The 72,089-nt window shown below is 37.1% G+C and overlaps 2 protein-coding genes across 2 annotated transcripts; both read right to left on the minus strand.

The window, feature by feature from the left end:
- Positions 1-737: 737 nt before the first annotated feature.
- Positions 738-46,967, minus strand: LOC139717112 (uncharacterized). Its single transcript, XM_071628618.1, has 24 exons — positions 46,927-46,967; positions 37,663-38,031; positions 28,973-29,055; positions 27,364-27,534; positions 26,339-26,479; positions 25,442-25,482; positions 24,474-24,991; positions 23,903-23,975; positions 23,037-23,209; positions 21,259-21,989; positions 20,650-20,835; positions 19,669-19,787; positions 17,429-17,542; positions 16,648-16,746; positions 15,402-15,550; positions 14,459-14,596; positions 13,931-14,057; positions 13,231-13,426; positions 12,509-12,693; positions 10,927-11,086; positions 10,248-10,471; positions 8,860-9,040; positions 7,417-7,563; positions 738-1,571 (listed from the first exon to the last, which is right to left on the minus strand). Exons 1-24 carry the CDS (start codon positions 46,965-46,967, stop codon positions 1,117-1,119), a joined length of 4,821 nt encoding a protein of 1,606 aa, XP_071484719.1. The 3' UTR covers positions 738-1,116.
- A 12,211-nt stretch (positions 46,968-59,178) lies between these two features.
- Positions 59,179-69,287, minus strand: LOC139717113 (long-chain fatty acid transport protein 2-like). Its single transcript, XM_071628619.1, has 9 exons — positions 68,500-69,287; positions 66,550-66,759; positions 65,167-65,325; positions 64,132-64,256; positions 62,703-62,903; positions 62,089-62,182; positions 61,297-61,495; positions 60,103-60,200; positions 59,179-59,486 (listed from the first exon to the last, which is right to left on the minus strand). The coding sequence occupies exons 1-9, from the start codon at positions 69,092-69,094 to the stop codon at positions 59,179-59,181; spliced, it is 1,989 nt and encodes a 662-aa protein (XP_071484720.1). The 5' UTR covers positions 69,095-69,287.
- Between the last annotated feature and the right edge of the window lie 2,802 nt (positions 69,288-72,089).

The following is a 72,089-nucleotide window of genomic DNA, read 5'->3' on the forward strand; positions in this document are numbered from 1 at the left end:
CTCAACAGTGCCCTGCCCCTCGACTTCGTCTCGGGGCACAACACTATTGAGATATCACCTCGGTGCAAATAGTTTTACCATCCCCCTCTGTAGCAGTCGATATTTGTGTACTATTCAACCCCTGAAAGGATAAAATACATTGTCACCAGTAACAATGCAAAATGAGAGAGAGAGAGAGAGGGAGAGAGATTTTATGGAATGTTATGCACAAGGCAAATGGAAATTGAGCTCACATCCTACATAATGGACTTACCTTTAAAATTTCATATTTTTCTAATACATGTATCTATGGTATTTAGGATTTTGATCAAATTTATCTTGTTCCCGTCTTACTCCTGGTTCTTTTCAAACAAACATATTATTTTTAGGGTGGATTTCCCATTCAAAGTAATGAAATAATAGCACATGTCTTGTGTAGTGAAAGTGTCACAGATATCTGGGAAAATAGAATTAACGGTGTCGACAGTAATGACGTTACCTACATATGATATCATTGAATATGCAAACAATATACAATTCACTTTGATGCATGAGTTTGTTCAAAACAAGCTGCAATCTTGCAAAGCTTTGTGTAAATATCTGATCCACAGGAAAAAAAAAAGTAGAGAAAGACTCCATTATTTCTCTCAATCAGAAGTTCAGACTTTGTTTCATATTGAAGGTAAAAGAGCTCAGAGAGTAGAGCTAATGAACATTTATGCTTGTAGAAACATACCACAAGCTGTTTATCCCATATAAGGACAGACTGATATTGCTACAACACGGATTTCCCATATACACTTGCCTGAGTATACTCTGGACTCGTCCTAAACAGGTTATTAGTGAACATGGAATTAATCACATCCATTGATGAGTCATAACATTAGCTACCAAAGTCCTTGTTGTTTCAGCTGTGAAGAAGAAAAAATGTGTTCAGATGTTGGGGACAGCTGACATACTAACACAAGGCTGGTGTCTGATGCTATCTTGCATGTGATACATTCCCTTGTCTAGAAAGCAGGAGATGAGCATCTGTTAAAAAGAAAAAAAAAAAATGATACTGGGAGCTTCCCATTTATTAATCTATTAGTTGATATTGTTTACGTCTGGTAGTGTGCAAAGTTTAATACCAAGAGTTTAACCAAGGAACTGTCCCACACCAGATCCCAGGAAGCTTCTAGCTTTCTTGGTTGTTGGATCAGGCATCATTCTCAACCCACTGCCAAGGGGTCCACCGTTACCACCTCCTTTACCTTTTCCCTTCCTGCCTCCTGTGAATTGAAACTTTCCAAGCATTGGTTTAGAGGTCATGACCCCTGCTGACCCAGGTACGGTGGTCAACCATCTGTCGCTCCCACCATTGTCCGAACCACTGGCCGAGACTTTGGGGGCGTTCTTCCGTCCTGCAGCTGAGGCTACTCGTGTCCTTTTGGCCTTGGTGTTGGGCTGACCAAATGCCTTACGTTTGGCTGTACGAGGCTTCCTATTGGCTCGGCTCCGTTCTCCTCTAGCCTTAGATGAAGACTGACCAGCTCCAAAGTAAGGAGACGTGTCCTTATCACTGAAGGCATTGTCTGCTTGCATGTCGTCTTCTGAAATCCATACAAAGGGGAACAAAGAAACTACAATGAAAACTCTATTGAGGCTTGTCTGGCATGCTGTAAAACAGTTTGATGATATGCAAACAGCTTACTTGGACAGACTCGTGAAAGAATCTGCTGATTTTAATACATTGTTGTAATTTAGGACAGGAAACGTAATGTCTTCTTGGCAGCCATATGACTATACAGACGAACATATATTTTATGCTCCTAAAGAGATATAGAATCAGGTTCGTTGTTGAAGCCAGTGGCAATAATATGCATCATGTAGATCAGCCACTCTCCCACAATGTCTTCAAATACACCATCTGCTGCAGAAACTCTTTGGCTAATTCATATACACAGTGACAAGGTGTCTGCAATGCAAAAATCTAGCAGTCTGACAAAACTAAATCTAACATACTGAATAAGTATATCATAGTCAAAAGTTCTTAAGACAACCATGCATAAGTCTAACAATGGCCTAAGTATAAGGTCTTTTCAAATCCTCTTCACTTTATACTCTGTTGATTTTAATCCCTCATACGTCAATAGTCAAAGCTATTTCTTCAGTCAAAATAGATTTGACTTAGGCAAGGTTGACAGTATGTCACAAGTACACCATAACAGGATATGTTTGAAAGTACATTGACATTGAACATCTGTTAGAACCCATACAACCATTTATCTGCTAAGTACAGAATGTTCACATCACCATACTGTGTGTATAAATTTTACGTCTGAGTAATGTATGTACATACACACACACACATACAGTATGTATGTCTCATTTGTTTGTGTATATTAGAGCAATTCATAGGAAAATAATGGTCTATCAATGGATCTCAAATCCACAAGTGTCTGTTATGACAAAAAAAATGTGGACTAAATGTGTTTGTTTTGACCACTAAAAAAATTGCAATCATAAATATTATCAACAAGGTTACCAATGCAAAACAAGTAACTGACTTAATAACACATGATGATGCAATCCAAACAAGATCAGCTAATTTGTAGAGGAACAATTCTTTATGAACATGTTACAGGCTTTCAAGCGGGATAATGTAAAAAAGTAGGAATAAAGTAGGAAAAGAATCTCTAAAAAAGTAGGAAAAAGTAGGACATGAGAGGGAAAAAGTAGGACATTTGAACAAAAAAGTAGGAATAAATCAGGACATGTGCAGGCAATTTGGAGTAGTTTTCGTCGAGACTCACCAGAACCCTTGATGTTACATGTAAATCTTAATTTGTACTCACAACCCTGCTGCCTCAGCCTCACTTTTGCTCCTAGGAGAGCCTGAAAAATACGACAAAGGCAGACATTCCTTAGAACAATGTCAGGAAACAAACAGAAATGCATGTTCAATCGTACAGGCAGTATGAATCTTGATCACTTACTTTAATACTTGCATAGAAAACACATCATTCTGTGATTGACATGAACACCTACCATTGTGACCCTGCATCGCAACACCAACAAAAGTCGCTACACATGGATTTTTAGTTAAGAGAAGATTCTAAAAGAGCAAACTTTAAGCTTAAAAATGATGTATAACTCGATATAACTGGACTCTCCTAACCTATCCTAATACTGGAATGAAGCACACACTCTGGAAAATGTGAACTGAGTATTAAAAGGGGCTCTGAAGTATAGCGTCTATTCAAGCGCTTAATCTTTATTAAGCAGTGCTAGCTCTGCAATGAATGGAACAAATAACAGGATGTTAACCAATGGAGCAGCAACAATGAATAGATTAGCAGATTAAGCTTTGCAAGCTTTATTAACACATTCTGTAGATGATCAATGCCGACTTTCAGAGTAGTAGCATCATCCTTCCTAAAGTTATTGGAGTTGAAAGTTAAGAGTATGGACAGTTTTTTTTTTAAAGAAACGAAAAGAGGACTCTATGAGAAACACCTAATCACACTATTCTACCAAAAAAGTGTTCCGAAAAAGATTGCTAAAAACACAATTTCCTTTTCGTTTTATGATCCCAAACTTTAGTATAATATAGAAGACTTGCTCTTTCAGAAAATATGAAAAACTCAAGATTGGCTGGGTTGGCCCATATTTCAGTCCTAACATAAAATCAGTGTGTAAGACTTATTGTTGGTTTTGTGATGCACGGTCACATAATCTTATCATCCCACAAAATATGTCAAACATTCCATGATGTGTAAGTTATACACTAATGCCAAAGGTATGTTGTACACTTCCATAATTAAAAGATGACATCTTTTATCTACAGTTATTTGAATGTTTTGAAGTTGTGAAGACGTGCTTCATTTCAAAATGTGAAAATGAGTGGAAATAAGGATATTTGACACAATCAATAAAAAAATATGACACTTTTATCTCCATTCATTTAAAGTTGTGAAGATATGTTTCACTTCAAAGTGTGAAGAAGACTGGAAATAAGGATGTTTGACAAAGCTATTCAAGTAATGCTCAAGACTACTATGCTTTCAAGTTCCAGCTGAATGACCATGAGATAAGCAATAGATTAACTTTCCAAGAGACCTTCAATTTCAAATCCATGTAAGCACGTAACATGTGTTCAAACATTTTAAAAATAACAGGAGAATTTAAACTACTTATATGTAGCAGTCAGTATTAGTCTCTGAGAGCATGTGTTATCATAATTTCTGGCAAGACATGCATGAAGAATGGATTGTCTCATGACAGTGAGGCCTTACGAAGTGAAATTATACCTACCAATGCATTAACATCTTTATTTTGCAAATCCTGGCCCACTACAAATCTACACACTCAAATACTATGAGTTCATGGCACAGTGTCCACCACTGAATTTCCAGAGATATAGATTATCTTGGTACTATCATATGATATAGATGGAAGTATATTAAAGGCAAGCTCAATTTGAAACACTTTAACCAATAGGACACAAAACATCCAAAGAGAGAGAGAAAAAAATCAAATACTTTACATTTTAGTATCAATCAGGGAAATGTAGTATTGTCACATGTAGAGTAACAGAAGACTAAATATAACCAAATGACTCCACTTTACAAAAGTGAGGAGCATATATGCACATCTGCTTTTTGTTTCTTATTGTCTGTAGTCTTACTGACTTTATAGGTAGCAAAATGACCATTTTTTATAATTTTCTGTAGATAACGAATATAAATCAGTTTTCATTTCTTTGGCGTTCTGTAGATGATAGATTCCATGTATTCTTGAATGAACTTACATTTGTTAATCTAGAAAGAATGGTTGAAACTTATCATTCCGTACTTTCCAATGACTTCTTACTGTTTGCAATTTCTGCGAAATTCACCGCGGATAATTAATAATTCTTTACATTCAACTTCTTTTCAGCTCATCATGACCCTTTTTGTTGAATATACATACAGCTGTTTGATCTTTTTAGGAAGTTTCTCCATTTTGCAATATAATATCATTCCAGGCACTTTTAAGCTCATTCAATATTCTTGAAATCAAATTTCTTCATACAATTTTGAGAATATCGTATCCTTCAGCCTTTGAAATTTTACAAGGTTGAGGTTCTGCTTTTCATTCTCCAGATATTTTGCTGGCTCAGTATTTCAGCTTGTCAATTTTATAAACTACTCTTTACAAGATCTGGGGAATAAACAGTGACTGTTATTATCATTTAAGTCCTTATTTAAGCAAATACACACTAGATGATTTGTATATTTACCATGCAGTTCTCATCCCCCCCCCCTTAAATAGAGTGTATTTGTGTCCTTTCAATTTTGATATTCTCCATTGTTCTTTTGGTTTTCACCTTCAACTTACAGCTTTGTATGTTGACACAACTGACATGTTACACATCCATCCATTCACTTTTTTCTTCTTTAAGAAATTTCCTTGTCTCACATTTTACCAAGACTCTTTCACATGGTTCAATATTTTGGGTATGTCACTTCAAACGATACATCACACTTTAACCACTTTCATTAAGGGATTTCTGTTCTACCATTTTCTTGCATCTTGTTCAAACTAGCTGGATAATAAAAAGATTTTCAGCCTTAACTAAAATTTGCAAGATCTGTGGAATAAAAAGTTGTCATAACTTCTAATTTTTCTGCAAGTTGCTTCCACCAAACTTAACAAACTGCTCTTGGCGGTTCAATTTAAAACATTCACACACTTGCTCTTCTTTGTGGAATTAACATTCATTAGCTTTCCTGCTTGTTTGGGTTTTTTTCAGGTATGCTTCAGATGGCTTTTCTCTCTATATATTCCTGTTAGTTCTGTGTCTTCAGGAAGTGGAATTCAACGTCTCATGGTTTCAACTTCGATCAATCTTTAAACGATAGTGAAATATTGTTTTTACCTCCGCCAAGGGAGGAGGTTATGTTTTCGTTACCGTTGGTTTGTTCGTTAGTTAGTTCGTTAGTTAGTTAGTTAGTTTGTCCGTGTGCAAAATAACTCAAAAAGTAGATAACGGATTGGGATGAAACTTGCAGGAAAGGTTGAGAATGACACATGAACCAAACGATTAACTTTTGGTAGTGATCCGAGAATTTTGGGGGAATTTATGAAGGCTTTTTGACATTTTGGCAGGTAGGGTCAATGAACTTGGGAGTTCAGGCTACGTGTATTTGAGGTTTGCCTGCGCGCATTTGAGGTTTGCATGCGCGCACTACAGTGCGTGCTCTAGTTTCTGCTGGGGTGAGGCGTGCCGTACAGCTGAGTGTTTATGACGTAACAAAGGCTTCTATATTGGGAAATCTGGCAACTTTCAGCACACAATGCTATAAGTACATATGGATGGAAATCACTGATATCTCTACGGAAGAACAAGATCAGTGGCGAAAATGATTTGTCTGCTTGGCGGAGGTCTGCGCTCTCAGAGTGCTTTTCTAGTTGTGTTTGTTTTCCTTGAAGTTCCTCCATCCTCTGCTTTCTTCTAAGTTCTTCGAGGTAATGTATGTCTTACCTGTGATACAATTCAACCTCTTAAACAATACTTGTAAGATGTAAAAAGCCATCAACTTTTAAGATTGTCCATAAAGAGGTTTCAGCTCTCCTATTAGTCTGTCTTTACCTTTCAAGATGGCTAAGTAATTACTGTTGTTCTCATTCCTTGTTCACAATTTGTGGGATCTGTTAATTACACATTTCTCCCTGTTCATCTGATTTGATGTCAAATTCTACTTTTAAGTGTATGGCAAGCTTACCTGGTAATTTTGAGCGATGATGACAACTGGTTCAGAACTGCTCCAAGTCCTAGGCTGCAAAATCAGTGGTATCAATCACATAAAGGTCTTCACAGGAGCAAAAGCTGAGGCTGGCAGCAGTCTTGTGGTTGATTGGATTGTGTTGTCCCTCTTTCATGTTGAAGATAGAGGCTCTCCCCATCGGTAAGAATCTGCAACTAGAGTCTACTCATCATTTCTGAATATCAACTATTCAAGTAGCCTTGCACATTTTTTTTTGCGGGTTTTTTCACCAAAAAAGTAGGAAAAAGTAGGAAAAAGTAGGATTTTGAGCAGAAAAGTAGGAAAAGTAGGACAAGCAGTGAAAAAGTAGGAAAAAGTAGGAAAAGTAGGAACACTTGAAAGCCTGATGTTATCTTGAGAAAGAGAGGCCATGGTTTTCCAAAAGTGGCCTTTCTTTTTGTATTTGAGTACTCATAATTCATAGTGCTAAATCTCACATGGGTTGATATCTGCTCAATTTGATGCCTATATGGCAGTGTGTCGCAATGTTTCAGTAGACAGCCAGTATGATACGAAAAAGAATACATAATGCATACATGTGCATAGAGTGATTACTACATGGAGTTTAGATTTTCTAAAGATTAGTTTTGAATGTAAACTCAATAGGTGGATAAGTTAGAAGCGATGGGGTGCTGGCTGAACTCACCAGGTGCCAGTTCTGGGAGATAGAGAAAGATGACTTGGAGAAAGCTTTGCCCCCATCGGTTAGCCTTGGGTTCAGTCACTCCAGTAATTTCCAGCAGCTCCTCGATACTGAAAGGGGTTTTCTCTGCCATCTCTCTCAGTGTGGCATCTGGGTACGGGGAAGAAGACAAGGAAGATTAAATCATTGAATCTCATTCTCTCTTTCCATATATCACTATGGTGCAGCAATACACCCTTAATATGACCAAAGAGCCTTCACAGGACTGGCTGATATTACATGTACGTATCAAAGACTAAAGCCCACCGCACACTATACGACTTGTGACTATACGATCTTAAGACCATAAGACCCAGTTGTACGACCTGCCAACGCACACTATACGACCTGACCTTACGAATTGGCTTACGACTGTTTTGCTTCAGTACACTTTACCAATGAGTATTAAAGCGCACGCGGTGCGCCCTGCGTGTGCTTGCATTTTACTGTATCTTGATTGGCTAAAAGCCCACGACTGGTCGAGGAAATGTAACATGTCATATCTCTACGACTACAAAAAGACCCAGTCGTACCACTGGAAACTGGCAAGACTGGTGACATCACACTTCCAGTCTTAAGGTCGTACGACCAGTTGGATCGTACAGTGTGCGGCGGGCTTAACATACATTGCTGTGGCCACACAAATATGTTAATATGATTGACATGAAGTCAAAGTACTTAGGTACACACACAAAGCAGACTGCCGATGGAGATTCAGGCAAACAGTATTAACATATCATTATGTGATATCCAACAAAAATATCTTGCAGAGAGTCTTTTTAAGACAATGTCTTCTGGCCTCTAGGGTTTTACAAACTCCACTGAGTTTACAATCAGTCATCAAACATACAGTTTGAACCTAGGTTTACATGTCACTAGAATATGCATGCATGAACATTGGATCACTTCAAACAAAATTTGAAGACCTACTTATTTTGATATCCCTATATATGCAATGGACTTGTACTGTCACTGCCTGGTAATACAATTGTATGTATATATTTATCTCCTATGGTGACCAGGGATGACACCTCATAGCGCTTTGTATCCAGTGGAAAAGGCGCTCTAAAAATATCAACTATCATTATTATACACACACATACACATGCCTGTATATATGCTGAACAAATAATTGACCAGAATTAACAGACTTTATGATTTCAGTTAGGTGAACCAAAATTTGAATTATTCTTGCTGGTTTGGGTGAAAAAAAAAACTGAAATTTGTCCCATTAGAACAGCTGAGTAGAGTGTCACAAAGGTTAAATTAACTATGCTTGAAAACTGGCTCTACATGAAAGTTTCATGTCATACAGCAGCAGAAATCAAGTCTTGTGATGTGCACAGTATGAGCTCTAGAAGGATCACTGATATCAGATGACATAGGTGAAGGATAAGGAAAGCACACCATTGAATATGTTGGCAGTGTTCATGTTGTTCTCAGCAGCAAGCTGACGACACATGGCTCGTAGGTCATCCAGGAGTCTCTTGTGGACGGCATCTCTGTTCTCTTGGCCCTCGGACATCACTACAGCTCCATTCTTAGTCAGAGCACGGGACGCTCTACTCTCCTGCATCCGCAGCTCGAACTATTAAAACAAAAATGACCAATTACTTTATCAATATATATATGTATATGTAAACAGTTGAATCTGGGTAAGTTGAACGAACAAAGCCCTGTAAAAAGAGTTTTCATTGTGAATATTTGACTTCTTTGACGTAATTGTCAAATACCCTTTTTTTTTTTGGGGGGGGGGTCAGTGCATAACTGTAGCTGAAGCAGAGATGAAGATTATGCGACTTCAACTAATGGAAAGTAATAGTATTTGAAAGCCTATGACGCCATCACTGTAGCATACAAAGTATTGCACAAAAAGGCTCAAACTTGTTTTTCCAGGCTATACTGTACCACAGGACAAATAAGTTCTCATTGCTATCACACAGTTGCCCTCTCGGCTTGGTATATGCTCACCATATAGGGAACTGGACAAAAGATCTACAATAAGGTGAATTTTCTGTGTATCTTCAACTCTAACACATTCCAACCGCAAACATCATAAAATGACTGCTTATCAGTCTTCATTTAACACTGGTTCTTTCTTCGACTAACAGGTAGTCATAGATGTGAGGACACAAAATACTTGTCAATGTACAGCCCTCAATATTTCTATGGAAAAAATATTCGGGAGATTATTCCAGTTGTCAATCAGGACATATATTGTGTTGTAACATACTTCAAAGCTTTGCATTGTAGGATGAATGAATTTGCTTGCACTTCTCAATTGTAAGTCATTGGTAGTAGAGTAAGATTGTTTCTATTTGCAATGAAGAGCTAAAAAACAACTGCGGGTTGTAAGCCTGACAGCTAATGCTCGCAACGGGTAAATATCAATTAGCAATTTGATGTATTCTCTTCAAAGTACATTTCCTGTCATAATGAATTAGTTGCAGTAGAGGGTCCAATGACATTTGGTGCTGCAACAGTTGCTCCTATAAAATATCTGCACACTAAGCCAAACATACTCACAAACATAACCCTAACATTAACCTGTTGAGGACAGACTGATTTTGCTATACGGTTGTAACACGCATTTCCCATAGACACCTGCCCAAGTATTCTAGGGACTTGTCTTCACTGGGATAATTCTCCTCCTCACATCAAACTAAACCTAAAATCCTTTCACAACCTGAACTGTAACCCTATGTCCTTAGAGAAAATAACCCTGGAGCAATTGTCGCAGGAGCAAATGTCGTTTCACTGCAGTAGAGATACAGTATGATGTACATGTCACAAACCTTCATCCTGCCATTCAGAATATCGTAAGCCTTGGGTCCCACTTTGAGATAGCAGACAGCCTGATCATGGGCAGTGATGAACATTTCTTCTCTCAGATATCCTTCAATAACCAGCTTCCTAATCAGTCTCTCACTGTCACCTCGTTGGAAGTTTTTCTTCTTGAGGATACCATAGATTGGTGACTTGTTGTGTCCACACTGGTTGATCTTGGCTGTGTTCCCACCTGTAGTTTGATAATCAGAGAGCAGCTAAATGTCTTAGAATCATCAGAACAAAATAGCCATGAGCCATATTTCCCCCATTGTCAAGGAGTCAGGATGAAATTGATGTGTTCCATTAAAAAAGGACAAATAGCGGTTCTTGTAAGTACTGTGAAAAATTAAATACTCTGAAATTTTGTTGGCCCTACTCAAAATAGATAGAAAGATAGATAGATAGATAGATAGATAGATAGATAGATAGATAGATAATATTGGTTTATTTCATCAAAAGGAAAGTATATAGCAGCCCAGATGTTGAATTGCATGTCCTTGATGTACAAATGTACAAACAAAACAAAACAATACAATGCAATAACTATTCTCATTAAACAGATGCAAAAAAGTGAATATTGTTTTCAACATTGTTTTAACGAAGAAAGTCAAGTGTCAGTGTAAATCAACACAGGAGAAAGCTCACCCATAAGGACATCCACATAGTGATTGATGGTAAACTGGTTGTTACTAGCTCTCCTTGGTCCTCGGTACCTCCCCTGACTGGTAGCAGACCCACTCACATCAATGATGAATTCAATCACTGCTTTAGCCTCCTTTGTCACATCCACACTCACAAAAGATGCCTGAGATAGGATAATACACCAGTCTCCAATTATCAACTTACAAACGCTTCAGTTTGCTGGCAAATGCAGTAGTGAATAAGAGGTGTTATTCTACTGCACAAAACACTGAGAGAAAAAAAATACAAATCATTTGTTTGTAGGATCTTGTTTGTTTGTTAGTTTTGCTAAACTTTGCTTTGTGTTGGAGGAGATGAGTTTAGAGAAATGTCAATACATTTCACCCATTGAAGATGAGTCCTGAGCGTACTCGGGCAGGTGTCTATGGGAAATGTGTGTTATAGCAAAATCAGTCCGTCCTCAACTGGTTAAGAACCACTCCATTTCAAGAATCCTTTGCATTCATTGAAAATGACTTCACTTTCCTTTGATGATAGGTGAGGCGAAAAATCAAGGCAGCTAAGTGGAGTGAAATGATCCCTGTGATTTCACATTTCACATTGTATGTGAGTGTTAACATGGTTGAGGATGATGAATAATCAAAACCAGGAAAAAAGCCAAGATATTTCCATATACACACGCTTTCACTACACAATGAATCAAAAGGGGCCTGAGCTTTCGATCCTAGCAGAATCTTCGTCAGAGGCAAAATGACAACAATGACAAATGGCAGGGAAAGCAATCACATATAAGGACATCGCACAACAAAAACAGCCAGGGACAGGCTGGGTACACAGAACAAAGAAAACAAAAGGAGAGGGTAGGGGGTCATGGGCAAGGAGCCCAACAGGTAAAGGGAGGGGGATTAGGGCAGGAGGGTGGACAGACAAAAGGCAGAGGAGGGTCAGTAATGATCCTGAGGGCAAAGGGGGCAACCATTGAAGGAAAAGGATGAATAGGGAGGCAACATCAAACAAGATAAGGAACAACAGAGGGATAAAGAAAGGAAAAGAGTGAAACAGCAGCAGCCTTATTCCACCCACACATTTACACTTCGTTGGATTCTGAGTCCCTCCCTTTTTCATATATGTGCTTTAATTATTATTATTTTAATTTCTTTTATCAACATCATTATTATTATTGCTGTTGTTGTTACCATCATTATCATTATTGTGTATATATACTTTGATATGTTTGATTACTTGCATTTGTTAGTTGACTCTCACTTTCATTTTGTTGCCTCCTCTTGGTACACCTTTTCAGGTGTTGGGGACCAGTACATTGTAAATTAACTGCATTTAGAGGTATGACTACATTTTGTGTGATTCCACGAATCACTAAACCAGTGAAATCATAGGAAAAACGTCAAAGTACCATAATCCATATACATAAATGGGTATGCTTCTTTAGTCAGAGATACATACTTAATTAATTGAATTTAAAAAATGAAGCACTTCTAATCCTACATTAGATCAGATTCTGATGTAAACTATTAAAGAGAACACACAATAGTTCCCTCTCAAAAGAAGTCAGTCCTATGCTTACATTTGATTGGCAATTGTCACATGTCGTCTCCCTCGTACGGCGGCAGCTCTGTCGGTCATAGCCAGTCTCTCCAAAGTAGGCCAGCATGATTGACCTCCGACAGTCAGCCTTGTTCTCACAGTACTGCACCATACCATACAGGTTGTCCAGGTGAACTTTAATGGCGTTGTAGTTATCACCACTCTCTGTGGAAGAAAGAGTGCAAACCATAAATAGCAAAGGATCAAGACTAGACATCAATGTAACTATCAGTTCATTGAAAAGAACGAGTTTAAAACCAATTACAATCAGTATGTTGTCATCATGGATATAAATCTAGGACTTAACAACTTTCTCTTTTTTTTTTTATATAGGAGGCATTTTTATACTACTGTGTATACTAAAATATGTTTCAAATATTGCACATTTACACGTACATCGCAGTGATAACCACAAAATACAATATTCTGCAGTGTACCTGCCATGAAATCCTGTAGATTAACCCGTTGAGGACGGACTGATTTTGCTACAACACGCATTTCCCAAAAGACACCTGCCCGAGTATACTTGGGACTCGTCCTCAACGGGGTTAATGGTCTGTCTCATGAAATCTTAGACAAGTTTTAGAACTGAAAGTTGCAACAGCAAATTGTTTGTGACAGCAAAAGCAACCAATAAAATAACGTCACACATATACACATAACAACTTCAAGTCAGCCAGAGTCAATATGAGTCTTACTCACTCTCTATCATACGCCTGAGTCTGGTCACATCCTGATAGGAGTAGTAGAGTACACAGTGAGCCACGCCCCCATCACGCCCTGCCCTTCCAGCCTCCTGGTAGTAACCCTCAATAGATTTGGGTAAGGAGTAGTGCAGCACAAAGCGGACATCAGCCTTGTCTATGCCCATCCCAAACGCTATGGTGGCACAAACAACCTGATGGAGCAAATTATTTTACAGCCATTATAATTTTGGTTCAAAACATTCCCTGTGGAAATGAACATATGACTGAAAGACACACAATAACTGAAATGAGGCTGGTATTGTGAAGTTATGAAATAATCATGCTATAATCTCTAATTTACTCATTATCCAAGATAGACAAGACAAATCACATAATACATTCAATCAGAAACAGTAACACTGATACAGTACACTCCCATTATAACGAACACGGTTATAACGAAATTCCGCTTACAACGAAGTAAAAAGTCAGGCCGCAACATTATCCCCTCTATGTAATTTTATTGTTTATTTGTTTGGTTTTAACAAAATGTCAATATAACGAACGAAAACTGCCTGTCCCAAGGACTTTGTTGTAATGGGAGTCCACTGTATTTCACTTTGGCCTGAAATAGAACATATATCTATATGTGGATGTCACAATCAATTAATTGTTCAAATACGATGTCAGAATAAACCACGTTGAAGACAGTATACCTTGTACTCATCATTGATCCACTTAGACTGTACAGTGGCTCTCTCCTTGTCACTCTGACCAGCATGGTAAGGAATAGCCTTCACTCCAGCACGGGTCAGTTCATCGGCCACCTTGTCACACTCATTCCTAGACAAGCAACCAGAGGTACAACAATCATACAACCTGATCTCATCATTGGATCATAGAGAGGTAAACAATGTATGCAATTTATTCAGAAAATGTCTCTGAATGACACAGTGACTTTACTAGAGTTTCTGCATCACACGTGGCACTCATCATCAACATCACACTTTGATACATATTAAAGAACAACAGAAAGATAAACATCCAACTTTATGTACCAGTTGCACAAAACTTTTTAGCTGAGAAAAACTCTGGTAAAAACTGAAAACTCAGGTTAATATGATTCTGCCACATACTTTAAGAGAGGCAAACTTATATTAAAAGTAACAAAGTTTTTTAAGGTAACAAGTTTTGAATACACAACAGGCCCCAGATATTTCATGTGCTATAAAAGCTTAGCTCACCTTGAGAGGCAGTAGATAATGCCTGACTGTCTGTTGAAGTGTGTTTTAATGAGTGATGTGATCCTCTCTATCATCTTACTGGGTTGTTTCTTCTCCACTCTGAACATCAGGTTGCTGCGGTCAAAGCTGCTGGTAAATCTGTTGGAAACACAAATGACTCACATCAAACTAACTTGAATTCAACCTTTTTCTCTTTTTCTTTTTGTAAGGACTGAAATAAGTCTACAAGGAGTGTATTTCTCTAGTACACATTTACCTTTGCATTCTGTCATTACATGTAACAAATCACATCATGTGGATTTCAGACATCTCCACGATCAAATCTTATGTGAGCTTTATTACAATTACCAAATCATAGTTCAAAAAAATCATTAATAACACACACATGGGATCTACAACTTGTGCTCAAATATAACTTGCACCTCAAGTCAGCTCATATGAACATACATGTACATTGCAAAAAGGTACTCACAAACATAATGGGTGACTCAGAATCTTGACACAAATGTACATTTGTAGATGAGAAACCATTCAGAGGTCATTTTGTGTGTGTGTGTGTATGTGCGTGTGTGTGTGCGTGTGCTTCACAGACTCAGTAGGTAAAACAGGAACGATACATTCAAACATATTTGAACAAATATAAATTTCGGCTTACATTTGGAACATGACAACAAATGATGTCTTCAAAACCAAAAATGGTGGAAAAAATGAGGGTTGTTAGAGAGAGCTGCTACCTCTAAGACACGTAAACATTATCATCCTAGTACTGTACTTGGCTGTTGTAACTATAAGAAATACTTGGTATGTTGCATTTAGAAATCTAAGGTAATAAACACAATGTGTGGAATTTGTTCTCTTGTTATCTCTGGGGAAGGTGTCTCGGAAGTGTTTAGAGTAAAAGCAATACTATTCAAGCCTTTGGGAGAGAAAATGGCCGACTTACACCTGTGGTTTTTTCATGCTGAGTTGGTGAAGGACATCAGTTCTGACCCGAGGAGTGGCAGTGGCAGTCAGAGCCATCATGGGCACACCAGGGAACTTCTCACGTAGCTTGCACAGTCTCTTGTAGTCTGGACGGAAATCATGGCCCCACTGCATTGCATGCATAGCACAAGCAAATACTGTAGCATGAGATTTTCAGATTGACATTACTCTCCTTATATGCATGCTTGAATCACCTGCTGCCAGTAGACATCTTGTGCTTATACTGACGGACATGACACCCCAATTTCCTTTCCCAGACAGGTGGCTACAAAGATTTCATTGAACAACAATTACATAATTTTTACATTGTGTCATATTTACTGAAATTTATGTCATGATTTATGGGTTAATAAAGAGTTCTCAATATTGCTTCCATAATTCAAAAAATAAAGATATTGTGCCATTACTGACATGCCCTCCCATTAAAGGACAAGTTCACCTTCATAAACATAAGGACTGAGAGAATGTAGCAATATTAGTAGAACACATCATTGAAAGTTTGAGGAAAATCAGACAATCCGTTCAAAAGTTATGAATTTTTGAAGTTTTTTTGCAGTACCCGCTGGATGAGAAGACTACTGCAGTGTATGAATAACTTAGATGTCACATGCGTACAACAATATAAGGAAAATATAAAGAGAATTTCACAAAATTCCATCTTTTGAAAAAAGTACACATTCCCCTGACTCGTTACCGATAAATGTTATGGGTAATATTATTCCCCCCGCCTTTAGAAAGAGGCAAGTCAATTGCTCTTTTATTATGCGAAAAAAGTGAAAATATGTTGAATTTTCTTTTATATTTTCTTTATACTGTTGTACGCATATGACTCACAAGCTGTAGTAGTCTCCTCATCCAGCGGTTCCAACACAAAAATTTAAAAAATTCATAACTTTTGCATCGATTGTCCAATTTTCCTCAAACTTTCACAGATGTGTTCTACTAATATTGTTGCATTTTCTCAATCCTTATGTTTATGAAGGTGAACTTGTCCTTTAAACTGATCTAAATTTAGAGTTTTTATTCAAATCCTGATTTTTTTTAGACAGATAATTGAAGCTTGTCAATCTCTGCAATTACAATTCTGAATCCAAGCTTGTACAAATGTAAAGGTATCTAAAAATGAGAAGGTTTGTAAAGGTAGCACTCCACCGAGCTTCTTACACCTATCTACAGTTTACTCTAATTGAGAGGGTTAAACTTGCCTGGCTGACACAGTGAGCTTCATCAATCACAAATCTTGACAACATCCCTCGGGTGTAGAGATGCTCCATGGCTGACAACAGCTTCTGACTGGCACTGATCTGTGTGACACAAGACATTATACACATCATACAGTTCAACTTTGTGGTGACATGCACTGATGAATGAAATGGGCACAACTGGAAATGAGTCAAAACAAGATTTTAACAGTGATGACAAGGAAATGTTGAGGAAAATTTGAATTATGAACGAATCACAGAAAGAGCTACTAAAGAATCACTTTTATTAATAGGCAGCACAGGTGGTTGCATATTTTTCTCAGCACTGTCAGTGCAATTATGTCGAATTTTGATTACTGCCAGTGATAATGCTACTTAGGTAGACAGTACTTAAGTACCTGTTTTTGTTTTCATATACTGTAAACATGCACACATACAATCACCCTATTCTAACCTTTCATGCAAAGTCAACCTTGCAGAAGTCAATACACTGGCCAAGTCAGAAAAAATTTATATCCCGTATGGGTGTAAATATATGTTAATTCTATTGTGTATGTTGAAATTCACCTTGCACATTGTAAGTCATAGGATTTTCTCCAGTTCCTGGGATTTGATTTAGGTGAGGTTGACTGTACATGTCTTGTCTTAGAGTTTGGCAATTGGATAGGTATCCCACTACCATCAGACTCGGCCATATCGTCTTCTTAATAAAATGCACCATGTTGCTTCCTCTTTCATCTAGGTCACCAAGTATTGCTACAGAATGGCATAAGACTCTACAAACCTTTTCTGGTGTAACATACAGCATCTTGACTACTGGGTCTCTCATACACAGCTGTCTGTAGATCCCATCAGACTGGGCATTGCTCATATCACCAGACAAATGGGCAGCAGGAATCTAGCATGGCAAAAAAAAATAGTAAAATGGTATGGAAAAAGTGGTAGGGAAAAAGTCATTTTTGTGGACACTGAAAGGACAAGCTCACCTTCATAGACATGTGGGTTGAGTGAATGCAGCAATATTAGTAGAACACATCAGTGAGAGTTTGAGCAAAATCGGACAATTCGTTCAAAAGTTATGAATTTTTGAAGTTTCTGCTCAGTCAGGGCTGGATGAAAAGACTACTATAGCTTGTGATGTCACATGAGTACAACGATATAAAGAAAGAATAAAGAAAATTCAACATATTTCCATTTTTCTCGCATAACAAAAGAACACTCAACTTCTCTCTTTCAGATGGCAGGGGGAATAATATTACCCTTAACATACGTCAGCAGCGAGTCGAAGAAATGTGCACTTAATTCAAAAAGTAAAGTTTTGTGAAATTCTCTTTTTATTTTCCTTATACAGTTGTACGCGCGTGACATCATACACTTTAGTAGTCTTCCCTTCCAGCAGTGACTGCGCAGATACTTAAAATATTCGTAACTTTTGAACGGATTGTCCAATTTTCCTCAAACTTTCACTGATGTGTTCTTCTAATATTGCTGCATTCTCTCAATCATTATGTATATGAAAGTGGACTTGTCCTTGAATGTTTGACAAGCACAACATGAAAGCAGTCATTTCAACATTTCCAGAGAATATTGAAAGAGTGCTGTTTTTCAGAAACTGCTTTTGTAATATCTAAATGTATGTGGCAGTGGGAAACTAATGCACTTTATTATTTAGAAAGACACATGAAAAAAATCAATATCTTATTTGAATTTTCTGAGACTACATTTTACCAGCAGTGAGAATTCACCTTTGATGACGTCAACTAATCTTTATAGTCGTGACTTGTTTGAAGTGTCTCTGTTTTGGAAATTTTACTGAATACATGAAAGCATAGAGGGATAAGTAGTCCATGGGCCAAGACCCGAAAAATGGGTTGTTGGTACCATCTGAGGTGGCACAACCTTTTTGGTGTCATTTTGTTTGTCGGGCATAGATATGCTTATCAAGCTATGATAGCATTTCCAAATGAGTAGCTTAGTCATAATAAATGAATTTTTAACCAATTTGGTCTCGTATTTATATCCCTATACTTCTGAATCGAAACTAAACCGCTATACAAAGAAGAGCACTGCCTTCTGTATGTCCACAGGTGTTCTGTTGTAAACGCGGTGCGCTTAGTCTTTATTCAAGGCAGCGAAGGGAATATCCAAAGGGTTATGATGTCCACAGCTGTCACGCGGTGTGCTTAGTTCTTTATCTAGACAAATGTACCGTTACCATATCTAAAGTTCCTCATAAAAGGGATTATCTATACTGTTTTTATACCACCCTATCAACAAATACATCAGTTTTAAACAAATATCACTCTGTTCATTTACAATGTTATTTATTATAATGTATTGTAGTGTACCGGTACCTTGTTTTTGCATTATCTTTCATTATTGGAGGGAAATAAAGCGACATTGGCGTGGTATCAGCGTTTTCACCGTAGCGTTTTCGCCGGAAAATGATAAATAATTGAAAGATACGGTAAAATTCACGAGGAATTGCTTTTGTTGTTGTTGCTGTTTTTAGATAAAAGGATATACACTGTATCATACGCTTTGGACATTCCCTTCGCCGTCTAGAATAAAGACTAAGCGCTGTGGACATCATAACCTTTTGATATTCCCTTCGCTGCCTTGAATAAAGACTAAGCGCACCGCGTTTACAACAGAACACCTGTGAACATACCATAGAGCTGCATTTTACAGCTCTATGGAACATACAGAAGACAGTGCTCTTCTTTGTATGGCGGTTAGTTTCGATTCAGAAGTATAGGGATATAACAACGAGACCAAATTGGTTAAAAATTCATTTACTATGACTAAGCTACTCATTTGGAAATGCTATCATAGCTTGATAAGCATATCTATGCCCGACAAACAAAATGACACCAAAAAGGTTTTGCCACCTCAGATGGTACCAATATCTGGCCTGGCCCATGGACTAAAGGAGCAGAGACACCATACCCAAAGTGAATGTAGAGTCTAAGGCTAACCTGAAGTGAGACCAATCCTAAACTGAATATAGAGTCAAAGGCTAACCTCTAGCGAGACCAATCGCTGGACTTGGTCCTGGATGAGAGACTTGAGAGGGGATACCACCATGGTCACTCCTTTGGTCAGTACTCCGGGCAGCTGATAGGCCAAACTCTTCCCTCCTCCTACAATCAACACAAAAACAAAACATCATTCAACTCACTTTTGCCCTAAATATCTATGTACAGATTCTATCTTAAGATAAATCACACTTTCTACTTCTCTAATATAAATTTGTCCTGCACATTTTTACATCACATCTACCACAAGTGCTAAATTTCCTCTAAATTTATTTAATAGTGAAAAAATTCCATCTGCTAGTTTTTCTCCTGATTTTGGGGGCATAATTTGCTACTACCATGGCAATGCACTTTCCAGTACTTTTGAATACACATTGCAATGTGTCCTGCACAGCAACCTAAGATTGAGCTTAACATGTGTGCTAAATTGTTCCACCCACTTGAAGACTGTAGAAGTACTTCAATCCACAAGCCTTTAAACTTATTTTGAGGTTATGTGTTTTTACAATGGCCACACATTTTCTGCTTCTTTTGAAAAATGTGTCTTGCCCAACTTGTACATAAAGCTCTACATATGCACCAACTTTTGTTGGATTGCTTGGAAACTAGAAAAGTAGCTTTATCTGAAACATAAGCACACACCAATCGCCCGCCAACCACACTCTGAGTTCTACATACCTCTTTCAAACTTAGTTTGGTGAGGCTATAATAAACTACCGTATCTATGGCTGGCAGTGTGACCTCACATACAACCTCCTGAATGTTTAGTGTAAGCATTGATCTCTTAGGATATGGGGTGTAGCATGGGTAGAAACCTTGTCTACGAAACTAAGTTTCTAGCAGAAATCGAACCCAAGATTTCATAACTTTTTTTTTTTTTTTTTTTTTTTTTTTTGGGGGGGGGGGGGTTAAAATTCTTGTTCTTGTTTACTATACAGCACCACAGTGCATCATTCCACTAACCCACCTGTTGGCATGAGTATGAAACAGTCCTCCCCCAAGAGGGCAGCATTGATTGCTTCCAGCTGGTTAGGTCGAAACTCATGGAGTCCAAATGTCTTTCTGAAGACCTTCAGGAGCTCCTTGGAGTGAGGAAAGCCAAAGCCACTGAAGGGACTGCTGGATGTCACTTTGGGTGCAGGTTGACTGAGATCTGTTGGAAGGAGCCACAAGAAATTAGCTGCAAATTGTCATATTTTTGCTATCTCATTCATAGTTCATTTAGTTGTGGCCTTCTTCAAATATTCATAAAATCACAAAATAGACATCACTGCACTTTTAGTTTACAAGAAGTTTAAGTATGAAGCAATACAATCTATTCCATCTCTTTCATTTTAATTTGATATGCAGACAAATTCCCTCTCATTCATTTTCACTTCTGTTACCACATTGAAAAAAAAAAACCAACAACTTATAATACCATGAAAGACATAAATCAATATGAAACAGGAACAGCTTTTTTTAAAAAAACTGAACAACTCCTCAGGTAAAGAGGATAGTTACAATCCATGCAAATGCAAGAATCACAATGCTCACAAGAACCTGCTTCACATAGAATTTGGTGACTTATCTGTACCTTGAGATAAAGCAGAAAAAGAATTGGCAGACTTTGAAGGAGCTTGCTTCACAGGATTTTTCTTTCCACTAAGACTCATCAGTCCAGGAGCATGAGATGTTCTGGAACCAAAATCTTCACTTAATCTTGAGCTTGAGGCATTTCTTTGTCCTGTATTACTATTTGGTGTCACAAACTGATTACTTCGGCAATTGTTTGGTGTCCAAGAATCCATGGAGGGGGTGCCAAAGTTGGAATCTAATCCCCAGCTATCAAGCCCATCATCTTCAAAGAAGCTCTCGCCTCCAAAAGCCACAGGTGGTGAGGAGTGATTTCTTCCTGACTGATTCCCTGAGGATGGTCCATTGGGAAAATCCAAAAATCCTGGCTGTTGTCCATCTGGTGTCTTGGGGAAAGTCCTTGAGAGGTCACTTCTTATTGAGCTGGGTCTTGAGAACTCACACACTGCAGATGAAGCAGTCACAGAATTTGATATTCCAGGTGCTTTGAATTGAAACACACTGGTACTGGCAAGACTCTGGCGTTTATTACACGTTTGCTCCTGATAGTCTGGTTCAAGGTCTTCAGCAAAATACTCTGTGTTCCTATGATCACCTCCCACACTCCTTGGCTTGGTGTTACAGGATGGTCCTGCAGTGGGTATGGATGCACATGATGGCTTCTGACGTTGCCCTGAGGTAGCTACCTTCTGTCTTGAGTGTACTTGCTTCTGCTTGGCTTTCACCCTCCTCCTGACAACAGCAGATGAAATTAATTGACAAAACAATACAAATTATGTCAAGTAAAATTTGTATGCCACTGGTGCCAAGTATTGCCAAAAATAACACATAATAGTTTTGGTAAGCACGACTTAGGACAGGATTTAGAAGAAAAGTGTAAATACAGGCTAACATATGATTTTCCCTACAGCCTCACAGGAGGCATGCTTGTCCACCTTGCTTTGGAATTTGTGGTATTTCAGACCAGTTGTGTATGTCTACATTGCATGCTTCTCCGCAAAAAGTTGGAAATTGTTGCTTGGACTGGCTGAAAATGAAATACTGTAAAACGAGAAATGTTCGCGTGCATTTTTATTTCGCAAATTTCGCGAGCGCCAAGATTCGCAAAATTAAAATGCACGCGAAATTTCTTATCTACACTATATGCATTGAACGCAAGAGGCAATTCGCGAAAATTTCTTGCCACGAAAAAGGCCGTCGGCTCCAATTCGCGAAAATTTCGTGCCGCGAATATATCATGTTTTACAGTATAACACAGCTGAGTAATTCTGTCATGATTGTAATCTCTGATCAACATTAAATACTATTCTGACCTTATTAACACTTATTACACAATTTTTTTTTTTTTTATTACAGTGTACTACTCCACTGTAACAAACATGGTTATAACAAAATCCTCGTAACAACAAAGTAAAAAGGCAGGTTACAAAATTTTCATCTATATAATCTTCCTATACTTTACTGTTTGGCTATGACGAAATTTTGATACAACAAACGAAAAACGCTGGTTCTGAGGCCTTCCTTAAACAGGTGCACTGTACACAATACTGTAAAACGAGGAATGTTCGTGTGCATTTTAATTTTGCGAATTTCGCGAGCGCCAAGATTCGCTAAATTAAAATGTACGCGACATTTCTTGTCTACACTATATGCATTGAACGCCAGAGGCAATTTGCGAAAATTTCATGCCACGAAAACGGCTGTCGGCTCCAATTCGTGAAAATTTTGTGCCGCGAATATATCATGTTTTACAGTAATGCCACTCTAATCCAGGCATACCTAAGAAGAGAGAGTTGCTTCAGGGTTGGAAGCTCTGGAGAGGAACTAAGATTGCTGCTGTCAGAACTCTGCCTTCTGAGAAGTGAATCCACACTGCAACAAATACGGTCCATCACTTGGAAGAGAAGCGAGTCCAGACAGTGTGATCTCATCTCCAGCTCTTCGGCAGACATCTGAAAATGAAGGTGAAATGGTGCAAATTTGATTATCAATCTACATAAAGTCAGAATCCCTTTGAAGTTCAGCTATGTTCACAATAAAACATGCAGGTTTTGTCTTGTTTAATTGCTGTATATCGTAGAGCCACTAAAGCCACGTTTACATTATGTGACCAATGACTTTTCTTATGAGGCATCAACGAATTAATGCAGTTATCATCCAAAGTGGAAAACAGGAAAAAATCACCTTTCTGATCTTTTACTCACAATCTCTCATTCCTATACATGCACTCTCACTCTCTCTCTCAAATTCAAACTGATAATTCAATGCTAAAGCTTGGCAGTGACATCAACACCTAAAAGCTAATGCTTGGCAGTGACATCAACACCTAAAAGCTAATGCTTATGTCAACATACTATTGTACTATGCTCTACTTGATGGCCTAGACCAGATTCACAATTTAAAAGAAAAGAATTTAAAAAAAAGAAACAATCATAGTTTGCATACAGTGTTAGTAAAGGGGGGGGGGGGGTAAATAGTAGATTGTTTCACCTTTCTGATCATTATCATTTTGATTTTTATCATCTAGTAATTTTCTTTACAAGCTCTGCTGGTGCTACTTATAGCTGTCTGGTGGTGGTGCCTGTCACCTGTGATGATTAGGATTGGTGTTAGAACTGAGAGAAGTTGAGAAATAATATGCAAACCTGATCTGACAGAGGATCAAGAGCAGAGTGAGTTGACAGGCCAGTCAGGTCTTCACTGACATTCTTGGGTGGCCTGGAAACAAGAAAGAAATAGATATTCATGTCGTACACTTACACACTCACACACACATACAAACAGCTTATACTTGCTGCAGGATTTTGATGACCACATTGAATCATAGCATCATAGATATAGAGCAAATGGTAAGTAAACACTGCTTGTCCCTAGAACTACAAAATTTATCCAGCCAAGATGAGATACACATCAACTCTGAATCATAACAGTACTTTGATTTCCTCAGGAAAATCAGCTTTTTGCAGCACATTCATCACTGTTCCTGTATATCATATAGTCTCAAACACAACAATACATTTTAGATGGAAATATAAATCTGCTACTAGACTGCCCAAATGAATGGCATACTCTGACAAGGGTGTCATATCATTATTCAGCTCCAAAGCATATGAAGTATTCACATAATATCGATAAAGTATCTTTAGAACTCTTTCACTAGAGGTGTACAGTACTTTGACACGACTAAGTCTTTAAGAAAAAAAAGAAAGTACTGACCCTGTAGTGACAGTGTGACTGCTTGACATGAGGGGCGCTGAGTGTTGATTTCTGTCATTCCTTGCTTCCAATATTAACTGACACTCATCATCACTTCTCTCTGATGCTGGGCCCACTGCAGGTGGAGACCTGCCTAGACCAGTCTTCACTGATGAAAATGAGAACCGGTTCTTCTTTCCTCCACCTGACACCATGGCAACCTTGGAGGAAGATGCACCACGAGTCATGTCCTCATCAGTAGAGGTGATAGAAGGAGCCACGCCCTCAGGAGGATGAAGCTGATTCCTTGGGGATGGTGAGCTCTGGGTCTGGCCAAAGACTGGAGACGGGGGATGGTGAGGAATCTCTTCTTGTGATGGAGGAGGAGATAAATCTGCTTCCCTCTGAGCTGAAGGGATGGAATCCCAGTCAATGTCAACATCAAAGTTAGAAGGAGAAGGTGGGGGAGATAGAGATGGCATCTCAATCACTTCATACTGAGTGTCTCCAGTAGGTGGCATTGAAGGCACTGGTTCAATCTACAGCAGGGAATGAGAGGACAGTTTGAGCAGACATGGTACACTTCCTGTCTTAAAATCATAGGCTGTTAGTAGTGTTAACAAGGCTAAATGGTAGCAGTGGCCCAGTGGCCTGGGGCCACTAAAAATTGATGTCAGGCTACCACACTTCACAACAATTATCGCTCGGTCGCCTGATCATGTAACAACTAAGATTCAATATTTGTTGTTATATTTGCTTTTATATTTGGCCACTACATTTCTCTTCCACACCATCAAAATTGTCAGAATTACAGATTTTAGTGGCCTGACTGGGCAATCAGAGAGAAAGTACATTGTAAGTGTCAAGCCCTGGTCAGACATGCAAAAATGCATCAGCTTCAATGACTACATGTCATATAAAGTAAGTTAGTTACTTTTCACGTCATAAGGACATACAGGTAGTCCCACATTAATATACAGAGTACTTACATCAATGTCTGTCACATCCAAATCACTATCAGGTCTGTCTTCTACAAATATAATCACAAATACAAAAAGAAAATAATGTAAGCCAGAAAAATTTTTGATATGCATGAGGGATACTCTAGGTACATTACAGTCGACTCCCGTTATAACAAAGTGCTCGGGACCAGTAGTTTTCTTTCGTTATATTGAAATTTTGTAATTACTGAACAAATAAACAATTAAGAACATAGAGGTGATAATGTTGGAGCCTAAATATTTACTTTACTATATTAAATAACCATGTCTGCTACAACAGGAATGCACTGTGCATGTACTTCCATATTTATTGTGACAGAAAAGACAATAGAGGGACATAACATACTAACTTTACAGTCCATACAGAGAAAAACAAAATAAAAGAAAAAGAAAAAGAAAATTAATGAAATTTTTGGATTGAGTTGTCTTCCTTGCAACTGATTGGCATATTGCCCTACATTGACATGAATAAGCACTGAATTAATCAGTGTTTAGGTTTGAATCCTGCTTGAGTATGTATGCCCATGATTTTTTTAGCATTGCTTCTACTGCACATTGATTACTGTAAACATTTTCGCAGTGTGGAAATTTGTTCGCGCATTTCATGCAACCAGACGCTAGCTTGAAAATAAAAACATGCGGATATATTTGCATCATGCCATATGTTCCAGTAGTTAATATCCTTATTCTGCAGAATTAAAAACATGTTAAATCTATCTTACCGGGCCGAGCGCAAAAAAAAATTACTCACGCGAAAATTTCCACTTTTACAGTAATTTGAGATTTATTTGTGTTGATGAAAGGCAATTGTCAATCACTTGCAATGACAACAAAACAATACTTGAGTTTTGTGCTTAGCTTTGAATGAATTAGATTGTGAGTTACCATCCTTGTGAAGCTGAGTAGGAGACCAGTCTATGTTGATGACCTCTTCCTCCCCCTTTTGTTCTCCAGTTCTCTCATCTTCCTCATCACTGTCACAGATGACTGCTCTGCTACATCTCCTGCTGCTCTTCTTGCTGGAACCTACCACAAAATATCCAAGAGGACATTGGTCATCAAATAAGAGAACCTACCTCCTCATACAGTGTATCAAGGTGAACACTGATCAGAAGATTACATGATATCATCTACCTGTACATCAAAATGTCAAGGTGGATATCAGTCACGACAAGAGCAGAACCTAAATGCATCTAAAAACAAAATACGACGAACCAAAACTAAACTGTATTCAATTAAACTGTCAACATACTAGCTGTCTCCATGAATATTATGTTTACTTGTTGGGGAGTGGCATTATCTTTTGAAGTACATTGTATGCCTGCATTTACTGACCTAAATTACATATTTCAAAATCTCAGCCCTTGTTATAATGATTTTCCTTGTAACCTAGTATTATCAGTGTCACCCATGGTTTCAGCATCAAGATCCCTCCCCCTTAAAAAACAAACAAACAAACAAACAAACAAACAAACAAACAAACAGAGAACCACTCAACCTTACTAATTTCGGTCTTACAAAGATCAGAACAAACAACCTCAAGACTGCCTCTATCAACATTCTACAAAATGTGTAAAACCTGTGTTTTCTTTTCATTTTAGACACCTAAAATGAAGGAGAAGAAGAAGTGTTAAGCATACTACTGAATCTAGGGAATTTCATTTCTTTATATTATGATCACGACATTACAGGTTAGCTCCAAACTGGAGGAATATATCAGATGCTTACAAACAACACAAAAAGAAAATGCAAAGAGTGTGATATCATTGTGTGAGTTTGTCAGCACTGACAGTCAAGCATTACATACTGAATAGTGGTGGCAATCAGACTGACTAAAAAGTTTGACTACATGGTAGAGAATAGCATAAGCTGCAGATGAACCTTACACTGCATTATTTGACATGACAAACCTATTTCATCTTCACTCTCACTATCCTCCCCTGTCTTTGTCTGAATCACAGGAATGGGAGAGTGGTGGACTTCTTTCTGGTGACTGGGAGGCTTGCTGTTCTTCAGGTTGCTTGGTGACAACTGCTTTTCCACATTTCTCTTGCTCTTAAAGGAGAATTTTCTCTTGGGTTCTGCATCATTGGACATTATTGTAGGAAATAGCATGTAAAGACTGAAAATTTATTATTCAGACATAATGTTTACATGTTAATTAGGGTTAACTGATATTACAGATTTTGCTACCCTTTTCCCAAATACATTTAGCAAGCTAAAATTCTGTTTTTAACACGGTATGTAGCTTCCTAGGCTTGGGTTTGTTTGGTTCCCCCCACCCCACCCCACCCCATTAGGTACTGTATACACACTATATATTCCTGGAATCTAATGTTTTGCACATCACATTTTTTTTTTTCTTCAGGATCAGAGTTAATAATTTTCATGTGTTGTGAAATTTGTGACTAGCACCCGACTCACAAAATTTGTGAAAATAAAAATCTCACAAAGTATATGATGTATACAGTTTCGTATGTGATAATAGGCATGAACAATCCAGAGAATCTCAATTGAATTGGTTGTGTACTTGGTTGTGAAAACTAAAGCTAGTCAAGGAGATTACTGTTACCAATTACCATGGTTCACAAAAATGCTGACATCAATTATGTAATTCCTAACATGAAACTGTGGAACGTGATGATGTATAATCTTGGAAAAGCTCAGAGAGCACCATCACAAAATGTTATAAGTATGTAAAGAGTTTCAGTAAATTAGTAATATATAACATCAAGGGAATGCAAGTTACTGGTATATTGAATTTTCTACTGCACAACACTCTGTGATACTGCCATTGACTTAGGAAATTCAAGAAAATTAATCAAGAAAAATACTTCAGATCACACTTACAAGTTGAAAGCCAGTTTGCATAGATGTTATACACATCTGTTTCATTGTTAGAAGGAAACCTTCCATGTAGATAAATTAAGCAATATGTGACCCTGCATCACAAAACCAGTCATGAGTTAGTTAAGGGCAGATTCTGAAAGACTTGGAGCTTTAAAATGATGTACAACTCAATTCAAATTGACTCTCGTAACCTATCTAAACATTGAAAGCAAAGCACACACTCTGGAAAATTGTGAACTGAGAAAAGAGGCTCTGATGTATAGTGGCTATACAAGCACTTAATCTTTACCAAGCCATGTTAGCTGTGCAATGAATGGGACAAAAAACAGGATGTAAGCCACCAAATCCACAACAAACAAGGGATTATCAGATTAGACTGAAATTAAGCACAACCTGTAATAGCACATTCTGACCATGATTAATGCCAACTATCAAAGCAGTAGCATAATACTTTCAAAAGCTATTAGAGCTGAAAGTGTAGAGCTTGTAAAGGATTTGTATGAAATGAAAAGGGGCCTCTACACATACAGATGTACCTAAGTACATTGTATTATACGTATATGAAATGTTTTAAGCCATTCTCCCAAAAAAAACAACAACAACAAAAACAACAAACAAATAAACCCTTATACTTTCTGTACATGGAACCCAGCATGTCTAATAACTTACGTATGGTTGGTTCAAGGCAATCAAAATCTTCATCATCTGACATATCTGGCACAGTCAAAGATCTTGGTGAAGTCTTCTTGGAGCTGTATGTAAAAAAAAGAAACAAGAAATAATCATTGATGGCAAAGCTAGACTTCAGTATAACAGGATATCATAATAGGTAAAACCAGAAATTCCATGAATTTTGCAAGGAGAAAAGATTTGCAAAATTAAGATGCACAGAAAAATTCTTGCTTATCTACAGTTACACTATAATATATGGTCAGTTTCACGGTAAAGGGTGTAACTTTCAATTTTTAGCCTTTTGGCCCACCCTGAACACATAGATTTACAGATCTCAAAGATTTTTTCCCATGTGAGTCACCTTATGAGTAGCCACCTTGGGTAGCATAATCAGGTCCAGGTATTGATGCATTTTGTTTTGACAGTCACATATGTACCCTAAAAATGACTATTTTGTTGCATTGAAATTTATATAACATTTTTGAAATGTTAATAATTTTCTACAGCAACTGCACAGATCTAATTTTTTATGTTAAAAGCATAGTTGTATGGTCAATTGAAATGACCAAATTAGTTTGGTTTGTATCTGGCCCTTTGTTTTAGAATACTATGACTTCAAATTTGAGGTTTCGGAGGCTTCATTTTCCGTTAACAATTGTTTACAAACTTTGATGGACAGTAATGATCAGTGGATGTGTTTTGGTTACTTTCTTTTATGCTGAAAATAGTAAGGTACAGCTAAACTTTAGACTTACATCAAAGTTTACTTGATTCTGGGGCTATTTGAAATTTTGTGATAATTTCATTCCATCAAGTGAAATTTCCGTTAGCAGTTTTGAAGCCTCCGAAACAAAGTGTTTAGTCAAATAATATGAATATAGATAAGAGAAGCGACCTAATCTATATGTCAAAATGTAGGATATGGGGCCCTAACCTAATAGACCAAAAATAGTTAAGATCCGCCAAACTCTCTGAAAATAGGAGACAATACAAATTTTCCGTTAACACGTGAAGCCTCCGAGACGCTTTGAAGCCTCCGAAACAGCAAAAACATCTAATTTGACATTTCTGATAAATTCTTTGAGTGTCTGCCCCAAATTATGCCATGAAATCATCAACAGACATGGACAGACAACAAAAATAATAAAAACATTATGATACTGCAATAATTTTTTGAGCTAATACACTTTATAGAGAAAAAGTGGTTTCGGAGGCTTCAAAAGGATGTTAACACTGCATTTTTGTGATTTTCTCTGGACAAAATCAAATTAGATTTATTGTTCACCCACCCATTGATCGCTTATGACATATCTAAAGATATTTAGTCACATTCAGTTTTCTGGCAGCTTTGTTTACTCACCAATATAGATTTACTATACGATTTACCTATTTTTCTTAAACAGTGCAGACGTGTCACACATAACTCACCTTTTCATTCAGCAGTAAAATATAGGCAGATTAGGATGTTGCCCCACAAATATGTTTACACAGTGTATATCAACCAAAAAAGACACAATTTACCCATCACTTTCTACATAACATACATGATTTTCATAAAAACATACGGCATACCAAATTAATTTTCCAGATGTTTCGGAGGCTTCATTTTATGTTAACAGCATGTAAATGGAATGTTTTGATTACAATTTTGTAATTCTATTAGTCTATCGAATAACTGTTTGGACTGAATGAGACTTAATGATTCCCCAAGCAAGGTGTAGATAGTTGTTTAAATGTATGAAAAGCATTTATTTTGTACGTTTCCTTTTGAAACAATGGAACAGGCTAGATATTGTGAGTAATGAAAGTGACTTCCAGCTTGCGTGCATGCCCACATCATGCAACAGTAGTGCAACAAAGCAAGTAGTTGTGGATACATCATTGTTCTTAAGTTGGATAACTCATTTTTACTCTTGAGAGAAGTTGAAGTGTTGTGACCATATTTGTATGATCACTCTTTTGACTGGTTAGACTTTGTTAATGAAGACCAAACAATTACTTGATTATTTAGTGTTAAATACACTTTTTTTTAAAGAACTGAACACTATTCCTGTCCTGAAGATTCCAGGACTTTTCAATAATAGATGGTTATTCAAGAGGGAAGCATACACCTAACTGAGAAATATATTACTTTTGAATTTAAGGTTGTATCTTTTATGCATGATCATGAGCAAATGGTGGAATATACTTCTTGGATTTTTACACTTTCGACTGACTGTCATCTGAGTGTAATACATTGTAGTTTCGAAACACAATCTTTTACATACATATCCATTTATAACCCATTGACAAATCCATTCCATTGTTACTCACATGGCATTTGTTCTTTGGCTTTCATTTCCAATATTTATTTGGAGGAAAGTAATTAATCAATAAATTTGTGATTGGATTTGAAAATAGCTAACATCTTGCAGATTATCATTTCTGTGGTGTGACTTGGATCACAGGGTACTGTTTTGGAATTTTGACATTTGATTACTTCATTCAGACAGGTTTTCATGTCAATCTGTATGTCAGATTTGATGCATGCTAGGTGCAACACAATCTTGATACTATACCCTATTTTCCATACTTTATTATGCTGGCAGTGACCACTTGACTATTTTTGATTAAACAAAATGTAACTTGTGTTACGAAACATCTCTTCGCAAACATGTGTGAGACTCTATGACATGTTTGCGGATGTAGTTCTCAGTGCAGTAAATGGACAGTAATGGTTGGGATAGGATTGTTTATAAATGACATATAGACCTCTACTTATTAATAGCCTGTTGCCATGGGGTACATGTAGTTTACATGGGTGGGTGACTGGAGAAGTTATGTTCATGAAGAACAATATTGAAATGATTGAAATCTTTATAATCTGTTTAGTCCTGACTTTTCTGGAAAAAGTTACAAGTCCCTAACTATTTTGAAATTCAAAGGGTTAAAACTGTAGTCTGTGGGTTTATATACTATTTAAAACAAACTTGTGGGTTTCTAACAAACTTAGATATTTAAACACATTTGCTGCTTTTTAATTTTTTGCTAAAAAGGTTGTCATTTTTAGAAACAGTAAAAGTTCTGTTAGCAATTTCTCAATGCATACCTTCAAAAACAGGCCTCCTAGCTGTCACAGGAGTCACACAAACTGGAGTTTTATAAAATAACTATTAAAAAAAGAAGCCTTTGAAGAATTAAAAAAAAAATGAAATAAAATGATATGAAACAGGGGTGACTTGTGTACCACAGAAAAAGAAAGTAAAATTCTAACTATCATATATCATAGGGAACTATACATTTGGTGAACATTTTTTTTAAATTCAAATTCATACACAGTCATGGGTAGGGTATGTACATATATCTTTTCAACAGGCGATTCAAAAAGATGAATGGGATCTTGACCATTTCAATTTCTATTGAGTTCCATTATAATAACACCGATATATTGATTGATGATGACAGTTTGATGATGACCCTCACATGGAATGGCTGGTCAGTGTTTAACATTGCTGTTCAATGACCATGATCACTGCATTTGATAGCTATAGTAGGGGATATCAGGCATGGTCCATTAAATGCAAAAGAATGTTTATAAGCCTTTTTTCCCCTTTCTATATTTTACAATGCTATGTTGTAATCTAACCGTCATGCCATCACATAGTCTATTTTCTATCCCTTTCTCATCATCAGTTGAAATTGATTTCACATATGATAAAACAATTATGATGGGTGGTTTATGTCAATTTACATCCCACAAACTGCACTTATAAAGCAAGCAAACATAATCTTTGCATTGAGTCTATAGCTGGGCATTTCCGTGAGTTGTGCGACATGACCACCAAAATTTTACCCGCATATTTCAGGACAACTGATAATCTTACTTTGTTAGCCATAGTTTGAAGTGTGTGAAACCAACTTTACCTTTAAGAAAAGTTCCCTTTTGTGCATTTTTATACCTTTTGAAACCAGAAAGCATTTTTTGACCCAAAAATCCCTAAAAATGCATTTTTGTTGCTCTTTGTGATTATTTCTTATATTTGAGGCTCAAATCAAACTTTGTTTGGTTTTACAAATCAAAAATATATTAATCTAGCAGTAAATAAAGTGGAGACCTCGATATGAGATATGTACTTCGGACACCAGCGTGCTCTTACATAGTTCGAGAAGCTGCTGTAACGTGAGTTACCGAAACATGAACTTTTTAACCTAGCAATTTTACTATGCCCAACTGAGACATGGTATTTTGGATTATCAAATAACTATGCAGCACACATCCAAGAAATATGATGGGACTTATAGTCTTTGCTTCAAATTCTCATAACAGAGGTCTTAAAATTGTAACGTGAGTTACCATGTAACGTGAGTTACCACAATGTAACGTGAGTTACCGACATGATTTTTCTTTAATACCAAGAAATGATATGAAGGTTGTGATTGTAAGTAACCAATGAGTACATGATTACTGAACTCTTGTATTAAGATTCTATTTCCAGTAGATTGTTATTCTCTTGGTCTCTATCACCAAACCAACTGGTCTACATGTACAATGTATTAATTACACATGTTCATCACATGTGCTTCAACAAGTTCCATATTTACTATTTAATATTGCAGTGCATGTATACTGATCTGTTACGAAAGTTGTTAAAAGACATTTCCTCTAAAGCTGCATGGACCTTGTTCCAGCAAATTATCAAAATTTTGTGATAACTATTAATAGCCTCCTGATTGGGATAATCACTGCATGATTACTCTTGAAAAGTTCTTGTTTTTGTTATTCAAGTGATTACTACTTGACATTTCATAGTTTATACCTACCTGTATAGACCAAAGCCATTGTTTATGAGGCTGAAACATTTACATGTGAACAGAATTTTAAGATTGGAGCTAGCTTCCTGCTGTTTTTTCTGAGATTTTTGAGAACTGAACATTGTGAATTTGACACGCTTATGTGTTTTATACTATTCTACTCTGAGGTTTTAGCTATATTGTTGCAAAATCCTACAATGAAACTTTTCCATGTTTACTATAATTTACTTTACATGCTGATCTATTACCAAAAACTTGTTGAAAGTGAACCTCATTATCAGACATTTTCTTTAAGAACTGGACAGTCATGTACCTTAAAGCAAACTATCAACTTTTTGTGATATTAATAGTTAGCCTCCTGATCACAAAATATTTACTATTCATGTTTTTCATTGGGATTTACTGCTTCAGTCTGCTTGATTACTCTAGAAAATACTGGTACACTTTTTACATGTATGTACAATTTAAATAATGGCTACTTGACATTTCATAGACCAAAGCCATTGTTTTTTAAGGCTTAAACATTTATGAACATGTTCTATTAAACTGATCAATACTGGTAGCAGATAACTAAAATCTATCTGCAGTTTCTGTAATTCAAGTTTAATTTCTGTACCAGTTTAGTATAAGAATTTGTAAACAAATCAAACATACAAACAATTGATTATTGAGTAATTCAAATATAAATTGCATTGTTTAAAAGTTAAAAGATTTATTGAAATATTCATTTCTGAACCTTTAAACTCTCCACAGACTACATGTACAGGTCTCTAGTCTCATGACTCAGTGTATTAAATGGAATAGTTTATGGATGACTTGTTTCATCTAGATAGCCTGAAATCCATTTAAATCTAGTAAAATAAAAAAACAATCAAATCAAATTCTCATTTAAATCCTCAATTTCTGATGCATTTGTTAACTGGAAAAGAGTGTAATTTAATGAAATAGACTCTGTTTCATATCATTTTGTTGAATACAATTTTTGTCTCGGTACAAATGAAAGCTTGGAAAACGACTCAATCAAAAATGAAATTTATCTTCAAGTTGGTATTCTACATGTAAATGTAAAGTTTCCTGCCTTTTGGTAATCTCATGGATAAAATGGGATTAATTACTCTGAGATCAATGTTCAAATCAATTTAGATTCTTTATTCATGGAGTTTGTTTGTGAAAAAAAGTTGTCTTGGTAAGTTTTCTTTGGATTATTAAGACAAAAAATCGTCTTGTGATCATGTGGACAAACTGTAACGTGAGTTACCGTAACGTGAGTTACCGCTTCACATGACGATACCTGGAGAATGTAAGACAATTTGAATTTTTACCATACTCGGTGATGTATGTTGTTAGTCCATGACTTTGACACAATAGACTTTAAAGTCTCTCTGTTTCTTGTTTGAGGAAACTTTTGAATATAAGACATGCCAAATTTTTGCGTGTCCAAATTATGTAACGTGAGTTACCGACATTTGTAGTGTTTTTTCTCATGGTTCTCATAAGAGTCTGTGGATGTAATGTTGCTGTGAGGTAGGATGGAGGTGCATGATACTCATTCACATATAGTAACTCATATCACTAATTAGGTTTTAAGGATATTGATCTCAACGACCTAATTTTGAGTTCAAAATGTAACGTGAGTTACCATGGAAATGCCCAGCTACAGTTCTAACCCATTGAAAGTAATTCTTACTGCATTATGATGAAAAGTTTGACAAATGCATACAGGTGTACATGTGTGTAGCCTAATCATGTTCTGCATTGCCAAAGTCATGGATATGCAAATACAGTGTTTGTATACAACTGAGCTTAAAGATTTAAATAGTTTCTTTGTCTCTTAACATATATGTTTGAAAGTCTTTTTTCTGCATACAAATAAATACTATTTTACGTGTTACAACATTGTTAGTTATTTGGAAACAATCAGCTGCATTAATGTACTTCATATCACCTTAAAATGGACCATTTTTGCATGTTAACAGTCATGATGAAGCCTCTGAAACATGCGTTGCTGCTAACTTTAATCCACAAAAAAAAAAGATGTTCCTCATCAGTGTACTTTTATTGCTACTGTTGCAGTTTCCTTTAGAATCATATTGCCTCATGTAATGTCATAAATTCGAACTGAGCATTGCTCAAAGTGTACACAATTTGTTATTCACTTTTGTGGAGGCCAATTTCCTTATAATAATACAGTGTCATGTAAGTACAATTTGTATGAAGGGTAAACATTATGCACTGCCATAAAATGTACATCTGTATACTGTTATTCACATTTTATTGATGCCCTGTTGTTATTCTAGCATGTAGTGATAGTTGCTTACTGTAGTTTTATTATTTTCAGTGAATACAGGACTAGAACTTTGTGTTAGCAGTTTTGAAGCCTCCGAAACACACTAGTTTGTTAACTGAAGCCTCCGAAACTCACAAGTCTGAAAATTTCAACTTTGTCAAAAATAATCCAATTTCTTTGGGATTTGGGTTGATAAATGTTTGTTACCAAGAGATAATTTAGGGCTATGTTTAGAGTGGCTCTTGCTTCTAGAACATTCTTTTAACTTAAAAATAGTTTGTCAGGTACCATTTTTACCTTGGAATTTGAAGTTCACATCCAAATAATTGCAAAAGCGAATATCTGTTGGGGGAAAAGTGTTTTGATATTTCAAATGTATGTTCACAGCAAATGAAAAGTTGCATTACATCCACCATTTATCTTCATTTGGTTGCTGTGGGTGACCAAAACATTCTTGTCGTTTTTACCTAAATTTATCTAAAATTCCATAATAGTCACTTCATTTTTCATATTTAGCCTTAGAATTAAGCTCTGGAATGACAAAATATTGAAAATACAGACATTCCTATATAAAATAAAGGCAAAGATAGAAATGGAAACACAACTTTAATTTTTGACCCTTGCCACATCAAAGTTACACCCTTTACTGTGAAACTGACCATATATGCATTGAATGTCATAGTGACAACTCATCAGCTTTTCATCCCACGAATATTACTAATACTACAGTAGTCATCAGAGGTCCTGTACATATATTATGTAAAATTCTGCTATGAAACTGGACAGTCAAATATCAAGGATATAACTGCACACAATATATATAGTATGTATGTGATACTGTTATCTCTTGCAGCCACACTGGATCTAGTGAATCATGCAGTCCACTGTAACTTTCACATTTTTTGCACTTATCTTATGAAAATCTTGACTACAGTCACAATTCATGCTGCTTTTTATCTATTATTAGTATCCAAGTAGAGGGTGACAAAGGCAGACTTTGCAGTGCTACACAAACCACACAAACATTCTTATACTGTGGTTATTCAAAGAGATGCCAATTTGCAAGAGAAGAAACAGAACCAGCTGAATACAGCTCCCTAGAATTTATCCATTCTGTGGATTACATACAAGGGAATAATTTTCCTGGTATCCCATCGCAATTTGCTATGCATTTTTACACCACTGCTACACAAATTAACTTTTGTGTAGCAGCTTTCTTACATACAATGTAGAAGTGTATAGGATATCATTGAAGATATTTTTCATCAGCTGAAATTGCTTATCAAATTTGAGTTTGAAAATTATTCCCTGCATATATAAGTATAACACCATAAATCTTTTTCTCTCTTTTTCTTTTTTTTTTTGCACATCAGCATTATTTTATACTGTACAAGTGGATATTTTCGTGCAACATATGGCTCACAAAAATATTTGCATGCTCTTATTTTTGCGCTTGCATCTGGTTGTGCGAAATGCTCGAACATTTCCACACCGCAAAAATTTCCACTTTAACAGTATGGAGACACAGTTGATATGAACAGGAATCAATGGACTGATAAACAAAATATTTGAGATGTGAATTTGATGGTGATGCCATTAACATCCATACCTTGGAGTGAAAGGCGGCACTGATGCTACAGGCTTTGGGCCCTGGCATGGGGAGGCCATCACACCCCTGGCGCTGTGCTTACTGATGGCACTGAACCCAGCAGGGCTTGGTTGGTTTGTTCTGTCTGCAAACAGATCTTTTGGTAACGACGGCAGATCTTCAGTGACACACCCATCATAGCTCCCAGTGGGATTCTTGTTTGACGGTAGTATGGTGGTATTCTGTCCTCCAGGCTTAAACCAACTCTTCAGTGAAGTCTGTGTGGTGATACCTGCCTTGGCAGAAGGCTTATCTGCCTGCTGCTTGAGATTAGCACTTCTTGATAACTTGAAATTGAATTGCCTGTGTAAAATAAGTAGAAGGGCAATTCTGCAGTTATGAGGACATGACATTCAAAAAAAAAAATGTGCAGGCTCTTATCTTTAATCTTTGATTTAGGTATCAACTAATGCTATGGATTTTCAGAAATCATAAAGGTGTTTCAAATTTAATAGATTATACATTTCTTATTCACTGATTTTGTAAGATTTAAAATCATGCATTCATAATATAGGAGCCTACATGTGGGACTGGGACAATTAATTTCACTTAATGTAACAATTTACCGTGGGGTGGGTTCCTTTGATATTTTTTTCCTCCAAATTTTGCTAAAAGAAAAAGATGAATACATGTAGACAATCCAGAGGTCATGTGATATTCTATCAATCACAAACAGGTGAAATGGACTGTGGAATTACTCTGGACTAAAATGTAACATTATTAATCATAACATTATCAACCACTGATGCTTTTTGGGGTCAAGCTAAAAAATTAGAATACATATTCAGGCTTTCAAGAGGGATAATGTAAAAAAGTAGGAATAAAGTAGGAACAAAATCTCTAAAAAAGTAGGAAAAAGTAGGACATGAGAGGGAAAAAGTAGGGCATTAAAGAAAAAAAAGTACATGTAGGAATAAATCAGGACACGTGCAGGCTTTTTGGAGTAGTTTTCGTTGATACTCACCAGAACTCTTGATGCTACATGTACATCTTAATTTGTACTCACAACCCTGCTGCCTCAGCCTCACTTTTGCTCCTTTGGAGAGCCTGGTAATTTTGAGCAATGATGAGAGCTGGATGAGCACTGCTCCATGTCCTAGGCTGCAATATCAGTGGGATTAATCACATCGGCACAGGAGCAAAAGCTGAGGCTGGCAGCAGTCTTGTGGTTGATTGGTTTGTGTTATCCCTCTTTCATGCTGAAGAGGCTCTCCCCACCAGTAAGAATCTGAAGCTAGAGTCTACTCATCATTTCTGAATATCAACTATTCAAGTAGCCTTGCACATTTTTTTTTTTTTTTTGCGGGGTTTTTCACCAAAAAAGTAGGAAAAAGTAGGATTTTGAGCAAAAAAGTAGGAAAAGTAGGGACAGCAGTAAAAAAGTAGGAAAAAGTAGGAAAAGTAGGGCCACTTGAAAGCCTGCATATTGTACATACATCGAACTGCTAAAAATATTTGGGGTAACATCTGTCATGATGCACTGATTGAAATCAAACACTTTGTGGCTATTGTGCACATTAACATTTTTGCACACTTTTTGTCACATGACATTGTTTGCTTGTTAGTTTTTTGTTGTCCTTTTTTTCTAACATTAACTACAGATGTAACCCTTTAAGTTGCCATGGCAGCTCAAATATTTGTTGAATTGTATTCATTCTTTTCTATACCATACCCCTGGGAAGGATATGGCCATTTTTACAATCAGTGGTGTAAAACACGGTTTTGGCACTAATTGGTGTATAACTTTCTTATACACTGACAGATATGCATTATTTTTTCTCATAAACTTACCACCCACAGTGTCTACCTTGGGTACCTTAATGAACTTTCCTCTCTTTTTCTTTCAGATGTGGCATGCACTTACATGCTTGAAATCCAACGCTTTTGGTGTATGCACTCTGACATGGTTTTTTTGTCAGACCTAGCATATTAAATTGTTTATTCCTTTTCATTATTTTTGTTGTTGTGGTGATAGACAGGTATCCAACATTAAGAACTATTATGTTTACCAGGTTCTGCTTTGTCTTCTTTAAAGACTGAAATTGTCCAAACTTTATGTTTCGGAGGTGACATTTTCCGTTAACAATTAACCCCTCTTTTGAGTTAGCTCTTGCTCACAATTACAAAATTCAACTTTGCTAATTTCCATCAAAACAGAATAGTAATCAATCTGACTTAACTTCGATCCAAAGATTATTTGATTCAAATCGCTTATTATTTTTTGGTGAGTGTTTATAAATTTATGCAACTTTTCCGTTAACTTTTCTGTCACCTCCGAGACAACAGATTTATGTATTTGATTTTTTTATTCTTGACATCAGTTATACATTACATTTACAAAAATGTAACATATCCCCTCACATTATCTCTGAAGGAAGGTAGTAGAAATATAGCCTGTTGTTTTCATTTCGGAGCAATTTACAATTTTCCGTTAACACTTGTCACCTCCGAAACAATCGTCACCTCCGAAACAACAAGCGTATTATATTTGATAATTTCTCGAAGACAAAGCAATTTTGTTTGATTCTATCCAATTGACAGGAATCTCTTTTGGATGAAAATAGTAATATGGCAACAGGAAGTGAGAATTTTCTAGAGATTAATAAAAGATCTAATAAAAACTAAGAATTACTGTTTCGGAGGTGACAAAACACTGTTAACAAGAGTTTTTGCTCATTTCTATTGAAGAGAAACCATATCATGTACACCAATGGTTTCATTTATTTTAGTAACATATGTCTCAAAGTGGAGAAATCAACTAACACACTCTCACTCTTATTTTTATTACTATACTGTACGTTTTAGGGCAAATTTACATTTTTTCACTTTTTTAACAAAGAGAATGCACAAAATACACCCATCTGTTGTATATAATATTGTAGTCAAGATCAATTCTCCTGCTTTAGTTAAGTAAACATATAGATGCTTTCATCTTAGAAGCTTGATTTCCAATTTAAGCAATTTAGTTGTGAAGATTTACCAATCACAGCTTTCCATGTAGGTTGCTTTTTCTTGTGTTTCGGAGGTGACATTGTTTGTTAACACCATATTGTTATGTGATAGTGAAAGGCAAGACTTCAGTTCCTTTTCACTATCTATTAACATTTTCAAATACATTTAATATCTACAAAATCATCACAATAGAAGTGACTTTTGTAGATATACCTAGCTCACCAGAATTCCCTTGATACCAAAGTGATACATGTGGCAGTTCATGCATGCCCTAGTCCACAATCTTAAAAAAATCATAAAATAATCAAACTCCACAAAAGGCCACATGCCTATACGTGTAGCTGGTGCACAACTTGTTCTTGAATTCTTAGTTGTTGTTTTTCCATGTACAACGTGGTAATCATAAACAAAATTATGTGATTTTTTTTTTTTTAAATATGACAATAATTTTACATTTTCCAAGTTGAACCAACTGTTTATGACATTGTATTTTTTAAGATTATTGAAGTTATCTGACAACTAAAGTGAACAGAGGAACAAGTCCCCAGGACTGGAAAGGGAAAGATCCCCCCCAAAAAAAAGATCTGTAGTTCTATCTCATTATAATTTTGATGACGTGTTTGCCTTGTTTTGTTATTATGTTTTATCTTAGAATTTGGCTTTAAGTACTGGAATTTCAAGGAAAAGAAAATGGTTTCTTAAAGGACAAGTCCACCTTCATATACATGTGGATTGAGTGAATGCAACAACATTAGTAGAACACATCATTGAAAGTTTGGGAAATTGGACAATCCATTCAAAAGTTATGTTTTTTTTAAAGTATCTATGCAATCACTGCTGGATGAGACGACTACGACAGTGTATGATGTCACATGCATACAACGATATAAAGAAAATATAAGTGAATTTCACAAAACTTTACTTTTTGAAAAAAGTGCGCATTTCTTCAACTTGCTGCTGATGTATGTTAGGGCAATATTATTCACCCTGCCTTCCAAAAGAGAGGAGTCAAGTGTTCTTTTGTTATGCAAGAAAAGTGAAAATATGTTGAATTTTCTTGATACTTTCTCTATATCCTTCTACACGTGTGACATCACAAGCTATAGAAGTCTTCTCATTCAGCTTTGACTGAGCAGAAACTTCAAAAATTCATAACTCTGGAACAGATTGCCTTATTTTCCTCAAACTCTCACTGATGTGTTTTACTAATACTGCTGTATTTACTCAACCCTCATGTCTATTGAGGTGAACTTGTCCTTTTTCAGTCCCTTATAGGGTTATTTGAGACCAGTTTGTGTCCGGGACCTTCTGAGAAGTTGATGGGTAAAATTACTTAACGAAAACAAAAAAAAATTCCCCATAAGTTCACACAAAAGCATTATGCTGCTCTCTTCAGCTGGGAAACACAAACTGTTGTCTTAACCAAACTGTAAAAACTTGCTACAGATTAGTATGAATTACAATCTAAAACAAAATATGAGCTGGTATCCACTATCATGAAAGAGAATAACTAAACAAAATAACAAGTAAGAACTGAAAGAAAGAGCTTATATTTGAAAATTAAAGCCATGAGGAAAGACATGAATGTTCACAATATATTTAATAGTTAACACCTGAGAAGTTGGGTTGTCTCTGTGTTGTGTCACCTCCAAAACAATAAAATGATTTTTTCTTATCTTATACTTTTTACTCTCAAAAGTGACTAATATATATGATTTGCTGGTAATTTTCAAGCAATTCAGAAAGATACATAGAATACATTTTAGTAATGTCAATAGTTTAAATGCATCTGGTATTATAGAAAATTTATCCCAGATGAACCAAACACCTTTCACCAGTATTATAACATTTGTATGGTGGCTATCAAGAATTATGAAGAATTCATGAACATCCTTGAATTAATCTATTTATAATACCATGTGCAAACAAAAACATAATACAAGTCAAATAAGAATTTTTGCTGTTGGCATTCATAACCTATGTCCCCACCAAAAAGTTACAATGGTACCCTCCACAACGATAACTTTAAAGATAGTGAATCAATCTAAAATACAATTTGAGGGATTGAAAATATAACTCATTGCCCACACCTTACAGAAAACCCCATTCAATTTGCTTCAGAGGTCAAAGAGAAATGAGAATTTTTGTAGAGCATGTCAGGAATCCCTTCCCTCCAAGTTCTGTATATTGTGCTTACACATTAATATGCAGTTCCAAGAGCATCCAAGTGCTAAACTTGGAAGAATCAGACTCCTGACATCCTTTATAACAATCCACATTTCTTTGAGACCACTTAACCAAATTGACTGGGGTTTTCTGCAAAATAGAGCTAAGATGTTATAATTTAAGACCCCCAAGTAGATTTTAGCTGATTTAATCATGTTGGATGCTATCAATGCCAAAGTCTAATTGTAAATTGGGGGGGGGGGGGGGGGGGACATACACTATATGAATACTTGAACACAATGTTAACATTGAATGTCACCTCCGAAACAAAGTTATTCTTCCCTGGTGTTGTGGAATAAAATGTTCTGAGAGCAAAGAAACATTACTAAAATGATCTTACACCATCATTTCAATTTAAGGTAGAAAATGGAATGCCATGTTTCTTCAGGTTACAATATCTAGCTTATGTCCGTCATATTCTTACTGTAAATGAATATTTCAACACAATGTTAACATTGAATGTCACCTCCGAAACGAAGTGATTCTTCCCTGGTGTTGTGGAATAAAACGTTCTGAGAGCAAAGAAACATCACTAGAATGATCTCACACCCTCATCTCAATTTAAGGTAGAAAATGGAATGCCATGTTTCTTCAGATTACAATATTTGGCTTAAAACCTTCGTCCAAATGGAAAGCAAACTACCGGTACCCATGCTAACTAATGAAGTGTAAAAAAACACTTGTTCTGTGTGGTTTATCTGCTTGAAAGGAGTTAATTTCTTGTTCTTGAGTTGTAATTATTAAAAACATTGATAAAAAGAAGAAGTTTTGTGTTATTGTCACTTATTCTCAAACTAGATATATCGCTACGGCTACTGATATGCCTCCGCCATAATGCATGGTTCTCCTAATAGGTCTATAGTACAATGTCTTGACAATGTGTGATGACAGTTTCACACAATTGGCAAAATATTAAAATGACAGGTTTGACACAAATGTGCTGAATATTCACTTTCCTAGAACTAGGTTCAATTGGATGAATGATTAAAATGTCAGAGTGCAGGTATTTGGGGAACTGATGATTTTTACTTGACTTTTGACCCTTTTATAAGTTTATGCATTGAGTAATTTTCAAGGTATTGGGAAAAAGTATAATTTCAGTATCAAATGGGAAAATAGCATTATCTAAACCTGGCCTTTGACCTTTGACCTCACAGTTCCAAAGAGAATCACTGTTAGGTTGAACATGCATAAATATGTAAGTTTCATGATGATACCTTGAGTTACTTTCGAGATATGGAGGAAAAAGTGCAATTTAGCACTTTCACTTGACCTTTTACCGTTTGACCTTTGACCTTTTGGCAAGAAACTTCCCCAAAAATATATATAGGGTAATACATGCCATACATCAAGTTTAAAAAAAAAAACCTTCAGGCATATTGCATTTTAAGGAAAGTAGTGATATTTTGAGGAGTTGACCTTGACCTTTGACCCACTGACCTTTGACCCATGACCCCCAACTTCCCTAGATAATCACTGCCCATCGGTACAAGCATATATACTTGAAGATACCTTGAACCATTTGCGAGATATGGAGAAAAACATGAAATTTCAAATTTTTTTTCAAAAAATAACCTGTGACCTTTGACCTTTGACCCTGTGACCCTAAAATCCACACAAAGTATTATCCCCCAAGGATATACCCTCATACCAAGTTTGATGTAAAACCACCACACGGTTCTTGAGATATCGACAAAAACAAAACGGGACGGACGGACGTACGGACGGACGTACGGACGGACGTACGGACGGACGTACGGACGGACGGACGGACGGACGACCCGAAAACATAATGCCTCCGGCCACTTCGTTGCGGAGGCATAAAAAAAACTGAGTGTTAATATTAATGTCACCTCCGAAACATTCTATTATGTTAACTGTCACCTCCGAAACATCCATGTGTGAAAAATCCAAGATTTAAAGAAATGATTGGAATTTCATTTAACCTACATAGGAAGGTAGCCCTTCTTAAAGACTTGTTATAGTATAGAGTTTGACCTGGCTTGCCCTCCAATAAATAGTTAAAATCTTAAAAATTGCATGTCAATTGGTATTTTTACCAAAAATTTATAAATCTCATGTATTTTTTTTTAAATCACTTTATATTCAACCCCAAAATAGTTTTGATTCACAAACTATATATTGTTGTTAACCATATAAACTTTGCATGGTGAAGTTTGACTACAGAGTTTTGTCATTATGGTGCAATTCATGAAAACAAAATTTTGCTTAAATTTACTTCAGGTGCCAGGGTTTTCCTTAAATTACACCAATAACTCTTCAGCTTTAAGGTCTGAAATGTTATTTTTTCAAAAATTTGAATACTTTCCAACAGAAATCAAACAGAATAATGAAAAAATATTTTGTTTGAAATTTTGACCCTCTGAGTACAAAAGTTACACCACTGATCGTAAAAAAGGCCATATACATTTTTTTAACATAACTTTGATTTGAAATGAAGAAAATGGTAATTGAGAAGTAAAAATAGATATGTGAATTCGCTCAAATGTAACATCACTAACAGCGGAATTGCCCAGCAGCATGAATCTGAAATCTGATATCATTACAGTGTAAATCACAAATATTATCAAATGCTGAGAATTTAAAATAAAAACAGAACTATTAAGCCTCATCTTGTGCATCTAGACCAAATTATTATTCCACACTGATAGAGCAGGTGTGTACTCAAATTTGTCAGCAAACTAATCGTCAAGGATGTGTTTTGACTGAAAGATCTGTCTATCTGGACGTTGGGGATTGTATGTTCCATGGAGACTGCGTCTGGCTTCACGGATCCCCTTCTGTCTACGGAGGAGAGCTGATGATAAAGTCAAAAATATAAAAGAATTCTCCAGACAGACAGATTTTTCTGTCTAGAATGTGTTCCACTCCGAATTCCGGGTAGATAGACTGTACAACTTACAACCTACATGTGGCGGCAGGGCTTCATGAAGTAAAAAAAAAAAATTTCTCTGGACATGGTAGCAGACGGATTTTTCTGCCTACCACTACACTACTAACAGTAACACACTTCACTGCTGAACTGCCTGAGGTCGCTAACTAAAGTACATTTATGATAGCTTGTAAGACCATTGTGTACTAGGCCCTTTTTATCATTACTCTTCACCAGTTTGGGACCCCCACATTCAGATAACTGTTGATAGACAGGCTGGGAGTCATACAAAACTGAGCAGCATGATTTGTTAGAGGCGACTACTCTACTAGACACAGTAGCATAACAAATATGAGGCTACATGTATGTCAAGCCAAATGCTCATTCACAATATTATGAAGTTAAATTTAGCGCTCGAACAACTTACTATTACTAGTACTTTAGTCAAGAAACGCAAGTGTACCAGTATAGTGATTGTATGGAGCATTTGGCTTGCCATATATGTTCGTGCCGTCATTTTTCAAACGAAGGCGGTGATGAATTGGGAAGCGCTGCAAAGAAGTGGAGGAAACAACCAGATAACAGGAGGAAACAGTGGAAGAGGTGAGTCAAAATGTTTACTGATTTAAATAGAGATCTAATCCTGTATATATTTTTCCCAGATTGGTTTGAAAACTATTAAAGTTGGAAAAACTAATTCAACCTATCCACAGGCACGGGTCATCCCAATTCATGAATGGGAAAAACCCTGCGTCTGGGTTGAAGGGTTCTCCGAAAGTCATCATTTAACTTGTTACATTTACTTACAAGTTACATCCCAATAACCACAAACAAAAAGTGCTATTTATAAGCATGATAAGTACTAACAGTTGTTAGGGCCTACTACCTAGTAACTAATTGAATACTCGTTCATCCCACCGGCAAGAACTATATCACAGTAAGATTACACAGACTGGAACGCACTCCCACCGATAATCACCGGCATCACAAACAAAGTCAACTCAATTACGAATTACTTCCTCAAAATCAAAGCAGCAATCCTTTTTACTTCTCTCTCCGCGCAGGCCAATAAACGCCAGCGCACCCCCCGCGGCCCTGGTGTCCGCGTCTGGTTGGCCCCTACTACTAGGGGGTAAGATTAATAAGCTACTTACACTATCTTAGTTACACCATCGGCCACCATACCATGCGCCATTGTAAACGGACATGAATCTACTAACGCAGTACTACTGCAGTACTACTCCTAGTATACTTGGGTGACCCGCACCTCGTCATAGTTAATGTTTGCCCATGATTGAATCACATTTCGCCACTGAAATTCTTTGAAATCCAACTCACATACAGGAAAAATGCTGAAAATTCCAATGGAATCACAAGTTCACTGATCGATATTGAAAATTTGCAGCTATCGTCGTCAAAGGCGAACGATGCGAAAAAGTTGCGCGCTAAGGAAGGGGCCCGCAACTCGTCACCCGCTCTCCCATAGACTTAGCACGTAAAAGACGTGTGCGGGTGACCGTGATGTTCCCATAGACATACACGTAAAAGATGCGTGCGGGTGACATATAACACATATTCCTATAGCCCTATTAAAATTTCAGATTTTCGCGAAAAACTGTTCGGTGTTCACCACAATTTGCTTGGTTGTGGTAGTCCTGCCAAGTTTCAAGCGTACAGAACACAGTCCCGGGCATACATTTTTGTTCAGTGCGCTCAAAACGATTTTAAGCGGGGTGACGGTATTCGGGCCCCTGACGAGGTGCGGGCACCTGGCTATACTACTGCACTAGTTCTAACGTGTGCGTGTAGGCCTACGACATTTAGTAATAGAAACTACTTCTACAAAGCTGTACGTGTGTGGGCCCCTCAGCTCAGTGCAGCTGCAGCACTTAGACATCCGGAGGAGTCTTTCATTTTTTTTGACGGTGGATCCGTGAAGCCAGACGCAGTCTCCGACGACCAGATACAGACCGATCTTTCGGTCAATGCAGCACTGCACTGTGCACGCATACGTAACGACACCGCCAGCATAACAAACATGCGGGCTGCGTAAATAGAGTCGAGTCTCATCCCCCACCAATATGCACAGGTGGGCCTACGTACATTGGTGATATCGGGTGGTTGCTGATCTTCAAGAGAGCAGGGAATTTTAAACGATCTATATACTCAATTTTACCTTCGAGAAGACATCATTGAATTGCTGTTGCTTCATCAACAATAAGAGTAAGTCAGATTTGTCACAAAACACTGCCTTCGTTCGTGATCGTTGACAATTTGAGCCTGTCAAAACTGGTACGGTGCATGATGATCAGCAGACATTTCATAACATCGCGCGCAGTGACATTACGCATGCGCAGTTACCTTTATGACGAAGGGATGGTGGTACAGTATTGGTGGCGATGAGCTCAGATTTTTACATTTGTACAACTATGAATTAGTTATACTGAGGACAGAGTTTCAGAATTTGTGATAATTGGGATGAAGAATAAGAATACTTTCAAAAAATAGAACAAATTGCAATGAACAAGGATGATGACATGGCAGAGTCACCATAAGAATGCATGAGTTGGGGCTCAAGGAAGCAGAACAAAAGAATAAGGCATGCATAGATTATAGACAGGTGACCTCGCAAGCAAGCGGTATTGTTATGGAATTACACTGCTACATTTCTGAAATATGTGAACCTTCTATGTCATCATCCTTGTTCAGCGTAATTTGTTTAAGGTTTTTCAAAGTATTGTTTCTCTGCTCAAGAACCACAATAAATTCCACAAATCTATACAGGGAGTTGTCGATTTATGTACTACGTGATGTGAAATTGTGAAAATCGTCTGGAATGTCCCTTTAACTTTTTGCGAGATACCAAGAAAACATGAAATCGTACTGAGAGCATACCAGTATTTTTCAGAGGAATTCAAAGTTTATTTTATGAAAATCGGGTTTGGAATGACTGAAACATCCAAAAACAAAGTACAACAAAGCGATCGTAATAAAAGGTGCGTCCCACACTTTATTAGAATCGCAATGTTCTGGATATCTCAGAAATTTAAAAACCAATTTTCATCAAATAAAGGTTGAACTCCATATGGAATTACATGCCCTTTCATATTTCATAAGAGGATTCACATTATCTCACAAAAAAAAAAATGTTAGAAACCTGAAATTAGGTCTCAACAAAAACTATACTTGTCCGTAATACATGTACATTACTTCCGATCCGTAGGCTTACTACATCCACATAATTATGGTACCATGTACTTTTGTTTTTCAATTCATGTCAAAAACTGAAACTCCCATAACAATGTGTCATATTTTTTCCTCATGGTGAATTGTAGATAATGTGTGTGTGTGTGTATGTGTGTGTGTGTGTGTGTGTGTGTGTGTGTGTGTGTGTGCTTTTTTATCGAACGCTATATTTTGAGGATACTATAGAATTCAAATCTGGATGTCCCAGTTTTTTTCATCCTTAAATGGTCGGCTTATATTCAAGATTCTGCCCGAGCTAGTCACCAAAAGGGCCGGCAAATGGTGCCAAAATCTGAAATTTCTTTCAAGTTGACAATATCTGAAACAAAATCATAGTGTATAATACCCTTATTTTGGGGATGCTGAACCCGAATCTCGATGGGTTTTGAGATATTCAGGATGGCTGCCAAAATCTGAAAATTCGAGTTATTGAACCAATAATTCGCATCTTCGTATTTCGGTTGAGCGAATTTGTCAAATAAGCGAGAATGGTATCTAAAAATAATGAACTTTTTGGGGGGCAATATATTATACTAAGATATCCAAAATTATGAATGTCAGAAAGGATGTTTTCAGGCATGTTTTGTTTGTTTGTTTGTTTGTTTGTTTGTTTGTTTGTTTGTTTGTTTGTTCATTTCCATCTGAGAAGATGGCTGGATAGCCCATTTTATCATTCAGCTACACGAAGCTGGTCTTCCATGCGGTCCGGTTGGATGTGAGGTGGGACCACTTCACCGGGTTAAACACCCTACTCTTTGCGATGAATGAATGCAACGGGATATTTTAAGTGCATTAGTTGTGACTCTCTTATACACGGAACCTCCATTTTATGTCCTATATAGGGACAGAGTGTTTTGCCTCTTGCTAGAGGGAACGTACACGTACACAACATTGCTCAGTCCAGACTCGGTACGTTCGAACCCGGGCCCTTAGGATCGTGAAACACGCGCTACCGACTGAGCCAACTCACCGCCCTGTCTAGCTGAATAGGTTGATATAACATCGTCTTTCAATGATGAAAGCCTTACACTTAACACAAAGCTGATAAGATTATACTAGTAATGATTTTATTCTGCCAGAGACATACAAAATAGCCATATATTATTATCATAAAGAGGGCCGCCAAGATGACTCCCAAGGTGTGAATTAAATTCTATATTGTCAATAAAATTGCACTTCTTGGTTGAAATGTTGAAACTCTTGTCGTGTGTTTTTTGATGAAACTAATAACATCATTGAAAATAGTGACTGCGATTTCATGCAACGATAATCTTCCAAACTTGAAGCTGCATTCTACCTGGAAGAAGATGAAGGAGAAGAGTGTGGGGGAGGGGGAGGGGGGAGAGGAGAGGAAACACCACGGGTGATACTGGCGTCCGGAAAAGGTTTAATAAAGCTGCAATGTATAATGCGTGGCCATAAGCAGGTCATTTTCGTGCAGGTAGGCCTATTTTTGCGGTGGGGGGGGGGGGGGTGAGAACACGCTGTACAGATAGGGGAGGTTGTGGGCGGGGGTATCCCCTGCCACATGATGGAGCATTAACTATATGATTAATTTGTAGTCTAGTGCCAACCTTCAGTGGAAAATATCTAAATTTTCCCATTAAAAACAAATTTAAAAAAATGCATATTCACGGACAATGTGAATTGCTAAATATTGTGGTATCTGCACAGTGGGTTCCTATGTGCGTGTGCGCCGTCACTTGCTGGACTCAATCTATATTTGGAGGTGGACCAAGTAGGTAAGTGGAGTATTTGAAAATCGTCAATCAAACCACATTTTACATTTTGAACAATCTCGCAGATGCAAAATCCACCATAATGGAAAATTAATAGAAAATTAATTCAAGGATATCAAGTTTAGAAGTTGAAGGAGGGAATGGGAGGTGATTATTGTCCCCCCCCCCCAAAAAAAAAGAACAAAAAAAGAAATCGAATAGAGGGGGTTCGTCCTCCAGCTGTCCCCTTCCCATCAAAGCCACACCTGGCGAATGCTCTTTAGAATGATCAAATGCACTAAAAAAAAAATCTATTGAAATAAAGATCTGTCCCCCAGTTCAAAGTGAATAGGTTTCTTTAAAAAAAAGAAGAAAAATCACCATTTATACAAAAGTACAATGCATATAGGAACCATTTCTTAATCTTTCTAAAATCTCACATAAAACCTCTAGGGGTGAAAGAGTTGAATCATTAATTTTAAATTCGGATGTAGCATCCTCATCGTAAAGTGGAACCAGCATTTGTTTTTATATATTCATTGCAATATTAGGCAATGATAATAAGAGAGCAATTTTTTATATTTGGCTAGCAATAATTGGCAGCTAACGTGAATAATATAAAAATACCCAAGGAAACAAGAGTTGCAATTTCCAGATTTATGAAAATATAACATGGAAATTTCAGTTTTTAGGTCCATTTTGGCGACCATCTTGATTATCTGAAAATACTCAAGGATGCAAGAGTTACATCATCTATCCGGATTTACCCTCAAAATAGGTTAAAGCCATCAAGGACATATGAGCAAATAAGGTTGCTTGGCTCTTAATCGGACTCTGACATTCAAGGTCCTAAGTTTACGTGTTCTGCAGATTATGTTGATTTTATTGTATTGACAGCAGAATGACGCAGAAGAATGTAAGTGCATTAAAATTCAATGTTTGAAAAGTGAACTATTGTATGTCTGCTGCTCTTGTTGAGGCTATCGATACTATAGATTCACGCTTTAGCATTTTCGCTGTTGGTTTGTTCGGGATTGCTAATTGGTATAATAATAAAGCTGGAAAACATTAATGCTGAACATAAATTTAACATATCAAATACTATTGATTGATTGATTGAGGTTCAGTCAACGCTTCCATAAAAGTCAACACATAACAGAAACAGACAGCATTACAAACAATAAGACATTCTATATATAAAAAGATTTTACAACAACATTCATGAGAAATACGAGAAAACAAAACAATTGGAAAGTGTTAGGAGACAAGCAGCAGGAAGACACAGCCTCATATTAAGCCTGTCTCCGAAAAAAAAAATATATATGTAATATATTATCATGTACCACGTAATCATGCAATTGAAATACTATTGACGAATACAAAAACATCTCAAATTCGGCATATTGAAATAAGATTTTACATACCTATATTACAATGCAATTATTTCAATGTATACGTTATATAATCTTATTATAAAACTCATAATTTATGTGTAAAACAGCAAATTGTTCATGAATATAACGTCGTATTAAACCGGGACAAAAATCAATCTTCTGAAGGACTTTGGGTAAAAAACAAAAACAAACAAAACTAGAGATTGTAATTTGTCATCACTGACAAATTAAGGTGATCCGATTTTTTTTTTTAATCAATGATTCGAGGTCTGATCGCAATAGGCAACACCATACAGGTTTCATCTGTGTTTAGAGACATTGGTTGTGTGATGTTTGGATTCTCATTTAGAAAAGGGAGTCAAATCTGTCATCTTTGGTTCCAAATTCTGTATACACTAGATAACGAAGATACAGCAACAAATATATAATTTAGGCATGACCATACAGGTTTCATCTGTGTTTAGGGACATTCGCCGTGTGATATTCGGAATCTCATTTAGAAAAGCGAGTCAGATCTGCCATCTTTGGTACCATATTCCGTATAACACGTCATAATAAAGAGACAGAATGAAGTATATTTGACCACTGACCTCACTTTGCACAGCCAGGATGGCATCTAAGCAAAATGTGGTTATTTTGTAAAATGATTCTTGTAACATGGTCTTTGCGTGTGCAAAATATGGAAGAGACAGGACATGTATTCACTAAGATACAGAATGAAACATTTATGACCTTTGACCCTAATTTACATACCCAAGATGGTGTCTGATCAAGAAGTTGTTATTTTATGAAATAATGTACGTGACATGAACTAAACATGTGCAAAATTTGAGGGTGATAGACGCTGTTTTTCTTGAGTTATTGCAAAGAAAGTTGCAGAAAGAAAAGAAACATCTCAATACATGAAGATAAGCTTTAAATTCAACCACGTTTTTTAACGTGATCCCGACATCGTATGAAAAAAACGAAGGGTAAAATACAATAGCCCAAAGTCTCAGCTACAACATATTAAGATCTGGGAGAAATTCACCGAAGCATAAGTGAGCTATTGCTCGAAAAAGATTGTCATAGCTTCATTCGCAGAAAAACCGCACTCCCATAGAGATAACACGTCATAATGAAGATACAGAAAGAAGAATATATGACCTTTGACCCCACTTTGCACAGACATGATGGCATCTGAGCAAAAAGTGGTTATTTTGTGAAATGATTCTTGTAACATGGTCTTTGCGTGTGCAAAATATGGGAAAGATAGGACATGTATTCACCAAGATACAGGATAAAACATTTATGACCTTTGACCCTAATTTACATACCCAAGATGGTGTCCGATCAAGTAATTGTTATTTTATGAAATAATGTACGTGACATGAACAAAACATGTGCAAAATATGGGATTAATAGCCATTGCTGTTGTTCATCTATTGCGCAGAAAGTAGTAGAAAGAAAGAAAAATAAAGAAAAAATTATGTTATTTTATAGAAATTTGAAGGAAAAGCATAAAAAAATCAGAAAAAAGATAAAGTAAGGAAAGGGAGATTAAGATTAACTAAAGAAAAAGAAGAAAAAAGTGTTCAAAAAAATAAAAAAAAAAATTGGCAGGGCTGAGCCTCGAACCAGGGACCTTAGGATTACGAGTCCGATGCGCTACGCAATGACCTATTTCATTCTCCATAGGCCCTGTGTATTAAGCAAAATGACGCTGCATCGAAGCCTCGTGCCATTTTCAACCAAGTTTTTCAACGTGATGCCGACATCGTATGAAAAAATGGAGGACACACTTAAGATAGCCCAAAGTCTCAGCTACAACATACTAAAATCTGGGAGAAATTCACCGAAGTATAAGTGAGCTAGTGCTCGAAAAAGAGAGTCATGTCAATTTTCACTGCCAGAAAAACTGCTCTCCCATAGAGATAACACGTAAACTGGTCAAATTTTACAAGGATACTTTCAATCCATTTTTACGAGGTGATGACGTTATCCAATCAAAATGTTGTTATTACATTGATGAAAGAACATTTCATAAGCTACAACATACTGAAATCTGGGTGAAAATTGGCGAAATTTAAGTGAGATACGCTCGAGTGAATTTGAAATTTGATGACGTCATTTGGAAAATTTACTTTGTTTACTTTATTAAGAAATTTGATATCTTTTAATCATTTTTTCAGCATAGCCAGCCCATGAAATGACATGTACAACTCATCAGCTTTTAGAATATGTCAAGAAAATGGGGGGTCACCGTCCATCCTGACGAGTAAAATCCGATTTAAAATTGGCGGTTTTTTGGCATAGCTGCACAGTGTATCCCCATTGACGCACGCGCGGAATTTTGAATTTGACGGGCCCGTATGACGTCATATTGAGTCGGATCGACTTGAAACTTGATAGAAATATTCCTTGACATTGTGGACATCCGATCCGTGTGAAAAAACTGAAAATTTCTATTGCATATGAGCTGTGCGTGCGTATATGCGCGCGCGCGTACGCGTCCGTCCGATTTTTTCAATTTTTCAAAAAATGCTCCAAATGGTCTGAAACGTGTGCAAAAAAGATTTGAGCTCGATTTGAGCATACAAATATTTCAACGCGCGCGTACGCGCACGTACCAAGAGAAAATGTAAATTTTGAGAATATGAGTAGAATACGCATAATTTGAAATATATGTGACGTAAATTTCATTGAAAAACTTCATTCCATTAATGAGATATGATTGAGAATGTGTTTTCATATAATGACGTCATAGTGACGTCACGGTCGACTGATCACTTTGATTTTAGTTCGATTGCCGTCTTTGGGACACGATACATACATGGTATAAGTTTGAACTTGATAGGCATAGTACTTTCTGAGCTAACCTCTGCACAACTTTTGGGGAGAAATAAAGAAAGAAGAAGAAGAAGAAAGAATCCGTACAGATACAATAGGTGATCCGAGAGGATACTCGGATCACCTAATAAGAGACACGTGAAGAACAGCAAAGTGTATTTGAATATACTTCATTTGATTAAAGATAGAATTTATTGCATCTAGGGAAACAATCACAATTGTTATTACATTTACTATCACCATGCACTTTAAACACGTCAAGCACTGCATATTGTATACGGTTGATATCTCGTACGCAAAGTTGATATGCATATAAGGCCAAGTAAAAAAAGAAACCAGTTTCTCGTCCTCGCGCGCATCGATTTTGGCCACCGCATCGAATTTTTTACTATTTGCTATTTTCAAAATGGCGCTGAAAATACCAAGAAATTCATAATTCTCGTCCCAGCCCGCTCCCCGCCCGCATCGATTTTCAGTTGCCGCATCGACTCTTTTGATATTTTACTATTTTTTCGGCCGCCGAAAAAAAAGAAAAGATCGACAATTCACCTACCAATCGTGACGTCTCATTTCTAATTTTTACGCCTTGCGTCCTCTACTTAGCTGTAGACTGTAGTACAGTTGTAGCTTCTGTGTGTAGTGCGTATGTAATAACGCATGCATTTCACACTGCGAGCTCGGCCGATCGGCAAGAAGGAATGACCCACAAAGCAGTCGAACTGCACTGTAGTTGGATGGGCGGCGCGGCGGGCCGGCCTACTGGGCTGTGATGTACAGCGCACTCGGTACGTAGTGAACGCGATAGCGGCAACATTTTTGCGAACAATCGCTGATATTCCACGCATATTTCGCGCGTTGTTCGTAGTTTTCCCCGTTTCTGATATTTTGAGCGGATGAATTGTACTGTACAAATGCTTGTGAAGATTGTACGGTATCGAGTTTGTATACATTTTCATGTCATTGTGACTATGTGCATGTGTGTGCTGTGTCGGAAGGTACGGTGCCAGCAGGGAGGTCCACACCTCCCTGGTGCCAGTGCAGTGGCCGTGCCGCACCGTATATCGGCAAAGTGTGCGTGTTTTGTAGCTGTCCAGGGTCCCCATCCCCTGGTCTGTCACGGCGATACATTCTATTTTGAAGAGAAAATGAATGCACTTTTCCAGCAAATGTAGAATTATTAAATGGGTGTATCTACAAAATAAATAACTTTTCCACGGATTCTGGTTTGTCTCGTATTTCTGCGGGATACTTTTCTTCACGATGTAAATTCACGGACACAGCCGTGAGTGGTATCATCTGTAGTGTGTACTGTTATACAATAATTCATCATCCAAATAATGAGTGATTATCAAATGTCTTTTTAGAACATGAAGAAACATCTTTAAACGTTTAATGCTAGAATGCCATATCAGTATCATTTTGACATCCATCTGCAATTGTACAAGCCAGTTTCCAGTTGAATGTGCTACAATTGTACTGTAAAGAACTGCAGATATACATACCAGCTGTGTGGACACAAAAAGTCACAAACGCCAATAAATAAAGCAGTGTTTTGAATATCATGGAATTTATTTCAGTCGTACATTTGTTGAAAGACATGTTTTATACCTGTTTCAATTAATAGCACAATACATCAGAATTGCAAGAACACTGGTATCAGAAAAGCCATTACAACACTAAATACCAGTATTGAGATGGTCATTTTCCCTTGACATCTGTAGTGGAAAGAAAAAGCAAATGTATTTCTGCATGCATGAAGTTTCATTTCAAGTATGGCACATATATCTATTTGTTTGAAAATGCACAGAGTGCAGGCAAGACGTACACTTGGGACCTGGTCTCATAACACAGCTACCAGAGTGATATTTCATTTCATAAATTGAATATAGACAATTGTAAAGCCCTCTCTCGTTACCTTTCTCAGAATTACCGGACGAGAAACACATATTACTTTCATTTTGACGATCCTTGAAAAAATAGTAAGATATCAAATAGTAAGGACCTCCCTCATCGCCTTGCTCAAAAAACCCGGACGAGAAACTACTTTCTTTTTTTACTTGGCCTAATGCGTTTATATTCTTATGATGTAACAGGTATAGGGAAACCTAACATACATGATTTATTATATTTTCAACTTTTTGCAATAAAATATAGGGTACCAAGCCAATGCAAACATTCTATAGATATGAAATTCATTGAAAAAGATGTCATGTATCTCTAGGTGATTCTTACTTCGTGAAGCATTATTATGCCATAGGTATGTAGAAATGGAAAAAAGTCTAATAGCACACAAGCAAAGACATATTCTAACATATTGTATGCAAACTCGTTTTGTCATCTGCCATAGAATGTGAGTATTTCTCATATTATCGTATCATATCAATACAATACTGATAACGGTTCAATAAGTCAAGAGAAGTAGAATCATCTCACCCAATACAATTGTGATGCATGAGGTGTGTATTTGGATGATGAATTAACAATATTTTCATCAAGTTTTATGACAATATTTATTGACTGGCTTCTCCGTTTTATCTACGTGTGTATACTGCATCGATAATATTTTTGTATAAACAGGTATATTCATTTTGTAGCTTTTGAGGTGCAATGAATAGGTTTTTATATACCGTTGCGTGTATATATACATGTATCAACACTTTTATCTCCCCTTCTCTCTTGACCTCTCATATTTGGCTCACTCGGATTTTTTTTTTGTCATCACAATGTACCTCAACTCTCATTTCTCTCTTTTTTAATGCTCCCTGCGTCCTTTTCGTTTACTTGGCTTTTGCTCCCTCCCCAATGTCTATGACTTTTGATATCTAAATTCATATAATGTCATTTTTGAGCAGTGTCTTGTATTGTATTATTGTTAAAAAAAGTGTAATGATAACCACATTTAACTGCACACATTCACTTTACGAGAAGTAGAATTAGCTGAATATAAGAAATACAAAATTTTTGATAAAATCGTTATTGCATCTTTAATAATCACATTTAAGTGCACACATTCACTTTACGAGAAGTAGAATTAGCTTACCCAATATTATGGAAGGCGTACATGTTGTATTCGGATGATGCATTTCATGTTATTTAGATCTAGTTTTATGTTTATTGATTTGATCTCTTTTTTCTCATTCGTACCACATTGATGATATGTGTTTGCATCAAGAGGTATGTGTGTAGAGTTTGTGGTTTACACTTTATATGAAAAAATTGATTTTATATGTTATTTAAAATATTGGATAATTTGTTGTTGTTTTTTATGATGCACAATGTATAGGTGACATTATGCCACGCAGAAATGCTTCATACTTGCTGCAGTCAACATTTCTATTCTATCCCTCTTTCTCTCTTGACCGCCCTTGGTTTTCGTATATCCCGCTCACTCGGCTTCTTGTTGTCATACACCTTCTTTTCCCTTCCTTCTATTAATATTTTTATACCCTCCTCCATTCCAACCGCTTATACCAGACTTTGCCTTTGTACCTTTTTGTAGAAATATTTTGTACATTTTTAGATTTCCCCGTAATTAGTCCAGTGCAATATAAATTTCATTACATTGTGTATAGTATCTCCCGAGAAGAATCTCATCGACTAGTAAGGCTCTGATGCTAAAGCATGTCAGGTGCGCGTGTGTGATCACTTGTGTGTAACAATAAGAGATAGGAAATCAGCAGGAGCGTAGTGGTGTATATTCAAGAACATGAGAGAAAGAGCGAGTGAAAGTGACAAAGAGCGAAAGGAGAGAGGGAGAGGTGTTGAAAGAGAGAGTGTGAATATCGAGGGGCGAGAACAATATTTCTGGTGCTACTTCCGGGTTTCATCTCATTTTTTTCTTTTTATTTCTTTTGTTTTACCAACAAATAAAGAGGGGGCGCGCGCCCGGGTGTGCCCCCTCTGGATCCGCTACTGCGTCTACATGTCCTGTCGTACAACCTCGTTTTATGATCTCTATTATACTTTTTACTTGTTTCTTTTGTATGAATGCTTGTTTTGTAATCCGTTTAGTCTCTTTTACGATGTAATTCGATGTGCAATTCAGTCTTACGACTGCGAGGCATTGATACCTCAATATAATACCGTTTATCTATCTATCTATCTATCTATCTATCTATCTATCTATCTATCTATCCATGTAATCTATCTATCTATCTATCCATGCAATCTATCTATCTATCTATCTATGATATCTACAACATTGCACGCACAACGAGGATTATAGTTTCAATGTTCCATTGCTTATCAGTTTGCTGTGGTATTTTGTCATCGGTACAAACGTCTCCTGTGTGGTATCGATAATAAAGATGTCGTCTTTCATGATCTCGATGTCGAAACCCTCTTTGACCAAAGTGGTTTTCTTGTGTTTGAACGTCGACGTGATGTCCATCTGGTCCATGACACGCACAAACTTGGGACAGGCATAGCTCGGTAGGCATGACCTGATGTGTGCGTAGAGGGCGTGCCAGTCGATGTGATGGCCTGCTCGTAAAACGACGGCTGCCATGCCTGCTCTCCCGTCTTGATCTTGTCGTGTGTCAGAGAGAAAAGAAAGAGTTTGATTAAAGGTGAAATGTCACTCCATTCTGTGTGTAGGCCTAGAAGAACATTGGTATTTATGTGTAAGTAGACTTGCGTTTATTGTTCACTTGGAATAATGTACTAACAATAATTATACAGATTTGACATTAAACAATGATATTCGACTCAAACTAATGTTATAAATTTGCCGGAATATCAACAAAAATGAATAAATGATATGAAGGTGTTGTTTGCAAAAACCGATAAGTCCATTTTTGAAGATTTTGAAGTACGATCTCTGTCATAAAGTGCAAAATAATACCTTTTAAATGATGTATTGGTCACTACATACAAAGGTATATTTTTGAAGTTATGGTCAAAAGAAGCAAAAATGTTCTTATTATTCTCTTTATTTTTCTTGACCTTTAATCGCAAATATCTCCATTTGGCAAATATGGACTTATCTGTTTTTGCAAACAAACTCTTCATAATATGTATGATGTATATAACTGTAGTGTTCTCTGTATATTTTCAAATCTTGCCCTACAATGATTAGGAGATCTGTAAAGCAGAAAATTGCCATGGTGACGAATGGCTCCATGCTGAAACAATCATCCCTAACCTGGTACTGTAACTCCGTACACGTTTGCCTCGAGAATGGCGTCAAACGTATTGATGACCTGCGAAACCTCCGTCGTAGACACATTTTCCCCTTTCCATCTGCGAAAATTGAAATTGATTGTACAGTGCACTCCCGTTTATATAATGAACACGGTTATAACGAAATTCCGGTTACAACAAAATAAAAATTCAGCCGCAACATTATCCACTCTATGCATTTTTATTGTTTATTTGTTCGGTTATAACGAAATTTCGATATAACGAAAGAAAACTGCCGGTCTCGAGGACTTCGTTATAACGGGAGTTTACTGTAATCACTTTTCTTTCTTTCTTTCTTTTTTGTGTATGTGGAAAGGGGGAGGGGGCTAAGGAGTGATGGGTGCGGAAAAACACAAATTACCAAAATTATACATTTACAACATATGTATTTAATATCTTAACTCCTCTGAATATAAGAAATACAAAATTTTACATAAAATCGTTATTGCATCTTTACTTTTTACATTTACTTCCCTAACCCCGTCTGTGAGAGAATGTGCACAAATTTCACACACGCAACCTATGGACAGGAAATGAATAGGGCTGACAGAGGGTTAATGTGGACGCAAATGTTTACCTTTGAGTTATGATACATAGATTGAACACCCAAAACAATAAACAATTCGTTTATTGAAACTCTCATGATGAGACCTTGCCATATTGTCTCTAAAATCATTTCTATATATATAGGCCACAATTCATGGAGTCTACTTCCCTCGTCTTTACAGAGTATCCAAATTCGAAACTCGTTCATTTCTGTCTATGAAACACTTTTTACTCTTAGGGTTTAACGATTGATGACACTGCTAATATAAAATCTTAAAATTACTTCAGGATGAGCACGATTGTAAATAAACCTTGTAATGCTCTGGTATTTAACATATTCTTGGTGTATGTTACACAACCCCTTTAGCTCTTTTTGTACACCGACTTCCATCTTCTTTATACAACCAACCATTATAGGTTACTAGTACTCTTTGGAACAGTAACGCTGTAATCAAATTTGTAACAACTGATCAATGTAAGCTACTTCTGTCGATTATCGTGCTTCCTCTTTTTTACTCGTGGATATGTTTGTTTGTTCGTTATTCGATCTTTCTAAACGATATCTCTTAATGGAAATAAATGATGAATAGGTACCTATAGATAGTTATACCTGAATGTGTCTCCGACTCGATCCTTGAAGTAGACATAGCCGTCGTGGTCAATCATGAGAAGATCTCCCGTGTTGAAGTACACGTCCCCAGTCTGTTTTACACCGCTAACCAGTTTCCGCTTACTCATTATCTCGGGTCCCTTGTAGCCAGTGTAGGGACTGTTTTCATTCACCTTGCTTAGGGCCAACCCGGTCTGACCTTTTTTGTTTTTGTTTTTGTTTTTTAAGTAGAAGGGAATAGAATGTAAGTGATCATTATTCTTTACGTATAGCGAGCCCTCGATTTACCACGTTATTATACATTTAATGCTATTCAAATACAATGTACATACAGATGTCGTTTTCGTCTTGCATTCATATCTGAATCACTTGCACGGCTTACTAAAATTCAGAGTTGAATGCTTGGAAGACAAACAGTGGACAAATCGTTGTGTGGACCGGAAGCCGAATCTATTCCATGACATCGAGTGGTTGAAATATCACTTTGCATGTTTTCTTAAATACTTCCACTCATTCGGACTAACAGCATAATAATTATTTTGTAGATGCAGGCCTACCCCAGGTAATATGACGTAAAAGTTGGTTCGGAAATACACTAATCAAACCAGCTTAACTCGGATGGCCCTACGTTAATCACAATTGCACGATGATCAAAATATCAATGTTGACTGTGTCACGTCTGCATGACAGTCTGGAGACACATCAAGAGTTTGTATGATACAACACATTCAACATAAGACACTGTCACTTCGTGTCACTCTCTGTGGTGAGATGTGAAGCTGGTATACACACCATTTTGTAACAGCACACAGAGACCATCTTCTCCCCGCTTCGGCTCACCGCTCCCGTAGTCATAATCCACGATCTCCACATCGTCTTTCATCGTCTGCTCGGGTAAAGTAATGAAGACATATGGCCCGAATTCACGAAGGTGGTACAAATAAAACCATGGTTTAAACCATGGACAAAAACCATGGAGCGCCAAGTGTCGCATGCAATATTTCGTTACAAAATCAGTCATTTCGTCGATGAAATGATTATTTTGAAACAAAATGAACATTTCGTCCACGAAATGATAATTTCTCTAACGAACGGTCATTTTGTCGAAGAAATGACCAATTTAGTAACGAAATATTCCGTGCGACACTTGGCGCTCCATGGTTTTTGTCCATGGTTCAAACCATGGTTTCATTGTACCACCTTCGTGAATTCGGACCTATATAGTGTTCTAAATTCTTTAGAATAAACATAGTGACGATAGAAGGCATTTCAATGACAGAGAAGCGGTAGGATATGAAACAAAGTCATTCAAGAATTCAGATCCGTCATCGAAAGTAGGAAAACCGATTTTATAGCAATTTAACAAGTGAGTGGCATTTGTTAAAGTCACGGCAACATTGACTAACCTTCAGAAACCATGGGTATCTGCCAACAGTTCCAACTTTTCCGTCGATGTTTATGAATCCAAAGTTGCCCTCCGTAGCTGCATAAATCTCAAATAGTTTCCCCACTTTGAATCTCTCCTGGAATTCCCGCCAGATTTCTGGTCGAAGTCCGTTGCCTTGGGCGAAGCGTATTTTGCGTGGATATATTCCATCATTTGATTTCTAAGGTGCAACAGAGATGGAGATTGATTAGTAATGAAGTGACTACCTTTGAGTTTATAAGAAATACACATGGACCATATCAATCTTTGCTTTGTCATGTTTTGGGGTCTCCTATCATCCTAATAAAGTATGTGTAAAGTATTCGAAAATAACTATGGAGTAGATTTTAGAGGAAGCATGTTTCACCACCTCGGGTTCTGCCGTTCTTCACACAATTCTTGTATTCCAATACCAAGTTTTTTGAATGCTGCTACACATAATAAGTCTTATGCCCCAGTCACATAGACATCCCGGATCACCCCGGACCACCCCGGATCTGATCCGGGGAGAGATCCGTGTTGACGCCGGGAGGCCAACACGGCAACTTTTGGAGGTCAAAAACATCCGGCGTCCGACGGGGATTGCCGTGTTGGCAGAGCAATCCGAGGTGGTCCGTGTGGCTGCCGTGTAGCTGCCGTGTTGATCCGTGTAGATGCCGTGTTGGCCCGTGTAGACGCCGCGCTCTTCCGGCCTTATCCGTGTAGCTGCCGTGTTGGTACCGTGTGTACAATCATACCAAAATCCCGGATCTCCCCGGATCTCCCTGGACGTCCCCGGATCTCCCCGAATCACCGTGTAGATCCTTGAGCATCCGTGTTTATATGTGACTGGGGCATTATTCAGCGTCTTCGGCAAACAATATCAAGAAGGGAACTCTCCCAATGATCCTGGGTTTCGATGTGTTTGCAAGTCCCCCTCCACGAATTATTCATTTTCAAAGGCGAAAGTGTGTGTGCGTTTATGTGTGCTTGTGTGCGTGCGTGTGTGTGTGTGTGTGTGCGCGCGCGTGTGTGTGTGCGTATGTGGCCGGATTTGCAACTGTTTTAGACTGACATTCACATTACCCATGTTGATGTAAAATTCAAGGCATGAAAACAAGCGACGAAGTAGAGCTCATAATAAAGATCCTGTGAAATGAAGTGTGTACCAGCAGTCTTGAACGACGAAGATAGATAGATAGGTAGATATAGATAGAAAGACAGAAAGATAGATAGATAGACAGATATAGATAGATGGACAGATGGAAAGATTGCTAGATAGATAGACAGGTAGATAGACAGATAGACAGACTGCTAGATAGATAGATAGATATAGAAATCAGAGAGAGAGAGGTGGGGTGGAGTGAAAGTAAGAGAGACTTTCCATTCCAAGCAGGTCATACCAAGTGAAGCTCCTCTGTCATCCTCACCTTGGGCTGAGCAAGCAGGTAACGGCAGATCTCACCGATATAATGAAAACCTGTCGCACGATGCTGTCTGATGTCATCCCAGAATCGAGTTGCAGAAAACTTTTTGGCCACAGCCACTGTTCCACCTTTAAAACGACACACAGACAGCTTGAATAATCTTATCGATATCGATCGACTAGGCATAAAAAACACAGGGGTAAACATGAAGAAACCCGCAAAAACATTGTGCGGCTTTTGATGAGATGTACATTGCAAAAGTTGCAGGCTCAACGGTACTAATCAGTACAGTACAATAATCTCATGTCTTTATAGAATATCACGTAATGCTCCGCTTAACATACGAGAGAGTGTTAAGATCCAACCTGATCAAAAGCTGTCATCAATTACTCTTGAATCCTTTACAGATTAAGATGCGATAATTGATCCTATGCTCTTACGGAAAAGCTGACGAAGTACGCATAGGCTGATCTGTTCAACAAGTCAGATGAAATACCATGAAAATAGGTCCTATTATATATAATTTGATGGCATCGTCTATGCTACTTTCTCAATATGCCTACGGATGCATATTCCATCAGTCTTTTTTAGGGCAGTAACGCCTAAATCCAGCAATATTGTGTGTATTTATCATTGATTTGTCTGCCATCTGTGCACATAATGTTGCGTTGTGATTGCGGCACGTTGCATTTTGCTAATAGATGTAGATTGTGTAAATATATAGACCTCATGATCAAACGTGAACCCAGGTATTGTGCCTTAGAATTCAAATTGTGTGTTGATTGGCAGAGGCGTGGAAACTCTAGATTACCTGACGCTAAATTCGTAGATGCTCATAGTAAGTTGGACTAAACAAAGCTTACTAGGTAACCAACCGTATTCTCTCCATGAATTAATAACATAGATAAGGACTGACAAATTGTCGTTACAAAGAGTAAGTTTTACTGTCTGATACAGTTTTAGGGAGACAATGCGTTTGTGTGTGTGTAGTGGAGGGGATTGATCAACCACATTAAAAAAGAAAGATCGACAACATACCGTAATACCATACGGAGAAGACGCCTTGTAGCAGCGCTGCTGAGTGATACAGGGGTAGAGCCACGTAGTACACATCGTCAGGGGTGATATTGGAAAAGAAGTGGAGATAAGTGGAGCGAATGATCTTCCGATGTAATACGACCACAGGCTTCGGCATGCCTAAACCCAAGCAGGGAGAAGAGAATGGGTCACCGACCGTTTGTGTTAATTGTGAATAAGTGTGTGGGAATATGTGTGTCTGCTTAAGTTGGATGATTAAGATGACCATTCATAGATCACCTTTGCTGATCTGACAGGGCTGACGTTTAGCCACCATTTCTCATCTCTTACCACATAATTTACATACAACACATCGAACAAATCGAACCAGTATATCCCTAAGCCTAAAGCCCATCGAAATATTTCGGTGAAGAGGTTCTCTAAGGATGGTTCACTTATAAGACCAAAGATAATGTTCCCACATCGATTGAAAATAAAGCATTGTGACGTCACCACTTGAAATATCTACTGCCATTGCTTTCATTGATACATACCGTTTTCACATATTGAACAGGAACAAAGATTGTTTCCCCAACTTTTTTCTCTCTTTTTTATGTGTAAGAGTATGTTGACGATGGACATAAATCATATAACTATTCACATTATGTACACGGTAGCAGTGCTTTATAAGTTCTTTTATGGGACTGTCTATCATCTGTAAGTTCGTACCGCATAGACATCGGCAGTTATCCATTCACGCTGGAAAAAAGGAAATGAGAATGATTTCGACTGGAGTCTGATCGTGAGATATATAATCATTCGGCTACTGCTGGTCTACTGCACCGCATGTTGCTGCATACCTCCAGTGGAGATTCGGTGGAAAATATGAGGTAAAGTAGGGGATGGTGAGAACTGTAAACCTGGTATGGAAATGTTTTTACAAAATGGATCAGAATAGTTTAAACAAGCCTTTCACTCCAAAGCATAATATCGCCGACTATCTGACATTGATAGCATGCTGCTAGTATATGAGAAAACTGAGAGGAGTAATTGTGTGGTGCCTGCTGATTAAAAAACAACAACAAAAGCGAAGATTGTTATAATGATCATAATGAGGACGACGATGATACTAAAACTATAAATAACGATATCAATGACAACGATTATGATAATGATAATGGGGATTATGTGATTACTACTCATCTCAGGCTTATCAAAAAGAACTGACAGAGTGCACGTCATAGGGGTAGAAATATATGCTTTAATAATGTTTGAAGTTCTTGAGATGACCACCTGCTAGGGTTAAAAATGAAGGCCATGTTACGATTTATGAAGAAAGAATACCGATCTCGAACACTACACCATATAAATGTGTATACATGCACATTTACATGAGTAACTTACCTGTTGTGCCAGAGGTGAATATGTAGATAGCTAGGTCGGTCAATGAATACGCATCCCTCGCGTAGGGTTCCTTTGGGAGGTGCGATGTTTCCATAGTAACCACTTCACGGGGTGACTTGATGTTCTCCTTGTTGTCATCGTTGACCAGCCACGCGTCGATTCCGAGTTCGAGTAGCTCAGGAAGAATCCCCTCAACGACTGGAAGGAAGTCTGTGAAATGAAAACAGAAAAGACATTTCACTTTTCTCGAATAAGTCTGGGGTCTGTTTCACAAAGATCATGGACCTAATATACATGGACTGTTCACTGCAGTCTTTCTTTGATGTAATGATCGTCGCCGACACCTGATTTAATATGTACATCTTAATGAGTACATTCAGGTGTCTGGACAATAACGATTGTGTGATCATGTATCGTCACTAACAAAAGAATCTTTTCCCCTCATTTCAGTCTTGTTTCGCTGATGTGCCTTTTTCAGACGGAAATGTCTTTGAATAAATACAGATGGTGAGGAGCAGCAAACCTGAGATCATTAAAAGTTTCGTGTCAAAAGATGGGTAATTGCTGATTCGCACATTTTTGCACACGCATAAGACCTTGCCTAGTGGCAAGATATATCTGTTCTCTACCATTACCCTCCCTTTTGATCTGGAATAAGCTGGAGAAAAATGAAATATTGAGATCACAAATGACAATCATTCTGCCCAAATGTTAGCTTTCTTTTAAAAACTGCCTGCTTCTCCCAAGCGAAATTGTTTGAGGTATGATTTCCTAACATACACCACAACTGCACATTCACTTTACTTGATTTTTGTGAGTTATTTTCTTCTGCGCATATAGTTTTAGATTTTTTTCGAATCTCCGTCTTGTTCTTCTCCCGGCTTGCTGGCGGTGACGATCATGGGATCAAAGCACTGAAGCATGCTAAAATGTCTTTGTGGCGCTTTTGAGATGCACGAGTGCATGAATTAATTAACGATACGATGAATGTCCATGTGTATTAGGTCCATGCAAATATCGAGCTAAGTTCGATTTGGCGCTGGTCTAAATGAATTCGACTCACTGTTACACAAAGTCGATCTTAGCCTAACATTGACTTGATTTTAACATACACTGTAGTCGATGCAAAAAAAAAAATGTAATTGAGCCAACGGTTGTGGCGGACGAGGAGTGAATTCTAGACTCAAGATTGCTAGAATTATTTTGCAATAGGTACAATTTATATGAAATTTCAGTTATCAGGCGCATTCATTGTCAAAATCGTTAAAAACAGTCACCTTATTTTTTTTACATAAAATATATTAATAGCCATAGTTAAGTAGGTAAAAAGATGTCGTGTTTACTTCTGTACAGGAAATATAACCCAAATGCGGCTTCTTGACCGAGTCCCACTGATGTTTATGTGTGGCAATCTTCAAATTGGAATTGTATTTTACATGCCTAAGTTATTATGTGCGTGTTGAACTGTAATTTATGTTTAACTCTACAATAGCACTCATTTACTATATTTAGCAAATAGATTTTGTGAGATTTTCTTGATGTTTTCGTTATGTCGGTGTCCATGCATCACGCGCTCACGAAATACTGTAGGCTAACCATCCACCGATGGAAGCGTCATATTATGTAATTGTTGAAATTAGTTACTTTTGAACGGATTGCATGTCCAAACCATGCCTCTCTATCTTCGGGATCAGAGAATATAGAAAAAAAAATTAAACCATGATAGGCACGATGTCTTACTCGTCAACGTCTGCAGCCATGGATATTGAGATTTAAGCGGTGTCAAGTGGATAACATTGTTGCAGCGTTCAGATTAGTATGAATTGATAAATAATATAGGTATTTGTTATTTATTATTGCCACAACAATCTCCTTCTCCTTAAACGTTGTTTGTAGCAAACTGCAATGCCAACAATGGCCAATGGGGTATTCGTTTTCATTTAGTCTTACCGGATCCAAAGATAATTTTCTTGGCTTCACTGGCCTGCATGCAGTAAATGAGAGCCGCTGGTTTGAGGTTTGTGTTTAGAAGGCTCACCACGATACCTGCCTTCATTAGTCCAAGACACGTCCAAGCAAACACCGGCCCATTGTGGAGCAGAAGACAAATGGCATCGCCTTTCTGTAAGCTGGGATCTCTGTTCATTACCCAGCGGGCGACTCGATTAGCCTGCCTATCCACCTCGGAATAAGTGTACACCTCGTCGTTGAATAGAATACATGGGTGATCGGGCTTATGGTAGACATGGCGATCGAGAACATCGAGGATCGTCTGTCCAGACTTCATTTTCTCCTGGATTGATGAGTTCCATTTGACTAAATTTAGAAAGTACTTGACGTCCTCAAACCAGTTCGTGTAATTGATTCGCAGCCACGTGTATGCCACCAGAAGGGTTGTAGTAGTGGCTGCAGCAGCCAAAAGACAGAGATCCCAAATCGCAACACCTTGTTCTCCTCTTTCAAGCTTAAGTTGGATCCACACGCATCCAACAAGGACTGAAATCAGTGCGCCGGTTACGGCAGTTTGGCAAAATCCTACCGCCATGTTGCTACAAGGCACCTTGTCCTACATGCTCTTTATAGATTTGTAATTACGGGTAGGAAGACTGGTGGTACTCAGGACTTCAGTGTGAGGGATAACGATTGCTTACAGCTCAACCTTTCTATGATTTTAATGAGGATCAGGTAATCATTAATGCATGGGGACCTTTGAACCCCGCCGATAAGCCGTGTTTGTAATGCGGTGTGAATTCCATTTTGTCTGAGTGGCGAATCAAGTCCTGTTCAATGCGTTCTCCTAGCTCATTTGAGTTATATTATCAGTGATTTTATGCCTATGCAGGGATGCACGTAAGAATAACATTATCATACACTCTGCCTTTTACTTTCCATGCTTTTCTCAGGGCTTGTATGACAAAGCCAAACATGCTTATGTTACGATTTTTTTTTATATTTGGAATAAGAAATGTGTGCGATCCTTGTCTGCTCATTATTAGGCATCTACCGTTCTATTTCCTTGGACACAAACACACGCACACACACACACACACAAATAGATATGTGTTTATATATATATACCTTATCAACATATACATATGTATATATATATATATATATATATATATATATATATATATACATATGTATATGTTGATAAGGTAGTCCACGTGTTGGCAAGATAAAAAGATAAGTAACAAAACTGCAACAAAGTTCATGCTGTGTTCACCAACGGTTTATTTCTTCACACAAATTTTCGAGCATCTCGCCGCCCTTTCTTAATTGTTGAGAAAGGGCGGCGAGACGCTCGAAAATTTGTGTGAAGAAATAAACCGTTGGTGAATACAGCATGAACTTTGTTGCAGTTTTGTTACTTATATATATATATATATATATATATATATATATATATATATACATATATATAACGAGAGTAAGGAGGCGGTAGACGTTGCTTAATTGAATCCTCACAAGTGATTTTAATTCAAGCTTTCGGGCTTTCTGCCCTTTGTCAAGACTGAGGACAAATCGGACAGAATGCAAAACATGGATATCATATACAAAAAAAAATAGTGATGATCAAAACAATAGTGAAAATAATAACGACAGTGATAGAGGCAGAGACGGCAGAGAATAAATACACGGATGGGAGTGTATATATATGCATCAATCTTACATTATATAACTTGCATACATACAATCACAAACAAGCATGCATAATATAAATGCTTATGATATTATGTATGCTTGTTTGTGATTGTATGTATGCAAGTTATAGAAAAGTCTTTAGTTCTAGAAAAGCCTTCTTTTATGTTATTTCATGTTTAGACGTTTATTCAAACAGAAACTATCGGGGCCATGAGCCAAGTGATAAAGATGTAGCTTTGGGTTAGAATAGTAAGAGGATATTTCGCATGAAATTATAGCAATTACGATTAATTGACCTGATTCACGCGTAGCAAAATGAATACAAAAGTCAATGCATGAGTAATGGTTGCACATCAAGGGTGATATAACCTTACATTACCGAGAGAATCTTTATCATTGGTAACAAAATACGAAGTACATACATGTATACTACTGCATATCTGGGACATCTAATGGACAAAAACACAAAGAAGAAATAAAACAACAAACTCAAAATGTATTTTATTATGTCAATGTGATGTGGATGGAAGATGAAAAATAATCTACTGCAGCTAGAATATATGGGAGAGGGAAAATAAATGAAGAGGAAAGGAGGGACGATAAAAAGAAGAGCAAGGGAGAAGGAATAAAGAAATTAATAAAAAGTAGATAATAGAAGAATTAAGAAGAACAGATAAGAGAGAAGAAGACGTGGTTTTGTTTGAATGTCAGTTTGGTAAAATCACAATCAGCAAGAACTCGACAGCTCATTAAAATATCGCTCGGGCAGCGCATCATTACTGATTACATGGCGTTGATTTACCAAATGCTATATCAGCAAAGAATACACAGCGTGTGATAGTAAAGCACATACATGTACATGTATTAAGAATCTAAAGGCAAATGCTGTATCAGCATATAATACACAGCGCAGTGACTGACACAGCGTGTGATAGCAAAGCACATAAGAGAAGAATCTAAGGCACGTATGGAAGGCAGAATCACAAATTAAAGAAATACTTGTAGATGCGGCATCTACTGACACTTGGGTGACATCTCCTTTAGAATTTAAGAAGAGAAGGTTTCTTATTTATATTTGGAAGTGATTGTAGGAGTTTACACCATAAATTCCATTCCACAAAGACTTCCATGCTTCTGGCGTAGCATTAATTATTTGCTATGTTGAGATTAATCCTTGGTGTCCTTTGAGTGCCGATCGGTATATAAACTCTATAAAGCGATACACAATGTCCATGGCACAGAAAGGGTTAATCTAATGGTCTTCCCTGCCTGTGTGCAGCGAGACTGGAATACACATCATTATTTGAGTTAAGCAACTGTACAAAGAAGGAAGGAAGGTGACTTATATCTAAATTACAGTCTGTCAACATTTTATTTTCTGTCTTTAAACTTACACGCCACCAGATTTTCTTGTATTATGATTTACAATCGAGAGTACAGTTTTCTACTCATTTGTAATACACCCGGTGTGAAAGTATTGATTTAATGAACCGTTTCTCCTCATAAGATATGTCATTTCTATATTGTAGAGGCAGAAAAGAAACAATATATATATATATATATATATATATATATATATATATATATATTATACAATCCTACACTAGTATTGCATGAAACATTGATGTAATAACAGTGAGTATCAAAATGTGTATGATACAGAAAGAATCTGTTGATTGAGTTATACATTAAAAAAGAAAATCTCATTCAACTTGATTTTGTCTAGATACATAATTTTCAAACGTTTTGCTGTAGTTGATGTACATTTCACCAGCAATTGAAACGTTGCATGTGATATGATCCAGTGGCTTTTGCAACATAACGTTTACGTTATCATTTTTGTTTTCTATCTTTCATTTTCTTCATTCTCTTAAAGGCATTATTTGCCATTAACA

This window comes from Diadema antillarum, unplaced genomic scaffold (genome assembly GCF_040938485.1).
Source record: "Diadema antillarum isolate AM-2024a unplaced genomic scaffold, OU_Dant_1.0 scf00000071, whole genome shotgun sequence".
Classification (NCBI taxonomy): Eukaryota; Metazoa; Echinodermata; class Echinoidea; order Diadematoida; family Diadematidae; genus Diadema; species Diadema antillarum.

Bases quoted from the DNA above. Each gene is read 5' to 3' on its own strand.
- LOC139717113 (XM_071628619.1), bottom strand. From the start codon at position 69,094: ATGGCGGTAGGATTTTGCCAAACTGCCGTAACCGGCGCACTGATTTCA. The intron at 66,760-68,499 runs GTAAGACTAAAT...TTCATTTCACAG, and splicing joins GAAAATTATCTTTGGATCCG to ACTTCCTTCCAGTCGTTGAG. The intron at 59,487-60,102 runs GTTAGGGATGAT...ACACACGACAAG, and splicing joins GTACGGAGTTACAGTACCAG to ATCAAGACGGGAGAGCAGGC.
- LOC139717112 (XM_071628618.1), bottom strand. From the start codon at position 46,967: ATGGCGCATGGTATGGTGGCCGATGGTGTAACTAAGATAGT. The intron at 12,694-13,230 runs GTGAGTAAGACT...TTTCTTCCACAG, and splicing joins ACTCAGGCGTATGATAGAGA to AGAGTGGTGATAACTACAAC. The intron at 10,472-10,926 runs GTGAGCTTTCTC...ATCAAACTACAG, and splicing joins CTATGTGGATGTCCTTATGG to GTGGGAACACAGCCAAGATC.